The following is a 60,948-nucleotide window of genomic DNA, read 5'->3' as shown; positions in this document are numbered from 1 at the left end:
CTTGAAAGATGAGCAGAGCTCTCGCCATCCTGTCCATGATGACGTAACTCCATACAGAATCTCTAGCTCTCACAGAGACACAATGCAAAAGAGCTGCAACATAATGCAATGGTATCAAGAAGTATGTGACTACTGTGCGATAAGATAAAAAAATACTCAGCTGGGAAACAATTCACTTTGTTCAAACATGTTCAGAAGGAGGCCTATTCAGTAGAAATAAGATTAGATTGTGCAGTTAGAACAATATAAAATCATATATGTAGATACAGAGCTAATGATCAGATCAAACATCAGGCAGGGTTGGTGGTGCCAGGTGGGCGGGTTTGAGTATTTCAGAAACTGCTGATCTCCTGGAATTTTCGCGCACAAGAACGTTGCGAAAAACAAACAAAAAAAAACCTCAATGAGGCTGTAGCTCATACCAGCCACTGTTGTGTGCGAGTTTGAAATCCAACCCATCTTGTGGGAGGAGTAGTGATTTTTGTGAAATTGCATATGACCCCTGTGTAGCCGCATCCATAGCAAGTGGCGCTACCTGGTGAACAAATTCTTGTTGGAATATGTCTTTTGAGTCTTCTGGGTGAGTTAACATTCTAGCAGTTTATGAATAGTAGTGTTTGGTGTGACGAGTCACTCAATTTTCAAACCCCTATAAAATGTTTAATATGACAGGTGGTACCACTGTCTTGACAACGTTTATACATACCAACCTGGGGAACATTCCATAGGAGTTTGATCAAACTCTGATCACTCCTGTAGGAGGAGTAGCAATTTTCGTGAAATTGTGTATGACCCCTGTGTATCCGCATCCATGGTAGATGGCGCCACCTTGTGAACAACTCTTTTTGGACTGTCTTTAGAGTCTTCTGGGTGACTGTGGCAGCGGGGGCGTGGTCAAGCGGCGGTCTGTGACCGGAGGGCGGAGTCAGGGAAGGTAAGTGGCAGAATCACTACACCTGATGTCACTTAACCCATGTTTGCGTGTCTTCCCAGCGACCACGCCCTAAATAAGGAGAGAGAGAGCAGAGGAAGGGAGCTCTCTCCCCAACCAGATGGCTGATGTGTGTGCGCGCGTGTGTCTGCGTGTCTGGGAGAGTAAAAAACGCTGAAAAGTGTTAGAGTTTTTGGAAACTCAGTTCTGGCCTGCCGTACTTCTGTGCTCCACCCACCTGTGCAAAGTTCTACAGTGACTTTTAGTGAAAACTTCCTAGCAGTTTGTGAAGAGTGGTGTTTAATGTGACAAGTCACCCAAAATTTTCAGGCACCCATAAAATCGTAAATATGACAGGTGGCGCCACCATCTTGACAACTTTTATGCACACCGACCTGGGGAACATTGGATGCAAGTTTGATCAAAATCTGATCAATCCTGTAGGAGGAGTAGCGATTTTTGTAAATTGTGGATGGCCGATGACTAAGGCCGACGTGTGATTGCATAAGCTCATCATCAAAAACGATGAAGGAGAATGGCCAGCTTGGTTGAAGCTAACAGGAAGGTTATGGTAACTCAAATAACCACTCTTTACAACAGCATTGAGCAGAAAAGCATCTCAGAACACGCAATAGGTCAAAGCTTCAGGCAGATGATCTACAACAGGAGTGGGCCACATCAGGTTTCACTTCTGTCAGCGATAAAAAGGAATCTGATCCAACAGAGGGGACAGACTGACCCAAACCGGACAGCTGAAGATCAGAAAAAGATCAAAAGATGTTTCATCAATCTTCAACTGGCTTTCTGGGTGTGATCATTGAAATTAAATAATTTCTGTGAAGAGAAAATCATTTGAACATTTTTCCCCCCAAAGAGTCTCTAGAATCAGTGCTTTGAAAAGAGTCCTTTTAATTTTCGACACAAGAAAGTCTTCAGGAAGAGGGATTTCTGATTTCTAGGTAACATGATAAGCTGTGTTTATTGTCTTATTAACTTCAAAAGTAAAGGAAAAAAAAAGTTCCTTCACCAGCCTACTATTTATAGCTGAGATAACAAGTGATAACAGTGAACTTGTCTTCTTTCAGACATGTCACAACATAGAATTATAAATATATAACGGGGGACGCCATGGCTCAATGGTTAGAGAAGCAGCTGTAGGACCAAAAGATCACCAGTTCAATTCCCTAGACCAGCAGGAATGGGTAAAGTGTACTTCAGCAAGGCACCTAACCCCCAACTGCTCCCCAGGTTGCTCTGGGTATGTTGTATATCACTCTGGACAAGAGCGTTTGCTAAATGCCATGATCATTCATTCAGATAAAATGCACAAAGTGGCATTTTTTAAAATAAATACAAATTTGATAGTGCTGGCAAATTGCTGTGGTATAAATGAAATTAAAAACACTTCGGGACATCATGTTATAGGAAAATAATCAACTTCAGCCAGGGTGATAAACTTCAGGTTGCATCACACCACACCACCCCACCCCTCCTTGTTGATTAGTTTCATATAACAGCATGTCACTAAATATGTTTTATTCCTTACATAATGAGACCAAGGGCGGCACGGTGGTGTAGTGGTTAGCGCTGTTGCCTCACAGCAAGAAGGTCCTGGGTTCGAGCCCAGGGGCCGGCGAGGGCCTTTCTGTGTGGAGTTTGCATGTTCTCCCCGTGTCCGCGTGGGTTTCCTCCGGGTGCTCCGGTTTCCTCCACAGTCCAAAGACATGCAGGTTAGGTTAACTGGTGACTCTAAATTGACCGTAGGTATGAATGTGAGTGTGAATGGTTGTCTGTGTCTATGTGTCAGCCCTGTGATGACCTGGCGACTTGTCCAGGGTGTACCCCGCCTTTCGCCCGTAGTCAGCTGGGATAGGCTCCAGCTTGCCTGCGACCCTGTAGAACAGGATAAAGCGGCTAGAGATAATGAGATGAGATGAGATGAGATAATGAGACCACTAAATATTAAACTGACATCAAAGTGTAATGCATGTGCACAATTTACTTTTTCATCCTTTGACATGCAGCTTTGGGACCAAAAGGTTGCTGGTTTGATTCCCTGGACCAGCAGGAATGCCTTGCTCAAGGGCACTTCAGCCATCGAACCCCCAACTGCTCTGGGTACGTTGTAGGTCACTCTGGATAAGAGAGTGTTTGCTAAATGCCTGTAATGTAATGAATTTGCTATTGCAAGTTGCTTGGTTAATAATACTAATAAGTAGGCCATATCTTATCTCATCATCTCATTATCTCTAGCCGCTTTATCCTGTTCTACAGGGTCGCAGGCAAGCTGGAGCCTATCCCAGCTGACTACGGGCGAAAGGCGGGGTACACCCTGGACAAGTCGCCAGGTCATCACAGGGCTGACGCATAGACACAGACAACCATTCACACTCACACTCACACCTACGCTCAATTTAGAGTCACCAGTTAACCTAACCTGCATGTCTTTGGACTGTGGGGGAAACCGGAGCACCCGGAGGAAACCCACGCAGACAACATGCGAACTCTGCACAGAAAGGCCCTCGCCGGCCACGGGGCTCGAACCCGGACCTTCTTGCTGTGAGGCGACAGCACTAACCACTACACCACCGTGCCACCCTGGATTCACAAAGATGTCTTTTCACAAAGTGAGGCAGAATAAAACCTAAGCATGGAAATGAACAATCGAGGTTAAGGGCTTTGCTGAAAAGAACAATAATAGCTCTTCTGGGATTTAAACTCACAACCTTCCAGTCAATAGCAAATGGCTGACTTTTTGGCTTTAAAATCTAATTTCTGAATTTCACTCTTGGCTCCAGAGTGTGTTGTTCAAGCTCGAGATTAAAAAAAATTTACATTAAATTTTAATGTCCTTCAATATTTTTTTTTTTTATCATAGCATTTTTACATGAACTGCCTCAGCAGTATTTTGTCAGCACTCTGGCGCCTTCTACTGTTTGCTTAATCACTGAAACCAACTTCTTGATTATCTACCTCCTGTATTATTATTATGCTATTCCTATGCCACTGTATTTCTTTCTTCAGTAGAGTCTCATCCAATATGGTCACAGTTCTCACCCCCGATCATTATTCAGAGCAAAGCTCCTTCCTGCTTTAAAAACCTCTTTTGTCTCTCGTAGTCATCCTCAATTTGAGCAAGCAAACTGGGACAAAGGGTTTCTGTAAGGCTCGTTATCGAACAATAGAGCAGTCGATGAATTCAGAAAAGACCACATGCGGAGCGCAAAAAACTTCCCATACTCAGTGTGTGATGTTTCACCAAATTTTAATTAATCAGCTCCTTAACTAAACCATTAAAAGGCATAAATTATTGATTTGCACCATCAAAATAAGTCGTAGCATCATACATTACAATACGACAAGAAACAGAAATCTGAACTTTACAATCACTGCTTGAGTCCATTGATGACTTTTTTCACCATGAGGAACTGGTTCTCTCGATGCGAGCGCTTCAGTTTTGCTCTCCTGTTCTGGAACCAGATCTGACAGCAGAAAGGAAAAATTACTAAATTCATTTCCATCCATCCAGATCTACAGCAATCAAGATTTATGATATATAAAATGCACCACTTGCTAGTCTGTAAAGGTCATTAATTAACAGATAAATGAAGTCAACATATAAATATTCAAATTGTTTGATAATAAGGCTTCAATATCCATAAACTATATTATTATTCTATCCACATTCATTGGATATGAGCAAATCGCACGCTTTGATTGGCTACTCTACTACTAGGATATCAGCTCATGTACCGTGAGCAGAGAAAAACAAAATGGCGGCACGCATCAAGTCAGATACATCAATCACTTTGTTATCAGGTATTTAAAAGAAACAGAAATAGCTAAAAAAAAAATTATATATGAGTGATTCCACGCTTATGGGTACTGAAATGGGGACATGAACTTATTCACCTAAAACCATTTCTTTTTTTACCATCAGGTCACAAAACATGTAATCTTTAATGAATGATATGTTAAAAGATAACTTTAATTTTCTGAGATGTAATAAAAACATATTTATATGCCAAAGTCAAGCCTATGAGTTCCAAAATGATGTCTGTTACATTACTTCTGTTACGATTGTCCATCTCGTGTCTGTTACAAATTAATTACAATCTAGTCATCTCATCTCATTATCTGTAGCCGCTTTATCCTGTTCTACAGGGTCGCAGGCAAGCTGGAGCCTATCCCAGCTGACTACGGGCGAAAGGCGGGGTACACCCTGGACAAGTCGCCAGGTCATCACAGGGCTGACACATAGACACAGACAACCATTCACACCCACATTCACACCCACATTCACACCTACGGTCAATTTAGAGTCACCAGTTAACCTAACCTGCATGTCTTTGGACTGTGGGGGAAACCGGAGCACCCGGAGGAAACCCACGCGGACACGGGGAGAACATGCAAACTCCACACAGAAAGGCCCTTGCCGGCCACGGGGCTCGAACCCGGACCTTCTTGCTGTGAGGCGACAGCGCTAACCACTACACCACCGTGCCGCCCAATCTAGCTATATACCATGTTAATCTTATTGAAAGAATGTGTATGTTTATTCTACTACACATGTTTATTAATTATATTTGCTAAAACCTCACCTTCCTATGCTTCAAAAAGTAATTCTACATTGTTAAAATTGAGAATATATATGTCCACAACACTTCTGTTACGTTCTGACTTTGGCATATAAATATGTTTTTATTACACCTCAGAAAATTAAAGTTATCTTTTAACATATCATTCATTAAAGATTACATGTTTTGTGACCTGATGGTAAAAAAAAAAATGGTTTTAGGTGAATTTTTAAAAATAAGTTAATGTCCCCATTTCAGTACCCATAAGCGTGGAATCACTCATATATATATATATATATATATATATATATATATATATATATATATATATATATATATATATTTTTTTTTTTCCCCCTCCCAACATCTCCTGTTCCACACTACAGCCCAGTCGGTGGTGGTAAGGCACCTTTAAGTTGGTTTGCCAACCACCAAAAAAAAGAAGAAACTAGTGGAGCGTGTTGCTGAACCAACCAAGGATGAAATACAAACTCGGTTAGAAAACAAAACCCCAAAAATAATACACACAAAAAAAGCAACAAAATATGGAATAAAATTTTTTGATGGTAAGAATGCATCTTTTTTTTTTTTAAATTCAAGAATTATTTTTATTATAGCATTTTTCACAAATTGCTCTAGTCATTTCGCCGGTTTGTTTACATTCTAAGAAGAAATGATTTTGTCGGATGTTTTGTACAAAGGTTTTATTTATCGAATTTGCAAAAAATAAAAGTAAAAATGCTTGGTTTCTCAAAATCCAGTGAATGTGCATAGAATAAAAACAGTTATTCCACTCAATCTCGTCGCACATGGCTTATAGCCAACTCAGTGCTATGCGCCTCGTCGGCTATCAGCTCATGTACAACTTGATTTCATGGTAAGGTATTAGGCAGAGACCCGTCCACCCGTAAATTTGACGGGCGATTGCCGATTTCAACGGGCAAGTATACACACAGACGGATACTGAAACGGACGATAATGCTGAAAATTTTCGCACATGAATACTCCCACATGTCATCCGATAAATCCAGTTATGTTCCGCCCACACACGGACTGGCCATCGGGAGTAGCGGGAGTTTTCCCGGTGGGCTGGTGGTTCAGCGTGGGCCGGCGGAGAAAAAAAAAAAAAAAAACAGTTGCGCGCTGGCCTTTAATATGATAAGCAATGTTAACAGTTTCTTTAACAAACTGTTAACATTGCTTATTACAGTTGCGCGCTGGCCTTTAATATGATAAGCAATGTTAACAGTTTGTTAAAGAAACTGTTAACATTGCTTATCATATTAAAGGCCAGCGCGCAACTGTTTTTTTTTTTTCTCCGCTGGCCCACACTGAACCACCGGCCCACTGGGAAAACTCCCGCTACTCCCGATGGCCAGTCCGTGTGTGGTTCCGCCATCATTTACAAATCGTAAGAAACACAGTTTAATACGAAAAATACTGAAAACTTGAAATGAAAAATCAGAATATTTCATCGTTTCCGCCATTTTGGCCCGCACTGAATCTTGTAACATGCGGACTGAATAAATCGCGAATTCTGATTGGTCGAAAATTGCCAAACACCCTGCGTTGTAGTTTCCTCTTTCTTGGCGGGAGAACCGCATTTTTTTTGCTGACTCACTCTTCTGGATCAAGATGAATCCCAACAAACGCCCCAAATTGAATGTGACAAAAACTGATTCGTTTTTCCACAAAAAGACAGAAAAGGTATGTGTGATACATTGATTAACAAGGGGGTTTCATTGGGGTATGGTAAAATAGAATACTGTTGGGTTATTTTTTTTTTATTAAATACTGTAACTAGATCAAAAGATTATATACAATTCATTGTTGTTTATTTTCTTTTCACTTTTGTTACCAAATCAGACACCATACATACATCTGATACATTCAGGAGTGAAACTGAAAAAAATACAAAGTAAAAATATGCAATATTTCTGATCAAAAATTACACGCCATTTCACCCTGAAAATGTCCTAGAATGCAGGAAATGAAGTCTAAATTTCAAAAATTTTCTGGGGGGGCATGCCCCCAGACCCCCCTAGAGGGACTTCACGCCTGCGGCGCTCGTCTTCGCACCTGCGGCGCTTATCAGGATTATATAAAATATTATTTTTGACTGGTAAATTTCTTTTTCTGCCTAATACCCTATTTCATGGAATAACTTAAATGTTCCCATTTATCCACTCAGTGCAAAAGTTTGCATCCCCCATGGCAGAGGAAAGGCACGTTTACTACAAAAGCTGTTCAGAGGATATGAAAGTGGTTTGAGGCAACTGTAAAGGCAAATACTGGGTCTTCAATTCTCCATTCAGAAATGGAGATGCCTTCATTTTGTCCTAAGAGTGCCCTAACTCTTCTACTTCTGTCTACACTAATTAATCAATTGATCAATCGGTAATCCATCCATCCATCATCTGTAGCCACTTATCCTGTTGCAGGGTCGCGGGCAAGCTGGAGCCAATCCTAGCTGACTATGGGCAAGAGGTGGGGTACACCCTGGACAAGTTGCCAGGTTATAGCAGGGCTGACACAGAGACAAACAACCATTCACACTCACGGTCAATTTAGAGTCACCAGTTAACCTAACCTGCATGTCTTTGGACTGTGGGGGAAACCGGAGCACCCAGAGGAAACCCACGCGGACACGGGGAGAACATGCAAACTCCACACAGAAAGGCCCTCGCCGGCCACGGGGCTCGAACCCGGAACCTTCTTGCTGTGAGGTGACAGCGCTAACCACTACACCACCGTGCCATCGATTGGTAAGTGAAGATTAATCTAAACCTTCCATACATTGGAAAATCCATTGCCATACCTGTATTCGATCTTCATCGAGATGCAGTTTCTGAGCAAGCTCCTCTCGGACATCTATCCCAGGGTATGAGTTGACTTGAAACACACTCTCAAGTATCTCAATCTGGAATCATAATGAAAAGAAACAAAATCAGGGTAAATGTAAATTAAGGAAAACGCAGGCGTAACTGATAGTTATTTCACAAAATCGAGTCGTCAGTCTCGATTTCGTGGAATCGATTCCAACATGATCTCACTATTATACCAACACAAAGGCTGTACAATACTTCCTTTCTCTTTTGGACAGTTGTTGAAACAGGATTATTTTCTCATGTTATTTGCCATTTTCACTTCATTCTCACAGTCGTGTCTTAACAGTATTTATTGGTCACTGAATTCACTGTCACAATATTCATGCAGCTTACGACCAATAAATGCTGTTAAGACACGACTGAGAATGAAGTGAAAATAGAACACTTTATACAGTAGAACACTTTTCATGAAAGTATTTTTATTTGGAAATAATTTCTTGTGTTTGTAACTCAGCGGGAACGGCTGCCCCAGGTGAGAGGGCAGGGAGCGGGAACGGCTGCCCCAGGTGAGAGGGCAGGGAGCGGGAACGGCTGCCCCAGGTGAGAGGGCAGGGAGCGGGAACGGCTGCCCCAGGTGAGAGGGCAGGGAGCGGGAATGGCTGCCCCAAGTGAGAGGGCAGGGAGCGGGAACGGCATGTAGAACGTGAAGAGGTGAATGAATTACAAATGACAGAATCGAGCAGTAAGGTGTGAGATGGGTGACAAATTAAAACCAAAATGAAGTGTCTTAATCGTGACGCCACCATGAGTCTCCAGAATATCTTCAGTGCTCCTTGCCAAGTCTGTGGAAGTGTATTTGAGGGATGAACTTTCCTCCACGTTATTCCCTCTTTTCTTTGCAACCTTTATTTAATCAGGTCATTTAACTGAGATCAAGATTTTTTTTTGTAAGAGAGACCTGAGTACAGCAGATAGACCTCAGGGAAGGGAGTCTGAAAAACTTAAGCCTTTTAGAGGATTTGTGCCTGTACTTTGGTCCCCCCAGCATCACCACCACTACCTTTGAATTCAAAACTCTGCCCCCTGCCTGCTGAAACCCTCAGCACAGAATCCCCCCCCAACCTTTCAAATCAAAACACCCCCCCCCACCAGCCAATTAACTTCAAATTCTGTATTCAGTTATATGATTATATATAGCAACTCTGCATCTATTTAGAATAAGAGAGACCTGAGGACAGCAGATAGACCTCAGGGAGGGGAATCTGAAAAACTTAAGCCTTTTGGAGGATTTGTACCTGTACTTTGTCGCTGCCCCCCCCACACACACACAATTTTCAAATCAAAACTACCCCCCCCAGCCAATTAACTTTTTCCGTATTCAATTCCTAAATTCTGCATCTATTTAGAATACAGACACTTGAGCTTCTGTGCTGTTGGAGTGAAGGTTAAATCAAAAGAAAGTTGATTCATTTTATGTTTGTATTGGGTGGATTGTTCTGACTACAATCAGAAAACAGTGTTGAAGTCCTCCTGAGTTAGCTTTGACAAGTTTGGAGAAGGTGAGTTGTGTTTAATAGTCGTTTTCTTTTTCTATTATGAACAAAGGAAACGTGCCGACCTACTGCTCAGGCCAGAGGACTAAAAGCTAACTTAAAGATGGTTCATTTTAACATAAAAGCTGTACTTTGAAAAGTAAAACGTATCGCATGATATTTTGCAGTTTACGAAAATATTTCGACATGAAAGTCGAGGTGACCACAGCGGTGAACTTCATCACCGGATTATTGAGAGGAAGAGGACTTCTGTCCGAAAAACAGCTCCAAAACTTCAGCCGCTCTCTGGTAGAGGCGTTAGGAGGTGAGGTTAAACACCACATTACACACCCATGACTTCTGACAAAAGTATCCACATCACATTTAGTCTTTATTCAATCTACTTATTTTTCATTTTCACTGAAATAAACAAGTACCTTTACAATTATACCGACCCCTTGCTCTGGTATGAGAAAAAGGGAACACTTATTAGTGTGACATTCAGTTAAAGTCAGTGATGTATAAAGACCTAGATTTAATACCAGGATCAGACTACATTATACTTTTATCTTTCATGATTAGGCAATCCTAGTGCCATAACTTCTTGCCATGTCTTGGTCTGGAGACTGGCAACACTACAAGTTTGACCCTGACCAATCATCGTTCATATCCTTGCATGGTGTCAGGGAAGAGGGTCAAGAAACCGTCAATCATGGCTACAGAAGGAATGTTAAGGAAACACATCGCAAGAGTTGTTTGTTACTATGCTAGGTGAGAAAATACAAAAAAAAAGTCCTGACGTGCTAGACTTTTTAAATCAGGGTGTCATGGGGCGTTTTGGTGGTGTTGAGGACCAGGTTGTTGTCTCTGCACCGCCCAGACAGCTGCTCAACCTCATCCCGATAAGCAGACTCGTGTCCCCCCCCCCCAAAAAAAGGATGAGCCCCACTTTGGTGGGGTCACCTGCGAATTTGATAATGCTGTTACTGGAGTGGGCAGGGTGCACTCGTGGGTGAAGAGTAGGGGGCTCAGCACACAGCCCTGTGGGGGGCCAGTACTGAGGGCTGAGGAGATGTCGGGGCCTAATCTCACTCTCTGGGAGTGATCACACAGGAAGTCCTTAATCCAGACGCAGATGAAGTGAGAGAGTCCCAGGTCTGTCAGTTCGGACACCAGTCTGTGAGGGAGGATGGCATTGAATGTCGAGCGTAGCAGCTTTCAGATTATCGTTCGAGGATCGTCATCATATAATCGGACACAAAGAACATGTTATCGCACAGTCTGTTTTAGTGTTCGGCCAAGATTTTATTAGGATCGTCTCATACCATAGATAAATCTTAAAAGACTGCTGAAATCAAACAAACAAGCTTTATATTTTCAGTCGGATAGATTTTTATCTCGGGAGCATTAACACTGCCCAGAAATGCTGCCTTTCTTGAGAGCCTCGTCCCAAGTGAATGATAGCCATGATATTCTAATAAATCCATTCTTAAAACGATATGCAAGTTGAACAGAGTTTTAAAAAGTATTTTTTCTTTGATTCCAGAGCATTATGAGCACCACTGGTTCCCTGATGCACCATTCAGAGGTTCGGGATATCGATGCATCAGAATCAATCGCAGGATGGACCCGCTAATAGGGAAGGCTGCTTACACCAGTGGTCTCAGCACGGAGCAGGTTCGCGCCCTCTTACCGAATGAGCTAACAGTGTGGGTCGACCCCTACGAAGTGTCCTACCGGATCGGGGAGAACGGGTCCATAGGTGTGCTGTAGGAGTCCACACCACTGCTGCTGGAGACTCATCTCAACTCTGATGACCGTCTCCAGCTAATCTCTCAGCACATCTGGCCCACATCTGCTTTATATTTTAAATGATGATTTTAATCACTGATCTCGGTGCACATACGGTATATATCCAACTTATTGGATAATATAGTCAATAAATTGGATATATTTTGATTCAGTTCCTTATTTTAAACACCTGTAAATATATTCTGATTTTTTTATTTTATTTGTAAAGACATTTTGATTTTTATTATTTGTAAATATTTATTTTACTACTTGTAAATTGATTATCATTTGTAAATATTTAGATGATTTTATCAGTAAATATATTTTTATTAAATATGATTAAATAAATATATTTTGATTAAAGATGAAGCTTCAGTTATCATCATGTTTTATATTACATTTGCATAATACGTTTTAAACACAGGGCGGCACGGTGGTATAGTGGTTTGCGCTGTCGCCTCACAGCAAGAAGGTCCTGGGTTCGAGCCCCGGGGCCGGCGAGGGCCTTTCTGTGTGGAGTTTGCATGTTCTCCCCGTGTCCGCGTGGGTTTCCTCCGGGTGCTCCGGTTTCCCCCACAGTCCAAAGACATGCAGGTTAGGTTAACTGGTGACTCTAAATTGACCGTAGGTGTGAATGCGAGTGTGAATGGTTGTCTGTGTCTATGTGTCAGCCCTGTGATGACTTGGCGACTTGTCCAGGGTGTACCCCGCCTTTCGCCCGTAGTCAGCTGGGATAGGCTCCAGCTCGCCTGTGACCCTGTAGAACAGGATAAAGCGGCTACAGATAATGAGATGAGATGTAGCCCATTTATTGCTGTATAATTTCTGACCCCTCTTTACCACATCCATCAATGGAAAGGGTCCATCAGAGGACCACACTGATCCCACTCCTACCAGTGACAGATCCACTGCCTTATCAGTGTTGCTGCTATGAGAATGGTCACCCACCCAAACAATAGATGACAGGCTTTTTGTATTATATAATTATTATAAATGTTTTATAAAAATATAATAAAATTTGCCAAAATATAATTTTATCTATCATTTTTATAAAAACAAAAGATATAATAAAATTGTATATATATTTTTAATAAAAATATATTTCTCCCCCCCTTTACAATTTTGACTCATATTTAATTAATATTTATTTCATACTTGTTTTATTTATTTAACTCAGGAACAAACACTGTAAATCCACACTGGATAATTTTGGCGTGAATAATTTGCATCCCAGAGTGTTTTGAGTTCTTTATTCATCATCATCATCATCATCAATCGTAAACGACACTTTACTGGACAATTTTGCTCGAGTTGCTTTTTCAGACTTGTGGCCAAAGTGATGTTTTTTTTCTCTCTTCAGTAAAATCACTGCTGCTATTCAGTCATCTGAGGCGTCACGCCTTTTAAATATTCTCTGGCTTTCACACGTCCAGGAGCTTTACAGAGGTTTAATTCAGCTGCTGGATTTTAAACTTACTGAAGTTATAAAGCTTTTACATTCAAACAGCTGCCCCAGGTGAGAGGGCAGGGAACGGGAACAGCTGCCCCAGGTGAGAGGGCAGGGAGCGGGAACGGCTGCCCCAGGTGAGAGGGCAGGGAGCGGGAACGGCTGCCCCAGGTGAGAGGGCAGGGAGCGGGAACGGCATGTAGAACGTGAAGAGGTGAATGAATTGCAAATGACAGAATCGAGCAGTAAGGTGTGAGATGGGTGACAAATTAAAACCAAAATGAAGTGTCTTAATCGTGACGCCACCATGAGTCTCCAGAATATCTTCAGTGCTCCTTGCCAAGTCTGTGGAAGTGTATTTGAGGGATGAACTTTCCTCCACGTTATTCCCTCTTTTATATACAACCTTTATTTAATCAGATCATTTAACTGAGATCAAGATTTTTTTTTGTAAGAGAGACCTGAGTACAGCAGATAGACCTCAGGGAAGGGAGTCTGAAAAACTTAAGCCTTTTAGAGGATTTGTGCCTGTACTTTGGTCCCCCCAGCATCACCACCACTACCTTTGAATTCAAAACTCTGCCCCCTGCCTGCTGAAACCCTCAGCACAGAATCCCCCCCCACCTTTCAAATCAAAACACCCCCCCACCTTTCAAATCAAAACACCCCCCCCAGCCAATTAACTTCAAATTCTGTATTCAGTTAGCTGTACAGACAGACAGACAGACAGACAGACAGATAGATAGATACTCTGCATCTATTTAGAATAAGAGAGACCTGAGTACAGCAGATAGACCTCAGGGAGGAGAATCTGAAAAACTTAAGCCTTTTGGAGGATTTGTACCTGTACTTTGTTGCCCCCCCCCAATTTTCAAATCAAAACTACCCCCCCCCAGCCAATTAACTTTTTCCGTATTCAATTCCTAAATTCTGCATCTATTTAGAATACAGACACTTGAGCTTCTGTGCTGTTGGAGTGAAGGTTAAATCAAAAGAAAGTTGATTCATTTTATGTTTGTATTGGGTGGATTGTTCTGACTACAATCAGAAAACAGTGTTGAAGTCCTCCTGAGTTAGCTTTGACAAGTTTGGAGAAGGTGAGTTGTGTTTAATAGTCGTTTTCTTTTTCTATTATGAACAAAGGAAACGTGCCGACCTACTGCTCAGGCCAGAGGACTAAAAGCTAACTTAAAGATGGTTCATTTTAACATAAAATCTGTACTTTGAAAAGTAAAACATATTGCATGATATTTTGCAGTTTACGAAAATATTTCGACATGAAAGTCGAGGTGACCACAGCGGTGAACTTCATCACCGGATTATTGAGAGGAAGAGGACTTCTGTCCGAAAAACAGCTCCAAAACTTCAGCCGCTCTCTGGTAGAGGCGTTAGGAGGTGAGGTTAAACACCACATTACACACCCATGACTTCTGACAAAAGTATCCACATCACATTTAGTCTTTATTCAATCTACTTATTTTTCATTTTCACTGAAATAAACAAGTACCTTTACAATTATACCCACCCCTTGCTCTGGTATGAGAAAAAGGGAACGCTTATTAGTGTGACATTCAGTTAAAGTCAGTGATGTATAAAGACCTAGATTTAATGCCAGGATCAGACTACATTATACTTTTATCTTTCATGATTAGGCAATCCTAGTGCCATAACTTCTTGCCATGTCTTGGTCTGGAGACTGGCAACACTACAAGTTTGACCCTGATCAATCATCGTTCATATCCTTGCATGGTGTCAGGGAAGAGGGTCAAGAAACCGTTAATCATGGCTACAGAAGGAGTGTTAAGGAAACACATCGCAAGAGTTGTTTGTTACTATGCTAGGGGAGAAAATACAAAAAAAGTCCTGACGTGCTAGACTTTTTAAATCAGGGTGTCATGGGGCGTTTTGGTGGTATTGAGGACCAGGTTGTTGTCTCTGCACCGCCCAGACAGCTGCTCAACCTCATCCCGATAAGCAGACTCGTGTCCCCCCCCAAAAAAGGATGAGCCCCACTTTGGTGGGGTCACCTGCGAATTTGATAATGCTGTTACTGGAGTGGGCAGGGTGCACTCGTGGGTGAAGAGTAGGGGGCTCAGCACACAGCCCTGTGGGGGGCCAGTACTGAGGGCTGAGGAGATGTGGGGGCCTACTCTCACTCTCTGGGAGTGATCACACAGGAAGTCCTTAATCCAGACGCAGATGAAGTGAGAGAGTCCCAGGTCTGTCAGTTCGGACACCAGTCTGTGAGGGAGGATGGCATTGAATGCCGAGCGTAGCAGCTTTCAGATTATCGTTCGAGGATCGTCATCATATAATCGGACACAAAGAACATGTTATCGCACAGTCTGTTTTAGTGTTCGGCCAAGATTTTATTAGGATCGTCTCATACCATAGATAAATCTTAAAAGACTGCTGAAATCAAACAAACAGGCTTTATATTTTCAGTCGGATAGATTTTTATCTCGGGAGCATTAACACTGCCCAGAAATGCTGCCTTTCTCGAGAGCCTCATCCCAAGTGAATGATAGCCATGATATTCTAATAACAAATCCATTCTTAAAACGATATGCAAGTTGAACAGAGTTTTAAAAAAGTATTTTTTCTTTGATTCCAGAGCATTATGAGCACCACTGGTTCCCTGATGCACCATTCAGAGGTTCGGGATATCGATGCATCAGAATCAATCGCAGGATGGACCCGCTAATAGGGAAGGCTGCTTACACCAGTGGTCTCAGCACGGAGCAGGTTCGCGCCCTTTTACCGAATGAGCTAACAGTGTGGGTCGACCCCTACGAAGTTTCCTACCGGATCGGGGAGAACGGGTCCATAGGTGTGCTGTAGGAGTCCACACCACTGCTGCTGGAGACTCATCTCAACTCTGATGACCGTCTCCAGCTAATCTCTCAGCACATCTGGCCCACATCTGCTTTATATTTTAAATGATGATTTTAATCACTGATCTCGGTGCACATACGGTATATATCCAGCTTATTGGATAATATAGTCAATAAATTGGATATATTTTGATTCAGTTCCTTATTTTAAACACCTGTAAATATATTCTGATTTTTTTATTTTATTTGTAAAGACATTTTGATTTTTATTATTTGTAAATATTTATTTTACTACTTGTAAATTGATTATCATTTGTAAATATTTAGATGATTTTATCAGTAAATATATTTTTATTAAATATGATTAAATAAATATATTTTGATTAAAGATGATGCTTCAGTTTTTATCATGTTTTATATTACATTTGCATAATACGTTTTAAATACAGGGCGGCACGGTGGTATAGTGGTTAGCGCTGTCGCCTCACAGCAAGAAGGTCCTGGGTTCGAGCCCCGTGGCCGGCGAGGGCCTTTCTGTGCGGAGTTTGCATGTTCTCCCCGTATCCGCGTGGGTTTCCTCCGGGTGCTCTGGTTTCCCCCACAGTCCAAAGACATGCAGGTTAGGTTAACTGGTGACTCTAAATTGACCGTAGGTGTGAATGTGAGTGTGACTGGTTGTCTGTGTCTATGTGTCAGCCCTGTGATGACCTGGCGACTTGTCCAGGGTGTACCCCGCCTTTCGCCCGTAGTCAGCTGGGATAGGCTCCAGCTCGCCTGTGACCCTGTAGAACAGGATAAAGCGGCTACAGATAATGAGATGAGATGTAGCCCATTTATTGCTGTATAATTTCTGACCCCTCTTTACCACATCCATCAATGGAAAGGGTCCATCAGAGGACCACACTGATCCCACTCCTACCAGTGACAGATCCACTGGCTTATCAGTGTTGCTGCTATGAGAATGGTCACCCACCCAAACAATAGATGACAGGCTTTTTGTATTATATAATTATTATAAATGTTTTATAAAAATATAATAAAATTTGCCAAAATATAATTTTATCTATCATTTTTATAAAAACAAAAGATATAATAAAATTGTATATATATTTTTAATAAAAATATATTTCTCCCCCCCTTTACAATTTTGACTCATATTTAATTAATATTTATTTCATACTTGTTTTATTTATTTAACTCAGGAACAAACACTGTAAATCCACACTGGATAATTTTGGCGTAAATAATTTGCATCCCAGAGCGTTTTGAGTTCTTTATTTATCATCATTCGTAAACGACACTTTACTGGACAATTTTGCTCGAGTTGCTTTTTCAGACTTGTGGCCAAAGTGATCTGTTTTTTTTCTCTCTTCAGTAAAATCACTGCTGCTATTCAGTCATCTGAGGCGTCACACCTTTTAAATATTCTCTGGCTTTCGCACGTCCAGGAGCTTTACAGAGATTTAATTCAGCTGCTGGATTTTAAACTTACTGAAGTTATAAAGCTTTTACATTCGAACAGCTGCCCCAGGTGAGAGGGCAGGGAGCGGGAACGGCTGCCCCAGGTGAGAGGGCAGGGAGCGGGAACGGCTGCCCCAGGTGAGAGGGCAGGGAGCGGGAACGGCTGCCCCAGGTGAGAGGGCAGGGAGCGGGAACGGCATGTAGAACGTGAAGAGGTGAATGAATTACAAATGACAGAATCGAGCAGTAAGGTGTGAGATGGGTGACAAATTAAAACCAAAATGAAGCGTCTTAATCGTGACGCCACCATGAGTCTCCAGAATATCTTCAGTGCTCCTTGCCAAGTCTGTGGAAGTGTATTTGAGGGATGAACTTTCCTCCACGTTATTCCCTCTTTTATATACAACCTTTATTTAATCAGATCATTTAACTGAGATCAAGATTTTTTTTTGTAAGAGAGACCTGAGTACAGCAGATAGACCTCAAGGAAGGGAATCTGAAAAACTTAAGCCTTTTAGAGGATTTGTGCCTGTACTTTGGTCCCCCCAGCATCACCACCACTACCTTTGAATTCAAAACTCTGCCCCCTGCCTGCTGAAACCCTCAGCACAGAATCCCCCCCAACCTTTCAAATCAAAACACCCCCCCACCTTTCAAATCAAAACACCCCCCCCAGCCAATTAACTTCAAATTCTGTATTCAGTTATATGATTATATATAGCAACTCTGCATAAATGATTAAATAAATATATTTTGATTAAAGATGATGACTGACTTATTATAATTTATTATAATTTTTTTAATAAAAATATAATAAAAATTGACAAAATATAATTTTATCTATCATTTTTATAAAAACAAAATATATAATAAAATTGTATACATTTTTTTTTTATAAAAATATTTCTCCCCCCCTTTACAATTTTGACTCATATTTAATAATATTTATTTCATACTTGTTTTATTTATTTAACTCAGGAACAGCTAGAGATAATGAGATGAATGAATGAACTCAGGAACAAACACTGTAAATCCACACTGGATAATTTTGGCGTGAATAATTTGCATCCCAGAGCGTTTTGAGTTCTTTATCATCATTCGTAAACGACACTTTACTGGACAATTTTGTTCGAGTTGCTTTTTCAGACTTGTGGCCAAAGTGATCTGTTTTTTTTCTCTCTTCAGTAAAATCACTGCTGCTATTCAGTCATCTGAGGTGTCACGCCTTTTAAATATTCTCTGGCTTTCGCACGTCCAGGAGCTTTACAGAGATTTAATTCAGCTGCTGGATTTTAAACTTACTGAAGTTATAAAGCTTTTACATTCGAGACAACAAAATGCTGTGAAGTCTTCAAACACACGTACACTGGCTTTATTTTCGAGAAATGTAAAAAGGCACTGCGGGTTTAAAAAGTGATGCAGCTTCACCGGCACATGAACAAAACCATCACCGTGTCACTTCATCCTAGGGCTGCGTACCGGTACTGTACCGTGAAAATTGATTCGGTACAGGTCCAAAATACCGGATCATGACGTACCGGTACTGTACCGATATAAATTTACACCAAGTATCTGCTTATTTTGTGACTGAAGATGCATAAATCCTACCACAAAGACGAAAATTTAGCACTGGAAAAGACATAAAATGCCGCACTGAAACTTGAAATCAGAGCCATCTTTGATTTGAGATCCTCTCGCCACAGTCTCACGAGACATTGCGAGAGCTTGGCTGATCCAGCGTTCTGATTGGTCAAAAAGAATCAAAATCAGGTCAGCCATTTTTCCTTTGCTGGCATTGGCAGTCTTTGCTGCTTTGTGTAATTTTGCTGCGCAAGTTAAAGGACGCGGACTGCGCGTAGTCTGTAGTACTCTAGTGTAGTCACTTCTCGCTGTGAGACAACTTATGACTTTTTGTCCCAAGTTAACTATAGTGTGAGACTGAGAGGGTGACTGAGAAGTGAGGTAGGAAACCTAGTTATGTTCGGTTTTCTTTGAATAAAGATACTGACAAGTTGTCAACAGTTTATTAATGTTTCCGTCATTATTAAAGAAGTTCAGAAGAATTTGTCAAATTGTTCAGGTACAGGTCCGGACCTGTACCTAAACCTCTGTACCGGTACCTGTACCTGATGTTACGTTTAGGTACGCAGCCCTACTTCATCCCGAGTGATTCGCCCTGAAATACCAGAACACCTCCCCAGTCAGTCAAATCTCATTTTATTCCACTGTTTAAAAAAATTTCACAGTGGAATTGGAGCAGGAAGTGACCAAAAACCTCAGAGATACTCCGCTGACAATGACATGGGAAACTAATCCCATCTGAATAGGGCTCCGGGCTTCAGAGAGACCGGTTCGAGAAAAAACTTCAATATAAAATCTAGTACAGTGTCAGGATTTAATCACATTGTTGTTAAAATATGACAGAAGGTCTGTGAGGAAAAGCGGAGCACTGAGCAAAAAAAAAAAAAAAACCAACCCAAGTTTAAAGCGGTTCAGTTGAAGTGGGCGGAGTTCAGAATTGAGAAATTTAAAATTATACACAAATCTCTCACTTTTTTGTGTTATTCCTGAGGATTTCAGAAATACAACTCATGGTTTTAACTCTATAAAAAAATCATGTCTATATATTTTAAATAAATTATTTCAGCATCTTTTCTGACTTGCTGTGAGACTCCACCTTCTTGTTATTAAAATTAACTAACCAGTTTTTTCAGGTGCTCGTTAATATTCATTCGCTTGGAGTGTGAGTAAATCTGAGCGCCGCGATCTGATTACAAACTGAAGTGCTTCTGTTTATGATCATGTCTTGCATGTACATTATATGACCAAAAGTATGTGGACACCTGACAATGACGTATATGTGGACAAATATTTAATATATATCCAATATTACAGTGTTAGCAACTACCAGTCCTACACGCCGCCTAGTGGCCAGTGTTAGCAACTACCAGTCCTACACAGCTTCTTTCCAAAAGCCATAACCACCCTGAACTCGAATATGCTCTGACTTTATAGTCTAACCCCCCTGTGCAATACTAATTTTATAATGTAACTCTCTTCGTGCAATAATTTATAAATGTGCAATACCTCACTCCATAATGTGAAACACAACACATACGCCTCAGGACTGTGCACCTTACACCCTCATTTTTTTTCTTTTCTATACGCTGTTTGCACTGTTATTGGAGTTGCTTTTAATCTCATTGTACATGGGTATAGTGACAATAAACGCATTCTATTCTATACGCCGCCTAGTGGCCAGTGTTAGCAATTACCAGTCCTACACGCCGCCTAGTGGCCAGTGTTAGCAATTACCAGTCCTACACGCCCGGCTAATGGACAGTGTTAGCAATTAAGAAGAAACCTTTGTCACATGCGCACTTCAAGTACAGTGAAATTCATCCTCTGCATTTAACCCATCTGAAGCAGTGAACACACGTGCGCACACACAGAGCAGTGGGCAGCCACACCAGAGCGCCTGTGGAGCAGCCAGGGGTTCGGTACCTTACTCAAGGGCACTTCAGCCCAAGGCCGCACGTCTTTGGACTGTGGGGGAAACCGGAGCACCCGGAGGAAACCCACACAGACATGGGGAGAACATGCAAACTCCGCACAGAAAGGCCCTCGCCGGCCGCTGGGTTAAAACCCGAAAACTACTTGCTGTGAGGCGACCGTGCTAACCACTACACCACCGTGCCGCCCCTTCAGTCCTACACGCCGCCTAGTGGCCAGTGTTGGTAATTACAGCCATACATGCCACCTAGTGGCCAGTGTTGGTAATTACCAGTCCTACACGCCCGCCTCGTGGCCAGTGTTGGTAATTACACTAGGCGGCGTGTATGACTGGTATTTACTAACACGCCGTCCTACACGCCGCCTAGTGGCCAGTGTTAGTAATTACCAGTCCTACACGCCGCCTCGTGGCCAGTGTTGGTAATTACACTAGGCGGCGTGTATGACTGGTATTTACTAACACGCCGTCCTACACGCCGCCTAGTGGCCAGTGTTAGTAATTACCAGTCCTACACGCCGCCTAGTGGCCAGTGTTGGTAATTACACTAAACAGCGTGTATGACTGGTAATTACTAATACGCCGTCCTAGTGGCCAGTGTTAGTAATTACCAGTCCTACACACCGCCTAGTGGCCAGTGTTAGCCGGTAAAGCAATTAAAAAAAAAAAAAAAAAAGGCTGGCTATTCCACAACCCAGAAACAGATGGGAGCTCCGCTTTTAAGCAGTGTCTAAATCTATGTATTAATGAGAGACTGACTAAACTTGATCTATTGCCTCTAGAACATTGTAGGGAAATATCTGATTTATTTTTTTTAAACTCCAGAAAGGGCCTTATTTCTACTGACATTAAGAATTACTTAAATACGTTCAAGCCACGTTATAGAACACGTAATCATGACCCCAACAATTACAACTTCATTTATTTACACAAACAGGATTACTATAGGAATTCGTACTTTATTACAACTGCAGAACTATGGAACTCATTGTCATCTAGTATTAAATCACTTAGTTTGCTTAAGACCAGGCTAATTAAGATTTATGTATCGAAGCGAGACACGTACAGTCCTCCAGGCTAGAAATTAATCAGACATATCATATATTTAAATAAATATAGACACCATATAGCCAGTTTTTCTATTTGTAAGTGCAACACTGAGAATGAGAACGTATAACCTACTGCACACTGGTGCCTTCTTACACCTTCTCAGTGTGGTAACTTACCTTAATTATACATATGTATATATTTTCCTATCTCCTAATAGGATTTCTGTAGATCTTCTCCTTTTAATAAGTAGGGGTTAGGTCGCAATTGGGATGAAAGTTCTGTTCCTTTCCCCATCACACTCCTCTATTTAGTTTTTCTTTCTTAGATGTACATTATTTTTGGTATCATAGTTTCTCAGTATCTCATCTCATCTCATTATCTCTAGCCGCTTTATCCTGTTCTACAGGGTCGCAGGCAAGCTGGAGCCTATCCCAGCTGACTACGGGCGAAAGGCGGGGTACACCCTGGACAAGTCGCCAGGTCATCACAGGGCTGACACAGACAACCATTCTCACACACATTCACACCTACGGTCAATTTAGAGTCACCAGTTAACCTAACCTGCATGTCTTTGGACTGTGGGGGAAACCGGAGCACCCGGAGGAAACCCACGCGGACACGGGGAGAACATGCAAACTCCGCACAGAAAGGCCCTCGCCGGCCATGGGGCTCGAACCCAGGACCTTCTTGCTGTGAGGCGACAGCACTAACCATTACGCCACCGTGCCGCCAGTTTCTCAGTATTTTATTGTAAATTTGTGATTAAGCCATTAAATTAAACTAAACAGTGCTAACCACTGCACCACCACACTGTCAACTAGCTGGAATATGTTCATAAAATAAATCTGTACTGAGGGTGTGTGGAATTTATTTTACACCTAACAGGGTCTCTTTCCTTGCAGAAAGCTGGAGATTGTGTTTTCAGTAGCCGAGAGTGAGAAGGAATAACATCAGAACCAGAGGTGGACAAAGTACCCAACTTCATTACTTAAGTCAAAGTACAGATCCCACTGGTCAAATGTTACTCCAATACAAGTGAAAATTGTCCAGTCAAATTTTTACTTAAAAGTACTGAAGTACTTGCTTTTAAAAATACTTAAGTATTAAAAGTACATTTTCTGTCAGCGCATCGTTGTATTATTGCCACAACGCTTACAAAACCTAATGCCGTTACCAAAGACAGAAATGTGAATTCACAAAATGAACGCATGCTGTGCCATCATGGTGGTTTAACATTAAGCTAGCGAGTCAGTGACGCTCCACCTGACACGCTAGCAAACTCTTTTCAAACTCGAAATCATATTGGGTAGCTAATGCTACTAGAAAAGAAAGATTTCTACAGTGTTTATTTGGCAAGATTATACTAAAACATATTCCTGAAAGCGGCGGCACGGTGGTGTAGTGGTTAGCGCTGTCGCCTCACAGCAAGAAGGTCCTGGGTTCGAGCCTCGGGGCTGGCGAGGGCCTTTCTGTGTGGAGTTTGCATGTTCTCCCCGTGTCCGCGTGGGTTTCCTCCGGGTGCTCCGGTTTCCCCCACAGTCCAAAGACATGCAGGTTAGGTTAACTGGTGACTCTAAATTGACCGTAGGTGTGAATGTGAGTGTGAATGGTTGTCTGTGTCTATGTGTCAGCCCTGTGATGACCTGGCGACTTGTCCAGGGTGTACCCCGCCTTTCGCCCGTAGTCAGCTGGGATAGGCTCCAGCTTGCCTGCGACCCTGTAGAAGGATAAAGCGGCTAGAGATAATGAGATGAGATGAGATATTCCTGAAAGCACTTCAGATAAGTTAATGTTATTCATGTTAGCGTAACTCCATTTTTACATGCTAACCAACAGTGTCCAAGTTAACTAGCTATGTGTTAACGTTAGCCGTGGACAAGGCGATGGCAACTTGGCGGGCAAATCATTGGCGGGAAAGTCATTTGACTAACCAGACTGCATAGCTATTGCAACTTAATCGCTAGCTCTAAAAGCACAGACAACTTCATTGCAAGCTTTCTCTTGGAAAGAAACATTTATATACCTCACAGGGTTCTCCACGGATTGAAAATATAGGGGGGGTGGGGGTCAATCGGATGACCTTGAAACAAATTTGCATAAATTTACATATGTCATTTGCATAAAATACTCTCAAATAGTAATCATTTAGAATAGAGGAATCAATTGGACCAATACAAAATCAATTTGGATTGATGTTTTCGATGTCGACAGTGGAACGCTTACGCGTAAAACCGAATCGCTCGAGAGACATTTCGACAGAGTGTATGCACTTCAAGAGCTACAGTAACACTGATAGCCAGGTTATATCCTCACGGTTTTATAGGCAATATCATGCTTGCCACACCAACTTTGAACTTTTTGTTTTTATCCTTTATTTCTCTGCCGACAATAACAATCAGTTATCTCGAACTTGGTGTCGATTCACACGTTATTATAAAGGCGTGTTATCTCCCAGCGCAAGAACAATGTGTCAAAAACGCCGAAGTGTGAAACGCTTTTCTTAGACTATAATCGTCAGACTGACTAAACTAATTGCTGGTAAATGAGTTTCACACTCGGGTGTTGTCGCGTTGTCGGTACTCCAACAGAGAAAGGCTATCTGTCACAAAGAAAACAAAAGGGACGTCTCTTCCTTATACCTGCCAACCTTGAAAAAATTTTATGAGTACAATTTTACAATTTCATGAGTACCCCCCCTCGCGTCAACCTCACCCCAACCCGGCGCGCATGCGCCCCCACAGACCACAACCAGCAGACCAAAAACACACTTTCAATCCAGTTTTATTGATTGACCTTGGGAACATAGTCCAGTTTTGTAAAACATTCCTATTGATAGACTTTGGGAAACTGTTATTGATGGCTCTTGGGAACTTCCTTCCATTTTGAAAAGCACAACAAACATTAAATACATGTGCAAATGAAATGAAATTAAACCAGAGCCACTCTTTCAAAATAAATAACACATTAAATTAATACAGTATGCAAAAAAGGCACTTTCAACACAAAACATAGTATGCACAAATTTCCCATGCAATAGGTTTAGACTTTTGCATTTTTTAACATGTTGGAAGTACATTGCATTATACAGTACACTGCAGTATTTTGTAGTATGCCTTTTTCATGTGCAAACTATTGCATTTGAAATATTGCATTTACTGCAGTAATACTGTATAAAAAAAGCATTCGATACTGCAGTACCACACAGGTTTTTTCATAAGAGGGATGACCAATTTTCGACTTCACGTCATCTGCAAACATTCTAGGCTACCATTGACAGAAGTTACCGACTGCCCTTAAGATATACAACATGCTACGTTTTGTTGAGCACATCAATAAAGTGGTACTTATCATAGTGATTCAATGAGAGCGCGAGAGGAATTGTAATCCGGTTTCGTTGGTTACCGCATCGAATATGCAACCTCAAGTGACGGCTTCGAAGTTAAATGAAGAACTAGCCTGTACTGTTGGTGTTGTAAATGTACAAAATAACGGCTAGGAAGCTCCTGAGTACACGTGAAACACAACCGTTTCTGTTACAAATATAAAAACGACGTCTCTAACCGACGTTTCAATCCCCAACTCGCTCTAGCCACGTGGCTGCACCGCTGCACTCAAGTCAGAGACGCGAAGGAGGAAGGGGAGGAGCTGAAGAGGGCAGAGCCACATGCTCTGGAAGAAGGGCGGGGGGGATTGGGCAAAGCGTTCCATTCTGGCTTTGAGTTTTCTCACAGATCAGCGGTATCAACTTCAGCGAGAACTTGACTGAAATGCGAGTTTGGACAATATGTCTCATCTCATCTCATCATTTCTAGCCGCTTTATCCTTCTACAGGGTCGCAGGCAAGCTGGAGCCTATCCCAGCTGACTACGGGCGAAAGGCGGGGTACACCCTGGACAAGTCGGCAGGTCATCACAGGGCTGACACATAGACACAGACAACCATTCACACTCACATTCACACCTACGGTCAATTTAGAGTCACCAGTTAACCTAACCTGCATGTCTTTGGACTGTGGGGGAAACCGGAGCACCCGGAGGAAACCCACGCGGACACGGGGAGAACATGCAAACTCCACACAGAAAGGCCCTCACCGGCCCCGGGGCTCGAACCCAGGACCTTCTTGCTGTGAGGCGACAGCGCTAACCACTACACCACCGTGCCGCCTGGACGATATGTGTACTTTTTAATGTGAAAACATAGTCATACAATGAGGTAAAAATTCGTAGTGGCTACGCAAGATGCGTACAGGTTGGCAGGTATGCTTCCTTTTGTAAAGGGGCAGCAGAAATTAAACGGGGCGGGAATCACAGAAAGGGGGGCGTCCCACACCTCTAAAACCCCTCGTGGAGAACCCTGCCTCAAGATGCTTCTGCGGATTGGATGGTGAGTTTTTGTAGGCCATGACATGGTTCATTTTCAGCAAACAAAGCAAACATTTAGAACAAAATGAATCTTTATTCTTTTCAGAAAACTGAAACATGGGTTCCAGGTATAACCATGGGTGTGTGCATTACCCAGAAGAACCACCTCCTTCCATTCTGCCATCAACTGATCATGTTCAAATAAGGCTGCTGAGAAATCATTGATCTTGATTTTACCCAGTCTATGGACGTGACCCTAGTGATTACTGATTGTTTTTTTCACAGGTGACACTGAGACAGCCTATCACGTTTTAGAAAAAAGAAAAAAAAGAAAAAAAAGAAAAAAAAAACCCATCCACTTTCAAAGCCACTTCATAGTAACAGGTAACGAGGACCTTGACAGAAACATAGTGGAGTGAAAAGTATGATATTTGCCTTTCAGATGTGAAGTCATAAGTTTCCAAAAAAAAAAAAACTCAAGTAAAGTACAGAGACTCAAAAAGTGTTACTTGAGTATTGTACTTAAGTAATGTACTTCGTTACTGTCCACCTCTGATCAGAACATACTGTAGACCAGGCTCGTAGTACTTGATTCCAGGACTCACACTCGAGCCCGACTCATGCCCTAATTTTAAGGACTCGTGACTTGACTTGGACTCTAGCACTGATGACTCGGACCCGTGCATTAACTGCATTCGGACTTGTAAATTGGAGACAAGGACTCATTTTTTCTTTTTTTTTGGAACATGCCATCATAATTTGACATAAGATATTTATATCGACATTTTGAAATGCACACAAGTGCCAACAGCACAACAAACCAAATCCATGTTCCCTACAATGTAGTTCCATGGTGTCAGAATCAAAGCTTTTGTTTTTGAGACGCATCATGTTTGTGTAACATGGTTAAATTTTTGAAATGCACACAAGTGCATTTGTTACAATAAAGCACATTAGAGTGTTATGTTTTTGACATGGATGCTTAACATTAGTGCCACCAGCTGTCTCCTAAATATTCCTGATAGAAGAGATCTTTTTTTTTTTAAATTTATTATAGGCTATGGTATGGGACATACATCTTAACACTACTCAAAGCTATCAATGTGTTTTAGAGAGTGTGCATGTGTGGCAGCCGTGTCATTTGTGTTGGACTCAACTTGGATCAACAGTGGACTTAACTCAGACTTGAACACTGGGGACTCGAGACGGGACTTGAGACTGGACTCAGACTCGAGGTTTAGTGACAACTACAACACTGCTGTAGACTTTAAATCAGATACTGGTCTAATGTCTGATGTTGTATGCATCAGTATCCATATAAATCAGTCACCTGTAAGCTGGAGAAGGCAGTTCTGGGTCTCCGTCCGATGCACCAGTTGAGTGAACGCCTGCAGCTCTCCACCGGTGCTTCACTTTTTCTCTCATCCGTTACAGGTACATTCAACGAGCCGTCTGCCTTTACGAAGCAGTTGCTTTTTGGTGGTTGCACATCTGATGAAATTAAAAGTATGCTGGTGAAGAGTTTAAGTAAGACATACAAGAGTTGACAGGTTTTCCTGCTTTAACATGTCCAAGTCAACTTAACTCCCAACCCAACCAAGTCATGAGGATGAATTATGTTGGATTTACTGCACTAAAAAACAAAAACGGCAATAATGAGAGAGTCTTGTCACATGTGGTTGTGTTACGGTGCATAATGGGAACAATATATAATGCACAACATGTGTAAAGTGCATTAGACAAAGAAATAATACGAGTATTTTTTCTCAAGACCATCTTGACAACGGAATAGATATTTTAACAATATAAATATACTAGATTTTTGGTTTGTTGAATTATGCCTATTTAACTATTTAAGTTTGATGTTGATATGTGGCTTGCTGGCGGTATGGACTCGAACGTTCAAGTCCATGCCTCCACCAAGCCACATAACATCAAAATTAAGTCACTTGAACTTAGGATAATACTAAAGCTGTACACCAAATTTCATCAAAATCCGTTCACTACTTTTTGTTCCCAGCGTAACTCGGACAAAAAAAAAAAATTTCCTGGATCCACATCTGGTTTTGCAACAAAAGCTAAATTAATTGTTCCTTGGCCCATGGCTCACCTTTCCTCAAAATTTCATCAAAATTCGTTCACTACTTTGAGTTATGTTGGGAACAAACGAACAAATGGAGGCAAAAACAACCTCCTGGTGACTTTACTTGTGAAGGACAAATATTCCTATAATACACTAAAGAATCCTGGCCTGCCTACCATTTATATGGTCATTTCAAACATCCTGAAAATGATCAAACTATACATATACACATACAGTACTGTGCAAAAGTCTTAGGCACCTGATTTTTTTTCATACAAACTTTGTTATACATTTCTATTTTATGAGTTCTACATTATCAAGTCAGTACAAAAACATTGTAGAGTCCCAAACATTCGTTTTCCAGCACAAAATTAAACGTTACAGGAAAAAGATGTTAGTATCTGAGCAGCATATTACATAAGAGACCACTTTTCAGATTAAAAAATAAAACCTAATGAAGACTACTGGGTTTTGGTGCAAAATTAAGAAGCGAGTCCGACAGTCAAAGTGTCCAGAAGAACTGTGGCTGGTTCTGTCAGATGCTCAGTAAAACCTACAGCTCACTTCCGCATAAAACTGCACTCATTGGACCTGAGACTACTATTTATTTTTTTCAAAGCCAAGGGTCGTCTCACACCAAATATTGACTTTGTTTCATTTATTATAGCTTACTGCTGTTGACAGTGCATTTTTAATGTTGAAACATTTCATTTTATTATTTTTAAGCCATTTTTGGTCTACAGGATTTCTTTACATGTGCCTAAGACTTTTGCACAGTATTGTATGTACTTGATCTGAACTAACTTTATGCTTATTTGTGACAGTAGTATATCCTGTATGTACCGTATATGTGATCTAGATTGGTCATGCCCATTTTAGAACATACATGTATATACAGTAGTGTGCAAGTCTTGGGCACATGCAAAGAAATGCTGTAGAGAAAGGATGCCTTCAAAAATAATGAAGATACTATTCTAGATAAAGTAAACAAAGCAAATATTTGATGTGAAGACATTTTGTTGAAAAAAAAATATACAGCAGTCTCAGGTACAATGAGTGCAGTTTTATAAGGAAATGAGCTGTAGGTTTTACTGAGCATCTTACAGAACCAGCTACACTTGCTTCTTATTTTTTGCAGCCTTCATTATTATTTCTGTTGTTTGTTTTTTTGTCTGAAAACTGATGTCTTACATGATATGCCACTTTCTTTACAGATATCCAAACATTTTGTGCTGGAAAACTAATGTTTGGGAATGGAAAAATGTTTGTACTGAGTTGATACTGTAGAAGTCAAAATAAAATAAATCTATAACAAATTTTGTACATACACACACAAACTATATATAATCAAAAGCATGTCATTTTCCTTTTTTTTTTGGGGGGGGGGGGGCAACTTCCTGTTTGATGCTGACCACGCCCACTTACAGATAGACTAACAAGAATGAAGTAATGTTATTTCTACCAACAAGTTCAACTTGTCTTTCACTGAGCAGGACAGAACATAAATGCCGAAAAGTCAATGTAGTTTTTTTTTTTCCCCTGCTTGTAAGAATATCAGCAATCAACTGAGAAAGACTGGGAAACATCTACTGTTCATAATAATAATAAATGTAAATTCTAGTCATGTTTCTTGCCTTAAAGTAGAAATATAGCCGATAATCTATATTATGATTATTATTAATAATGTAAACCCTACCTGTCCAGGGGCGGTGAGGAGTGTAAATAGTTGTTCTCTGTTCAGGTCGCTCCAGACCCAGGATGTGCTCTATAGTAAAGAGGGAATTGCAGCTCTGATGTGCGCTCACACTCTCCATGCGTCCCAGAGAGAGAGAGAGAGAGAGAGAGAGAGAGAGAGAGAAAGGAGTGAGTGAGGGAGAGAGCGAGAGATCTCTCCAAGTGGAAAGCAAGATCTCCAAGTGGAGAGCAAGAGAAAGATATCTCCAACTAGAGAGAAAGGTGTGTGTGCGCGCGTGAGAGGGAGAGATACCTCTCCAAGTGTAAAGAGAGAGATCTCCAAGTGGAGAGAGATAGAGAGATCTCCAGCTAGAGAGAAATGATAGAGAGAAAGGAGTGAGAGAGCAAAAGATCTCTCCAAGTGTAGAGAGAAAAATGGAGAGAGATCTCCAACTAGAGAGAGAAAAATGGAGAGAGATCTCCAACTAGATAGAGAAAGGAGAGAGATCTCCAACTAGATAGAGAAAGGAGAGAGATCTCCAACTCGAGAGAGAAAAATGGAGAGAGATCTCCAACTAGAGAGAGAAAAATGGAGAGAGATCTCCAACTAGAGAGAGAAAAATGGAGAGAGATCTCCAACTAGAGAGAGAAAAATGGAGAGAGATCTCCAACTAGAGAGAGAAAAATGGAGAGAGATCTCCAACTAGAGAGAGAAAAATGGAGAGAGATCTCCAACTAGAGAGAGAAAAATGGAGAGAGATCTCCAACTAGAGAGAGAAAAATGGAGAGAGATCTCCAACTAGAGAGAGAAAGGAGAGAGATCTCCAACTAGAGAGAGAAAGGAGTGAGATCTCCAACTAGAGAGAGAAAGGAGTGAGATCTCCAACTAGAGAGAGAAAGGAGTGAGATCTCCAACTAGAGAGAGAAAGGAGTGAGATCTCCAACTAGAGAGAAAGGAGTGAGATCTCCAACTAGAGAGAGAAAGGAGTGAGATCTCCAACTAGAGAGAGAAAGGAGTTTGTGTGAGAGAGAGATCAACTAGAGAGAGAAAGGAGAGACAGATATCTCCAACTAGAGAGAGAAAGGAGTGAGCGAGAGCTCCAACTAGAGAGAGAAAGGAGTGAGCGAGAGCTCCAACTAGAGAGAGAAAGGAGGAGTGAGAGAGATCTCCAACTAGAGAGAGAAAGGAGTGAGAGATATCTCCAACTAGAGAGAGAAAGGAGGAGTGAGAGAGAGAGAAGTGAGAGAAAGGAGTGTGTGAAAGAGAGATCTCTCCAACTAGAGAGAGAAAAGAGAGAAAGCTAGATCTCCAAGTTCTCTAAAGGAATGCTGTTGGAGAAAATGAGACTCGAACAGTCCTGTGGCTTTTTAAAACCCAACACGCTCCAACACGTCACTGATTAAACCCAACTTTTCCATGTGAATGGGTTGATTTGAAGGCGCACCACCAGGGGCAGCAGGTCGACTTCCAACTAATTCTGTGTCCAAACCGGGCCGTTATCTGTTACTCACACGGAATCCCTTCAAGCTCGTTCTTTCCAGAGACAAAACCCTTCGCCAGTGCTCCTTTTCTCTTTACCCACCAGGTAGAAAATGAGCTTTTTATTAATTCCCTCCTCAGCCGCTCATTTCCTTCAGCCGGCTGAGCGGCATTATGAGGAAGCACTCAGCCTGCCAGTAATCTCATTTCTCCACGCAGAAGTTTAAGTGCGAATAAAAAAGAAGGTAAAGCTATTAAAGCTAATCCTACTGAATAACACCCCCTCAATCTTTTTGGCCTCTTGTCATGCATGCAAAGGGTATCTGTGAATGAACTAATCCGACAAGTTGCTCCTGCATTGTCCGCATTCAGAGGCTGAATCCATCTATTCAAGCTGGCTTTAAATAAATATGCCATGCGACTTGTTTATTTACTTGTTTGCTGGGGGGGCACAAGCTCCCTCTCCGTGCCCTGCTTTATTATGGTAAAATGTCTGGACTAATTAGAACTATTTAAATGCAAACCCAAATGCAGGCAAATTAGGCTTATAGAAATAATAAAGCCCATTATCAGTCAGTGTGAAAACAGTTAATGTTAAAGAACCACTTGGCACCAAACTCTACTTTTCCTCGTTCCTGCACTGGTACCATTAAAAATGTGTGTGTGTGTATATATCTTTTGCCTGGAAAGGAGGATAGGATATGGTGTACCTTTATTTTATTTAACTAATGCTTTAAAATCAATGGTCCACAAGGTTCAGTTATGGATCTTAAATTAAATTTTAGAAGGTGTGAAAATACATACTTTAAAAAAAAGGTACAAAATGAGGTTTTCTTGATGGTACCAAACCAAGAAGTAGAGTTTAGTACTGTTTATAGAACTTCAGATGGAATTTATTAAAATTCTGTAAAAATTTCTCACCCTAATTTAAAACCCTTGATCAGTAGTACCGTAAATTTGCATTCTTTCTTCTGAACAACAACAATCCGAGTTAAGCTTCAAAGTCAGAAATATATTTCGTTTATGGGCACCATACATTTCAAAAGAGGGGGAAAAAAACTTTCGTAATGTCTATACCACAGAAAAGGAACAAGTGTTAATTTATGAATGTCCTTCATACAGTAAATCATTTACATTTACGTTGTCTCAATTTTTTTTTAAAGAATAATTTCAAAAAGCATGAGCCACTTGAATTGGGTGTTTTTATCCACGTCTCAAATGGGCATCATTTTAGAAGAAATACAAGAAACACAATTTGCACAACTTTTGACAGAAGGTCAGAACGAACTAGTAACCCAACACAAAAACAATAAGATCCATATCCCCCCCAAAAAAAGACTTCTAGTTACAGACAGCTTAAGATTTAAAACACATGGTGCTTAAATGAAGTGCATTTGCATCATTATTACAGTATGTTAATTACAAAGCATGATTATACATTGTGTTGGAAACCAACAAACCACCTGTGAAAAATTGTGTGCATGAAAAATACCCCCCCAAAAAGAAAAAAAACCCCAAACCAACCTTTATACTCCTTTTACAATTGTAAGATTGTAGTATTTGAAGAAAAAACAAAAAACCCCTTAAACTCCCAGTACGTTTGTAACATACTTTCATTGCAGTTATGCAATATTTAAATTTAAATTTAATAATTAATGAATATGCTTATTGTTACACTAAATAGTAAACTGGAAGTTTAAGAGTTTAAAAATTACAATTATTATTATTATTTGTTCTTGATCTATTAAAAAAGTAACCACATCCACAACCCTTAATTACATGGATGACCATCCGCAAAGACGTACAGAATTCACCACAGGGACAATCTGGTTAGATTCAACCCCAATACAATTCAGTTACTGATGTGGACTGACAGGAGCTGAAGTACATGCATGCATGTTAGAGCATAAAATTAAATATACACTATTAGTACAAGTCCTTCTTTAATATGTGCTATTCACACGAGCAATTTCTTCCAAAAATAAAATCCCATTCATCCACGCAGACCATACGTAAATTTTTAGTAGTGCACCAACTCACACTCTCTCACACACACACACAAAAACATCTAAAAGTGTTTTTTTGATACAAGTCATAAATGGAAAAAGTACAAAATACAAGATTCAATACAAATAAAACAAGCTTGTGAAAGCTTCTCCCAATCCACCCACCCATAAAATGACATCTCTCCTGTACTTGTGTCTTTTTTTTAAAATATATTCCGCAGTCATTTTGCAAAAAAGTCATTTCCTTTAAGCAAATCAGAAGCTCTAAAGGAAATAGTTAAAATAAAATGAAGCGTTTTGGATGAAAAGTTGAGTCCAAGTAGAGATCAATTTCATCCTCATGTTCCTTACTTTCAAGCGTCGGATTCGCCTCTTTTCTGCCCCTCCTCCCCAATGTCGCTGTCTTCTGATTGGCTCTTGCTGAGGACAAGGAACTGTCCGTCAGCGGTTGGCGGGTTTGGACGACTAGAGGCAGCTATCAGGCGGCTTTGTTCCTCCAGATCCTGGAATTATGGTGCAGTGTTTATTGTATGGCACAGTAATATAATACAGACATAATTGGTGCAAGCACTGTTTGAAATAACTAAATATACTTAAGAGAATTTGGTCTAAACAATTGAGTACATTCTGAAATGATCATGGAAGCTGTTAGAGGTTTCCTTTCTGTTAGTATTTCTGGTGGCTTTGGAATACAAGTATATGTTTTTTCTACCATAGGGATCAATATTATAATGTAACCTGTCCCAATTGTGAGCCAAGTCCGACTCTATATACACATTAGGTTTTCTAAAAGGGACACAAATGTAGTGTTATCTGTATAAGGACTTAACTCGCTGCTCTCAAATCATGATGAAGCTATAAATGATGCCAGTGTAAATGGAGGACAAACAAATATATACACATACATACCACACACACACACACACACGTGCTTGAAAGTTTGTGAACCCTTTAGAATTTTCTATATTTCTGCATAAATGACCTAAAACATCACATTTTCACACAAGTCCTAAAAGTAGATAAAGAGAACCCAGTTAAACAAATGAGACAAAAATATTATACTTGCTCATTTATTTATTGAGGAAAATGATCCAATATTACATATCTGCGAGTGGCAAAAGTGTGAACCTCTAGGATTAGCAGTTAATTTGAAGGTGAAATTAGAGTCAGGTGTTTTCAATCAATGGGATGACAATCAGGTGTGAGTGGGCACCCTGTTTTATTTAAAGAACAGGGATCTATCAAAGTCTGATCTTCACAACACGTTTGTGGAAGTGTATCATGGCATGAACAAAGGAGATTTCTGAGGACCTCGGAAAAAACGGTGTTGATGCTCATCAGGCTGGAAAAAGTTACAAAACCATCTCTAAAGAGTTTGGACTCCACCAATCCACAGTCAGACAGATTGTGTACAAATGGAGGAAATTAAAGACCATTGTTACCCTCCCCAGGGGTGGTCGACCAACAAAGATCACTCCAAGAGCAAGGTGTGTAATAGTCGACAAGGTCGCAAAGGACCCCAGGGTAACTTCTAAGCAACTGAAGGCCTCTCTCACATTGGCTAATGTTAAATGTTCATGAGTCCACCATCAGGAGAACACTGAACAACAATGGTGTGCATGGCAGGGTTGCAAGGAGAAAGCCACTGCTCTCCAAAAAGAACATTGCTGCTCGTCTGCAGTTTGCTAAAGAGCACGTGGACAAGCCAGAAGGCTATTGGGAAAAAAAATTTTGTGGATGGATGAGACCAAAATAGAACTTTTTGGTTTAAATGAGAAGCGTTATGTTTGAAGAAAGGAAAACACTGGATTCCAGCATAGGAACCTTATCCCATCTGTGAGACATGGTGGTGGTAGTATCATGGTTTGGGCCTGTTTTGCTGCATCTGGGCCAGGACGGCTTGCCATCAGTGATGGAACAATGAATTCTGAATTATACCAGTGAATTCTAAAGGAAAATATCAGGACATCTGTCCATGAACTGAATCTCAAGAGAAGGTGGGTCATGCAGCAAGACAACGACCCTAAGCACACAAATCATTCTACCACAGAATGGTTAAAGAAGAATAAAGTTAAATGTTTCAGAATGGCCAAGTCAAAGTCCTGACCTTAATCCAATCGAAATGTTGTGGAAGGACCTGAAGCAAGCAGTTCATGTGAGGAAACCCACCAACATCCCAAAGTTGAAGCTGTTCTGTACGGAGGAATGGGCTAAAATTCCTCCAAGCTGGTGTGCAGAACTGATCAATTATCGGAAACGTTTAGTTGCAGTTATTGCTGCACAAGGGGGTCACACCAGATACTGAAAGCAAAGGTTCACATACTTTTGCCACTCACAGATATGTAATATTGGATCATTTTCCTCAATAAATAAATGACTAAGTATAATATTTTTATCTCATTTGTTTAACTGGGTTCGCTTTATCTACTTTTAGGACTTGTGTGAAAATCTGATGTTTTAGGTCATATTTATGCAGAAATATAGAAAATTCTAAAGGGTTCACAAACTTTCAAGCACCACTCATATATATATATATATATATATATATATATATATATATATATATATATATAAAAAAGTAGTTGAAATGCAAATGCATGTTGCGTGCCATAACTAGTGATCAAGATCCAGGTCTTTTCCATCAGACTTTCACTTGTACCTCAACTAGTTTTGTTTTTTTAAAAAGAGGATTTTGAATAAGCCTCACTGCTTATTTCCTGGCAGCATTGGTCCCACAATACCGATAACTATAAATCGGTCCTGTGTAGTTTGTGGTCACACCAGACCGGTAACGATCCCTATAGCCCAGACCTGGGTTTATCCGCATCAGTGAGCTCACTTCTGGAGCGATTTTTCCAGGCCTGGACCTGATCCCATAAAACAAAATCAATAACCAATCAGGTAATTGTTTACATGTGATGTTGTCTGAGCACGTGCTATTTTTCTTAGGCATGGCATGGATCTTTTTTTCAAAGACGTGATTTTCCACGAAATATCAAATCATAAATTAATAAAGTAAAACAAATGCAGGTAAGATATTTTAATTAGGAACTTCAGCAGTCTAAACATTTAACTGTTTTAGACTTCTTAAATTTTTTTTTTTTTATCCGTGATGCATCATCCGTATGAAATCGGTAACCAGTCTGTAATATACTGAAACGTCCGTGAACAATCTGTAAATTATTAGCACCCATGATGCATCCGTATTAAAATCCCTAACCATTCTGTATTTTATATCCTTTTTTATTATATTTCCACAGTCCGTGACCTATCCGTATTTTATCAACCACCGGAGTATGTGCATGGGTTGTTTTGAAGTCCAAGCTGTACAGTATGACCCCGAATAATGTGCTACTACTTGGAAAAACTTCCACGATGATTCCCAAGTCGCATGCATTTATTTACCTGAGTGGCAAGACCAAGCGATATTATAGTCAGGATTATAGCTGTGGTGTGACTGCTCCAGACTGGAACTAAATTCAGGCAGAGGTATAGTCAGTTGTAGTCACAGCTATACCGTAGGTCTAGTTATCGGTGTTGTGGGACTGGGCCCTTACATTAGAGCCCTGCACTCCCGCGGGAGTCCCGCGGGACCCAACGCAAAGCAGTGCGGCGCGGGACAAATTTTGAAAGCTCATTGCGGGCACGGGTGGGAGGGGGAGTGCACAATGCGGGAGCGGGCGGGAGAGGTGATAAGCTGCAGTCCCGCTAACTAAAAACGTGTTTAAAATAAAATTTATAAATTATTAATTTATGACTATCATATATAATTTGTGGTGGATATTTTATTTGGCATTAATAAAACATTTTAAGATGCCTAAATTTGCGGATGTGGTCTAATCTTGCGTACGTTTCCGATTCCTTTCCGCTCTTCTGTGTTGGAGATCTCCGATCATGGCAGAAGAGCAGAGCTCCTCTAGTGAAGCTCACAATGGGTATCTCTGTAAAGCCTCAGCTGCGCATGCCGCCTGGCAACGCGCACCCTCGCTACGTGCGCTAGGTGAAGGATCGGTCAGTGGAGAGCTCAGCTAAGCTCAGCATGTTTAATTCCCCAAGCCAATGACAAGAACTTTCGTGAGAAATAACGCGAACGTCTGCATCATGCGGGATTTGCGGGCGGGAGCGGAACTGAAAATCATAATTCTTTGCGGGAGCGGGATTGCACAATGCAGGAGCGGGACTGAAAATTCTGTCCCGCGCAGACCTCTACCTTACATCTGACTTCACTTTCAAACATTCTCCTCTAAATTTTTGACTGGCTCAGTGAATCGACCCACTGAACGATATACCAGTTTCCTCCTCGAAAAAAGCCAAGGTAGCCCGTATTTCACATCCATATTCGAAGGATTCTTCAGAATTGACCACCGATGGTATCGTGGGTGAGAAATGCAGCTCTAGAATAGACTTTATGAAACACACAGAGTCGTGGGCCAACAGGATTTGAGTTTGATATTTATTATGGTGTAGAATTGAATTCTCTCATCATACCTTCTCAATCTGTTTCTGTTTAGTCAGCTCTTCTTGCTGCTTTTCCTTGGCTTTTGCCAGCTCCCTCTGCTTCTGACTGGCTTTGCGATCCTACAAAGAAATACAAGAGATTCATATGATATACTCTATTAGAAGCATACTGAGACATACAAGACTCTTCTGCGCCATACACAAAAAGACTGACCATTTCTGAATGAAGGGCTATCTGTTTCGCCAGTCCCACACTATCACAGATCTGACAAGAAAACAATATACACACAAAAAAAAAGGGCTGAAAAAGCATACAGTGTTACATTACCGTACATGGAAAACTGCATTAGCCTTCAGGCATGCACTCCATCCTGTATACGTTTTCATTGTACCTTCTCTCCGTCATTATTAGACTCAAAAATGTAGCAGACAGTGACAGGACGTCCGTCAACTCGCCCGCCGGCTGTATGCAACACGAAGCCGAACAGGCGCTTGTTCTCTTGATGAGATGCACACATCACCACACTGGACAGAGGGAACTGTGGAGAAAGAAAGAGAAGCGGTGAGTCAGTGAAACCTGTCTTAACTGGAAATTAATATGATTTCTGATCTAGAATCAGTTTTTAAATGATACTGTAAATACCATGATACAGACAAGGCGCATATCTTTACGTTCTTACTCGGAGTGCTTGATATTGTAAAAGGAGAGAAACCACTTGCGGCATACTAAATATAAATATATATAAAATCAGACCTACTCTTAATCTTGTGACTTGTGTTTGAGGGTCAATGAGCCTAGAAACAGTTACAGAAAGACAAACAATAACAAAAGATGAAGAAATATCAGTATGCAATGAAGCATATTAATAATAAAGGTTTCTTACTTCAGGCAGTCACACGTGACAAGCAGATGGGACTCGGTCATTCTGAAGATGTTGTGGATGGCTCTGGCTGCCAAGATTTGCCTCATGGTCTCATAGATGACATCTGGGTTCTCGGTGGCCTTCACTTCCATGGATCCCAAGAAACGCACGATGAAGAGCTGGTGCAGGATGGAGTCTGGGAACACAGGAAGTTACATAATATACTTGAGTTATTTTTGATGATTATCTTTTCTAAGGGACGAAAACTTTTCTGGAATTGTAAGGTTTGTTTATGCACCTTCACTGTCTCCAGACTGCACCTCTCCAGACTCTCCAAATGGGTTTGTCCTTCTTTCAGTAAAGGTGACAAAGAAACACTGGCATTATTTAAAAAAATAAAAGAACATTAGAATACAGCAAGCTATAGGGTGCTGAGTAGGAATGGGAATCGAAAACCGGTTCTCGTTGAGAACCGGTTCCCAGTGTTTCAATTCCATGGAATCGTTTGCCAGATTTGCTAACGATTCCCTTATCGATTCCAGCGGACACAACTAACGTCATGTATATTACGCAAGTTACGCAACGTCCGTAGCGACATGCAGTAAGCAGTAAACATGGCAACCAAGCGGTTTAAACGCTCAAAAGTTTGGCTGCATTTTTCAAGGAAAGATGACAACCTGCAGCCATTGCAAAGTAGATATTACATCGTCGGGAGGGAACATGAGTAATATGCAAAAACATTTGCGCACACAGCATGCGATACTTTTAAATGAATGTCACGTTTTCGACACGCTTCGGACTGGTGAATCTGTGTTACTCCTAAACTAAACAAAGTTGATGCTAATCGACCTGTTTGTTCTCCTCTTTTTTCAAATGACAATCGATAAGAGAATCGATAAAGAACCGAATCGTTAAGCAGAATCGAAAATGGAATCGGAATCGTAAAAATCTTATCAATTCCCATCCCTAGTGCTGAGTGGAATGAGTTACGCAGGAATTCGCAAGAGAATCATGTCACTTTGTAAAGACCTGACTAATGAGAAATTTAACTGCAAGTCTGTAAAGACCTGACTAATGAGAAATTTAACTGCAAGTCTGTATATGACATGCGAGGCAGTTACTGCACCCTTGGGTCTTGGATATTATTTGTATCAATGAAATGGTACACCGACTTCAAGCTCCATCATATTTGATTAAATATTCTCAAACCATTGTTTATTTGGGAATAATTATTGACACACTCAACTTCAGAGTGGGCAGCTATTGCCTGAAGGCTAGAGAAGCAGCCTTGGGCCCAAAGGGTCGCTGGTTCGATTCCCAGGACCAGCAGGAAAAATGCGAGGGGAGTTGAGGGAATGAACAGCACTTTCCCCTCCCTCTATATCATGGCGGAAGTGCCCTTGAGCACGGCACCTAACCCCCAACTGCTCCCTGGGCGCTGTAGCACAGCTGCCCACCGCTCTGGGTATGCAGAGCCTAATCTAGGAATTTGAAAATAGGGGACAGATCCCTCACTAGTTGTAGAAACAGGGGACAGAAAATATTAACATGGGTAAAAATATCCCTCATTTGTTCCAGTTAGTGGGGACAGAAAAATAAGTAATACATTGGTAGATATTTTCAAGAGTACATCTATAAACAGAACAGTTTTATTAATAAAACTAAATACATGTAACAAACATTCGTATCAGATGTTAATCTATATAATATCATAATTATGGCACTATACATATCCTTTAATACAGTGATATGAAAACCATATCAGCAAACACTTATCCACAGTAGGGCTGTGCGATATGGGAAAAAAATGAATATCCCGATACATTTTCTCCATTTCACGATATACGATATACATCTTGATATATTTAAATCTCCTCTAAAGGACCCCATGAAATCTAACTTTTACTCTTTACTGTTTTCACTACAATCCCTGCAGATTAAATACCATTCTTGGTTAACTTTACAGGTGGTTTTCAACACCACATTTTAAATTTTCATGTTAGTGATTTAAAATCACAATTGAATTGAAATAAGACTATTTTTATTCAACAAAAGATGTGGCACAAACTGCAAAAACAATCTTGAAAATTGCAACAAAGGGGCAATACAATACAGAGCTGCTCAGAGCTCAAATCAATAAAGTGCAGCTCAACACTGAGAAAGACATTTAGCCTAAATAAGAAAAGTGCTCTTTCATTAAATTTAAAAAAAAAAATAGATCTCCAAGCTATTAACCTGACTACTGAGAACCACTGGAACATTCACAAGAGAGAGAGAGATTGAGGGAGAGAAGAGAGAGATCTGCAAAACATCATTTTTCTCTTTGCACACTTTTGAACTGAATGTTTTCTGGCTCTGCCTCTCAGATGTGTATAATTCCGGCTGCTGCCTTTAGTGATGACAGGTTTTTTTGCACACTTTACAAACTGGCATTTGCTGTTCCACGTCCTCCTCGCGATATCAAAAAAAATGCCAGATGACTGACCCCTTACTAGTTCTTTTAGGAACCAATTCGTCCGCTTCCATTTTTAATTTGTCGCTGAAATTGACAGAGCTTACACGGTAGCCTATACAACACCAGCGATTGTACGAACTGAGTCAGCGCTGTAAACCGAAACTAGGAAATCTTCCCGCCGGCAGTGTTGCCAGATACTGCTGACGTTTTCCAGCCCAAAATATGTTCAAAACCCGCCAAAACGCACTTAAAACCGCCCAATCTGGCAACAAGACCGAAACTTGAAAATCTTCCTGGAAGTTCCTTTCAGCACCGAGATGTCTCCCGGGATTGGTTGGCGAGTGTGATGTTATTGTTTTCTTTACCCTTAAGCAGCCTCTCATGTTACTGCCTGAGGGACAGAGAGATGTTTTAAACAAACACAACAAACATGAAATGAACGCAAGTCGGAAGATGACCATAAAATACTCGATAGTTACGATATAATAATTTTATGTATCGCACACAGAATTTTCGGCGATATATCGAGTATATTCGATATATCGCACAGCCCTAATCCACAGTTTATAGTATTGCACAAACATTATGATCAGATCTGAACTTTAAAAATGTAATGAAACGTGTGTTCATACTTCATTTTTTTCTTCGTTGCATTGTCTTTAGTTTCATCGCGTTTCGATTTCATCCCCGTTGCCTCAGGCTCATCGACGATAACGACAGCTGAACTTGTATCTGCCTGGACTGTTACTTCGGTGGCAACATCGTCGACTTCGGTTTCATATTTTGTTTTCTTCTTGGTTGGTTCATCCGTAGTACTTGTATCGGGTTGTGTAATGTCTGCTGGATTAGTATCCATCACTTCTGTGCCTTCGTTTTGTTTCCTTTTTTCGTCCAAAGGTCTTTCAACGTGACCACACGTTTTGACATTATGTTTGGATGAGATAGAAAGATATGCCATGTGCTTTTGGGTATTTTTAAAACACTTCACACGATTGGTTGAGATACACTGTCTTCTGGTTCAGTGACCAATGATATAATAGTTCACAAAACTGTTTTACCCGCTGAATAAACCATTCGGAATACTTCGGTCCTTTCCGATTGGTGTGTAAACAACGCTATATTTACCGCAGTGCTTGCTAGCTGGTGCTGACAAGTTGCTACGCACAAGATTCAGTAAAACGCGACTACACGCTCTACTTATAAATGCGCGACAAAATGAATAGATACGCGATATCACTCTCGTACCCAAAAAGTGGATGTGCAACAGACAGATTAAAAAACGCATATTATCGCGCATCACGCGCCCTAGATTAGGCTCTGGTATGTGTGCGCGCTCATTGCTCACTTGAGTGCACGTTCACTGCTTCAGACGGGTTAAATGCAGAGGAGGAATTTCACTGTGCCTGAGTGTACATGTGACTAATAAAGGCTTCTTCTTTATAAAATGTACTGAATGGGAATTCACTTGTGTGTATTGTGAAAACTGTCACTGAAGCATAAAAAACACAAAAGCCGGTTGTGTTTCATTATGTAAATATCCTGTGCTTTTACACTGGAGAACTAGGCACGTTTAGAATTCAGAGGATTTGCATATTCACAGACAATCTTTCTAACGGTCATGTTCTCTGAAACGCCATTGTACATAAAAAATATTACTCATAATAAAATATTTTGTGGCCTTCAAAACAAGATAAAGGTCATAGTAATAATCTCCCTCAAGATTTAGGCTACTACCATTACCCTACACCAAAAAGCAACAATACATCTTTAAAAGAGATATTTGTAGTAATTTTATCACAAACCTGTACAATTTGCTTAAAAGAAAAACGTCCAAGGACTCACCATTGACACCTTTCTTGCAGAGTATAGATTAGAATTAGAGGCACTGACCTGCCCTGGGCAGCACTTTTAGCCTGCGGTGTGCTTTCTTCACTGACTGGGGAAATGATATCAAACTGGATGGGGGTGTCTGGAGCCACCAGGGAGTCCAGTGACAGTGAGGAGAGAGCGGGTGACTCCGAGCCTGCTGAGCTCTGGCTGCCGGTCCGGGTTGCTCGGGGTCGGCCCTGCCTATAAACCAACAGGATTACAAACTATTGTTACATCTTGAATAGGAATAATCAGACTGGCCTAAAGGAAAATAAAGGCCTGTGAGTGCGAGTATAAACCGATACTGACGTGCTGGGTCTGAAACTCTCATGCCGCTGCTGGAACGAAGGTGACGGTGTTACAGCCTCCAAAGCCGACTGGTTGACTCTAGCAGCGGTTTCCTGCCAACAAATTTCAGTTACGTCATAATTTAGCAATAGCCACTGGATTATTTCGGCATTATTTCTTTGTGTCATGAATGCTAAATTGTGATTATGTAATAATCCACATAAAACAGAGCAAGGAGTTCAATTTGAAGCAGACATTTACCTCAGGCTTCTCACTAAGATAAATCCTCTTTGAGATGTTATTTATTGTTGCAATCCACTGAAAGAAAAACAACAACAACAAAAAAAACAACACATTTCTGGAGTTACTGTCCCTTCTCATATAATGAAAACCAAACAATCGTAAATATTGTCAATTTATTACCTCTTCACAATCCTTTCTGCTATCTGCTTGTAAAATGGCAATCCTGCAGTGAAAAAAAAGGTGTTAAAATAAAAAAAAAAAAATTAAGCATTGCTATCAATATTGAATGCATTCTATTTAATGCAAGTAATAAAACACATTTTAAAAAATAATTAAAATTAATTTCTTCTCTTGCATAATTGAAAATGTAGAAATGCTGTACAATGAAGGATGAAAATAAATAAAACAGTGAGAAAATTAATTTTAAATTAATTTAATCATTAGTTTAATGCAATAATAGAAGTAGTTAATAAATAAACTTATTTAAAATGTATTAAAGTTACACACAATGTTACAGATGTTGTTTATTATTATTATTATTATTATTATTATTAGAGCAAGCACAAAAAACAAGGCTTTTGTTAGAAAGCAAGTCTATACTGGTTGTTCAAGCTAAAAAAAAAAGACAAAAAAAACCCCATTAATAATTGAACAATTAATAAATCAACAGGCATGAAAACGGGTCGGGGTGAAAAAGGTGAGAAGGGTGCGCGAGTGGTGACGTGGGTTCTGGTGTTGTTTTATTTTGTTTGGGGGGGTCCTCCCCCAGAATAAATATTATAGCCTCCTTACTAAGTATACTGTATTGACATTTGCACAAGGACATACAGTACAAATACAAATTCAAATACATGTAGTTATAGTGAAATTATGCCCTGGAAAAAAAATGTGAACAATAGAACGAAGAAAGTGGAGAACACACAAGGAATAGTGATCATTTTTTCCTTTTATTTGCCTGGACCACCAGTGTCTCCATGGCCCGTTTTCGCCGAGTTGCCACATGTTTCAGCCTTGCCTGCTTCTCTCTTTCAGCAGTCGGTTTCTTGGCCTGCTGAGCACTGCAAGTTGCTTGAGAGCCATACTTGCTCTGCTGCTTTTCCTCCTTGTTCACCCTCTGCTGGTGTTTGTATGTGGCTGCTGCAGAGTTAATGTTCTTGCACAATGTTCTGTCCACTTCCCCAAACTTCACGTCCTCCCTTCTAAAGAGCTGCATAGCTGTCTTCCCCCTTGACGTCAGCGTCTACTTGACCGTCTGTATTGCATCAAATGTTTCCACATTCATGTTGTCACTCCTTTGATCAATTACATCATTCATCAGACTAAATGAGGACTCGACTCTAGGTCCATGAAAGATGGAGAGGCAACACTTAACCAGTGCACCCAGGGAGGGGTACTTGTCTGGTTTGTTGAAGACATGACCCCACCACTCCACGATGCTCTCTCCCTCCTTGAAGCTGGGGATGGTCAGGTCAACACTGAACTGCACAAGTTCCCTCTGGATATCCTGGTCTGCTGGCAAGAGGTGCCCCAGCATACCACTAAGCCTGCCAAGATATGGAAGTACCTGCAGCTTTCAGTTCTTTTTAAATCAAGGCTGAATACTTTCTTCTTTGCTGCTGTTTTTTATTAAATCAAATTTGAGACTTTTAATTTGATTTCTTTCAGCACGGACAGCACTACAAAATGGCGTCTCCACTATGCAGTGCCCTATATAGTGAGTAGCGAGCAATTTCGGACACAGGGATTGTCAAAAGACGCATGCGCCCTCTTTCGAATGCTGACGTAATCAAGCCGGAAGTTGTGTTTGTTTTGACAGCGATCAGGAAAGTTTGAAAAAAGTAGGAAATTCAGTCCGATGACTCAATCCAGCTTCCAGCTTCTGGTGGTCTGGTCTGCACTCTGACTGATGTGTGCATGCTCTGGCCAGCAGGAGAAGAGGCACGAAATGATGCTGCTTGCCCTTTGCAGCGAGATGTACTCGTTGCTATGGCGTCAATATCAAAGCAGGAGGAGGAGGCGCAAACCGGCACAAACTGTTTATGGGTGCGAAGCGACCTCCTTGCCCTTTGGGTCAATATCAAACACCCCCCCAATTTTTTTTTCCTCATCGGATCTACACGATTCACATAGGTCACCCATTTTGGTTTCAAAACGGCGAATTTTGCCAAAAGGTGAGGGATTTTCATGTATGAATCAAGCTCCCGAACAAAGCCAACATTTAAAACAGCCTTCATGAACAATAAATCTTACTCAAGATCTACAAAAAACACTTTCAAGTTTTCCGATAGAAATACATGAATGAAATCCTACCTTCATCATCACTGATGAGACCAAAAAAAAAAAAAAAAAAAAACAGAATAAACCAAACCTAATATATCATCCAGGTATTGATGTTATGAAACATACTTTTTGCCATCGAAGGAAGAGATCTGGAAGCAGAAGCGCCGATCCTCACAGTCCACTGCCATGACGGAACAGTTGTCGATGTCCATGACCAGCCCTCCTGCCACGTCTCCTCGACACTGACTCATGAGGTTGCCTCCTTGCGTGAAGAAATACTGCCGCTCCCAGGTGGACGACACCAGCCCTGTTTTACTGGACATTAAAAAAATTCAAGTACAAAGCATATCCCTCATGCAGAAACAATGACATGGCTATTAAATTAAATCAACTACAGACAAGCATCTTATAATACAGGTGCTGCTACTGAACCATAAACCAGCACTCAGAATTTCGTACTTGCGAGTGTTGAGGTATCCGGCTTTACGGGTCAGGTTGCGGTTAATTGGGATTTTATTAGGGTCAGGGTCAGGCATGTAGATCAGATCACTGGCCTCTTCCAGATCCTGGATGGTCTGCTGCATTATGTCCACCTCACTGTCCATTTCCCTACGTACACTAACAATGACAATAGCAACCTATAAAATTCATACAAACAATATTAACAATGCTAATACGAGTACATTTCATACATGTGGAATAAAGTGTAAATTATAGTATGTACTGTATAGTACATATACAGGCATGTACAGTAATTGCTGAGCTCCCTGTGCAAAAGCAAAGCTCCATATTTAAGAGAATATGTCGATGCATTGACCTGATTTCTGATGGCTTCTGCAACTGTATGACATCCGTACATTACATTACTGGCATTCAGCAGATGCTCTTATCCATACCAAAGACCATCATAAAAATGGTACCTACTGCCGTCTGGCAAGGCACGCTGTTACTAGAGGACTAGCCCCCCCCCCCCCCCCCCCGCTGTAACCCTAGCTATGTAATAGGCGAGAGGCTGAGGGCTACGGAAACAGAGATCGGGGCCACCCTATGCGCCACATGGTGTGGGAAGGGTCTTTGATTTATCCAGAGTGACGTACAACATACACAGAGCAGCCTGGGGGTGAGGTGCCTTGCTCAAGGGCACTTCAGCCATTCTGGTCCAGGGAATCGAACCGACAACCTTTAGGTCCGAAAGCTGTTTCTCTAACCATTAGGCCATGGCTTCCCATGTACTTGTATGAACACAGGGAACCCAATCATAAATGCAAGGCAACGTATCTTAAACATTTAACAACTGTACAAAAAAAAAAACAAAAAAAAACTATTTATATAAGATAGATGGTTTTTTAATCCAACGCCTACTTTTTAATTTGCTTTAAAAAAAAAAAGCCAACAACATGGGACTATTCACTAAGACATTTTACACTCATTGGAGCTCTGCTTTTAAGCAGTACCTTATATTAAAAAAAAAAAATTCACACGAGCTGCATCCAGGACATGGCGATCCAAAACTATGACATAAATCTCTATATGCCACTTGTGAGGAAATCGTTGAGTTGTTTTGATAAACTTGGGCACTTTGTTTGTGAATGTGTCTATATAATAAAAAGAAATTCACACGTTGGCTTGAATATATGAAGCTTATCTTCTCGTGTTGAAAAACTCATTTTTCATACGAAATACATTGTGGATCCAAGTGACAATTTCCAATATTTCACTCCAATGACGTCACTCCCAGTGTTTAGACGTGCATTGACAAAATGGCAAACTGGTTCAAAATAAAATTCTTTTGATTAACTTGCAGGGTTTTTTTGGGTGGCCGTGTCTATAACATAAGGAATATTACATGGTGGCGCAGACATATGAAGTTTATCTTCTCGATTTAAAAAGCGTGTTTGTGTGTACAGAGGATATTACATGGTGGTGTGAAGTTTATTTTTGAGTGGTGAACATATTTCACGAGTGAGTGAAGCGACATAAATGTAAGGTACATACAATTAGGTCCATATATATTTGGACACTGACACAAATTTTCTTTTTTTTACCTGTTTACTGAAACATATTCAAGTTATAGTTATATAATGGACATAAAGTCCAGACTTTCAGCTTTCATTTGAGGCTATCCACATTAAAATTGGATGAAGGGTTTAGGAGTTTCAGCTCCTTAACATGTGCCACCCTGTTTTTAAAGAGACCAAAAGTAATTGGACAATTGACTCAAAGGCTATTTCATGGGCAAGTGTGGGCAATTCCTTCGTTATGTCACTCTCAATTAAGCAGATAAAAGGCCTGGAGTTGATGTGAGGTGTGGTGCTTGCATTTGGAAGATTTTGCTGTGAAAACACACGGTCAAAGGAGCTCTCCATGCAGGTGAAACAAGCCATCCTTACTGTAAGCTGCAAAAACAGAAAAAACCCATCGAGAAATTGCTACAATATTAGGAGTGGCAAAATCTACAGTTTGGTACATCCTGAGAAAGAAAGAAAGCACTGGTGAACTCATCAATGCAAAAAGACCTGGACGCCCACAGAAGACAACAGTAGTGGATGATCGCAGAATAATTTCCATGGTGAAGAGAAACCCCTTCACAACAGCCAACCAAGTGAACAACACTCTCCAGGAGGTAGGTGTATCGATATCCAAATCTACCATAAAGAGAAGACTGCATGAAAGTAAATACAGAGGGTTCACTGCATGGTGCAAGTCACTCATAAGCCTCAAGAATAAAAAGGCTAGATCGGACTTTGCTAAAAAACATCTAAAAAAGCCAGCATGGTTCTGCAAGAACATTCTTTGGACAGATGAAACCAAGATCAACCTCTACCAGAATGATGGAAAGAAAAAAGTATGGCGAAGGCGTGGTACAGCTCATGATCCAAAGCATATCACATCATCTGTAAAACACGGCAGAGGCAGTGTGATGGCTTGGGCATGCATGGCTGCCAGTGGCACTGGGTCACTAGTGTTTATTGATTATGTGACACAGGACAGAAGCAGCCGGATGAATTCTGAGGTATTCGGAGACATGTGTGCTCAAATCCAGCCAAATGCAGCCAAGCTGATTGGTCGGCGTTTCATAATACACATGGACAATGACCCAAAACAAAGCCAAAGCAACCCAGGAGTTTATTAAAGCAAAGAAGTGGAATATTCTTGAATGGCCAAGTCAGTCACCTGATAACCCAATTGAGCATGCATTTCACTTGTTAAAGACTAAACTTCAGACAGAAAGGCCCACAAACAAACAGCAACTGAAAACTGCTGCAGTAAAGGCCTGGCAGAGCATTAAAAAGGAGGAAACACAGCATCTGGTGATGTCCATGAGTTCAAGACTTCAGGTAGTCATTGCCAACAAAGGGTTTTCAACCAAGTATTAGAAATGAACATTTTATTTACAATTATTTAATTTGTCCAATTACTTTTGAGCCCCTGAAATGAAGGGATTGTGTTTAAAAAATGCTTTAGTTCCTCACATTTTTATGCAATCATTTTGTTCAACCCACTGAATTAAAGCTGAAAGTCTGAACTTCAACTGCATCTGAATTGTTTTGTTCAAAATTCATTGTGGTAATGTACAGAACCAAAATTAGAAAAATGTTGTCTCTGTCCAAATATTTATGGACCTAACTGTATAATAAATGTGACAAGTACAACAAAACATAATCTATTTATCCAGGAAAAAAACAAGGCGCCTTTACAACCCATTTTGTGTTACTGCCTATAAAGTATAGATTTTGGAAAACAAGGAAGAGTGAATAGTTAGTTTCCAAAACCACACCCATATGTTACTGCCAACTTGTTCTAGATCAAATGGCACCCATATTTTAGAAGAAAACCCTTGAGGATTTCATGCGAGAGCCAACTTGTTGCACTTTAGTCTTTTGTCCAAAAGGATTTATTTTGTTTCCAGATTTGGGCACAATTGTCAGTAAAACATCTAGTAAGCAAGATAAAGAAAAGAAAATTAAAACATAACGACATCATTGAGAAAGGTCACATTATATTCGTGCACTTTAATGCATTCAGGCTTTAAAACACTCCTAGACCCACTTATCACCGGTGTTCAAGCTGCAGAAATGACGCTGGTTAAACAGTAACGGAGGAACAAGCTTATGTCAACATTAATGATAAGGTTTATAACTCCTAACAATTGGATACACTTGCATTCGAATGCAAAAATGAACTGTCCTACTCTCTTAATTCCTGTCCTCCTACTGGGAGGAAACAATTCTCACATCATCTGTGTCGAGGAATAAACCAATACAGGATGATTAATCAGGGACAGGATATTAAAAGAGCAAAGGAAACAGACAAAACCTACTTCTGTACACTGGTCCCAATATTTGTGAGGAAGTCTTCCCATTGCTGTGTGAGGTTCTCTGATCCAAGCTTGAAGAAACTGATCTGATAAAAGACATGGGAGATTCAAGCAGAACTCTAGTTAGGATTTATAGCTGTCTGTCTCCAAAGATAAACTGAGTTTATATATAAATTCATAAGAATGAACTATAAAATCGCTGAAAACGTGTGTGTTAAACTGGATGAAAGTCACTATAATCGGGTATAATTTAGGAAATGTGTAGCATGTGCTCGGGTCAGTGTCTGATTGATGTTCCCAGCGCTAGTCCTACCACTTTTTTTTAACCTATAGAAATAAATTATTGACTAATCTCGAATCCAAAACTTAATGTATGCTATATTACACAAAATACAATCTTGACTAAAATAACTAGAATTATATGAAAATGACTACAAAGTTACATAAAAAATAAAGTGCACCCACAGAGCAAATATAATGCATGACTACATTAAAGTACCGTATTTTTCGGACTATAAGTCGCACTTTTTTTCATGGTTCGGCTGGCCATGCGACTTATACTCCGGTGCGACGTATATATGTTTTTTTTTCACCGCGAGTAATAACAATAGTAATGATTAGTAATAGGCCACTAATATTAGTTATAATAATAATAATAATAATAATAATAATAATAATAATAAAGGCTATTAGTAATAACGATAGTGATAGTATTAAAGATAGTAGTCGATATTTAAAATAATCAGACGAGGCTACTTACAGGGCAAAGGGCGCGTTATCACTGCTCAGCTGTTCGTTTATTAAATAAACAATGCAGTCGCGCAGTAACCACGCGCCGCTTATCAGATAGAATCACAGATTCTATGGATAGAATAACCCTTCAAAAAAGTGCGACTTGTAGTCCGGTGCGACGTATATATGTTTTTTTCGTCTTCATAATGCATTTTTTGACTGATGCGACTTAAACTCTGGAGTGACGTATAGTCCGGAAAATACGGTAATAGTAAGTATTAAGATAACACTGAGCATGTGTTAGCACAGGTATATTTAATTTGTGCTAGCAGCACTGGCGCAAATTGTTACTCTCACTCAGGATCTTTCTACTTTATTCGTCTTATTATTCTCGTAATGTTTTTAGGACGTCATTTCGCCCTGAGTTTTCAACCAATCATCACCAAATTTCACAAGAATACCACCTCTGGGTTGAATTACGTTGCTACAACTTTTAGTGCTGATCTGGATCACCAAACCAGAATGATCCATGAAAAACGTGATTTTTTTCAATCACTTATAACTTAATTTTCATGATTTTTTTTTTCCAATCAGTTTAAAAAAAAAAATTTTTGTTCAGGGAGGCAGGGAGTAACTTTTCCTCACTAAGCGTCATTCTCTATCTCTTACCATTCCGGATCTATAGGGTACAGACACACCCATGTGCGTTGGCTGATTCTCGTGCACGCTGTGAACTGATTCATGTGTGTGCGCGCCACTGATGACTCACACCAGCACTGGATTAAAGTGCAATCAGCACGCATATATAAGGATGCCAAAAACTAACTCAGGTTGTGAAGTATTGAGTTGTTTAGACACATTATCGAGCTACGAGTTGTTCTGATTTCCTGGTTTCCAAATTCCTAGTTTCTGTTCCAAGTCCTTTGATTCTGCCTTTGTCCGTGCCTACGATTTTTCGGTTTGTGCCTTGGCTGACCTACTGCTTGTTTACCATTTCTGACTTATGCCTGCCGATTTGAACTATTTACCTGATTGCACTTTTCTTAATAAATATTTTCTGCACATACATTCGTTTCCACCCATCCCTGACAGATATGGTGACCAGACGTCCCGGTTTGTAAAAGCTAGCGCAAATTATTGTGACTTTAGTCACACTCTCTTATCTAGTTCAGTTTTACAGAAGTATCTCATCTTGAGCTCTCAATTTTATATAATGTATTCTTGAAATTTTTTAAAAACAAATTATAAAATAAATACTGAAACTGCTGAGAAAAAAAAAAAAAAAGGAGAGAGAGAGAGAGCGCCAGTGTGTGTATTCTGCACCTGTGCCTGCATGTATCCCAGCAGTGGCTCCAAGAGGGCAATCCTTTTCTTATACTGTAGCGTATTGAGTGCCGAAAAGTAGTGCATCATGGTTTGGTGCTGCTTTTTCCTTGAAGTGTAAACATCTTCCATCACTTCACCCTTTACCTATGGTGAAGGCAAACATTTTTTTTCCATCATTAGAGAACTCAGAAATCCGATTTAGATACTCGAATATTTTAGCCATCAATGTAGGGTCAGAAAACAAAAACACCATAGCAACAATTTCTCTTACAAACACAGTGAATATCCACACAAGTCCAAATCCACACTCGTATTTCATCTTCCCAAAATCAGATCTACCATAATTTCCTGTCACACACACAAGGAGACAGGACTGGAGCCAACCAAATCTCCAGAACATACGCTCTTGCCACAGAGGCCAAGCCAAGTCTCTGTAGGCGTTTCATTAAATGAAGACCAGCACCACAGTGTGCAACAGCATTAATCTTCTTATGTGCATAATCAGGAACACAAGAAAGTAAGAGAAGACAGATCTGATTGGGTGACTATACGTAAAGACTGCCCTGTATGTGTGGAGACCTGGGGAAAACACTACATGGTCACAGTGTGACATTTTCTAATATACTATATTAGATAGACAGGAGTGTTTTACTGGGAAATACGCGACTTGCATTTTTCATACGAGCTACATGCGGGGCATGGAGAACCAAAACCATGACATATTTCTTTATATGTCACTCGCGAGGAAATCAAATTTGTTTTTGATAAATTTGGGTACTTTTTGTTTGTGAATGTGTCTATAGAATAAGAAAATCACACGTTGGCTTGAAGATATGAAGTTCATCTCCTCGTGTTAAAAAACTCGCATTTTTCATACAAAATACAACGCGGATCTGAGTGACATATTTAAATAATATTGGCTGGCTTTGAGTAGTATATCAGATATATTCCATTCAGCTAACATGATACTGAATGACTCAAAGACGAGTAGCTGAATGGAATACAGTATATCTGATATACCATGAAAAAAAGCTAGCCAATATTATTACATACACATTCAATGGAACAATTACAGATTTTACAAAAAGTTAAGGGGGGGGGGGGGGGGGGGAGACGGACTTACGCAGCAAACCTAGTGGCCACGTTTGTTTACAAACAGTCAGTCATTCGCTGGCACGGAAGTTTTACGTGTAATACGCATCTTATGGCATTTTCAATTCACTACGACGGTTTACCGCCGGCAAACAAAGAAACGCTTCTACGCACGCGCAGCAGAAAACGCTCACTGAATATCTGCATCAGCTCCGACGTGTGGCATCATGTCTTGACAACCATGCAATATCATAAGCCATATTCAATGCTCATTCTCCATTGGGTAGCGTGACATAATACATGTAGGATAAGTGATATGCTCACAATATTGCATGCTATCAAACAAAAAGAACGAAACCAGCTAGAAGGGAATAGAACACGTTTTTATTCTACTGAAAAAATGTCCTGGATGTATAATAATTCCTGAGATTTCACTCCGACGATGTCACTCCCAGTGTTTTCCTGCTGACTACACGGGCGTTGTCAAAATGGGGAACAGGTTCAAAATTAAAATTCTTTTGATCAACTTGAGTTTTTTTTGTGTGTGTGTGGATGTGTCCATACACAGTGGTGCGAAGAAAGTTTGTCATCTTGTGTTGAAAAATATTTCACTCCTCATATATACATTCATCACTCGAAGATAAACTTCATATCTTCGCGCCATCGTGTAATATCCTCTCTCTCATTCATACACACACACTTCTGAAAACTACAGATTTTACTGAACTGAAACACGTTTCTCTTTTGCATACATTGTGGTCCAAAAGTCTAAGACCCCATACACATGTGCACGTGTGATTTTACTCTGGACCTGAAGCCTGAGCAGAGCGCAAACATCAAATTCAGTGCAAACTCAAGAAATCTACATCAGAGACCCTTGAAATGCTTCACAAGCACAGTCCTTGAAAAATGTCCAAGAAATCACCCTGCCACGAAAAACACCTTGCTTAGTTCTTACCTTCTCGTTCTCTTTCTTTTTAGACAGACGACTGTATCTGTTGATGGCTGTGTCGAGATCTATTACATGAAGAAAATCAAACAGTGAATGTGCCAAAGTTGCTGAAATTATTTTTGCTTTTGCGATTCAGGACACAAGTCAGAGTCTCACCAGAGCTAGATATTTGGAAAACTTCCTTCAGAGTGAGGATTTCTGTCAGAAAGGAAAGACATAAAAAAAATTAAAGAAAGAAAAATCTTTGCTAAACTGTCAAGATTTAACAGTTATTCTCTGAAATTGAGTCGTACATGAGCTGACAGCCAACAAAACGCGTAACACCGAGTTGGCTGTAAGCCATGTACGATTGAGTGGTATAACTGTTATTCTATCCACATTCACTAGATTTTGAGAAACAGCATTTTTATTATTTGCAAATCCGATAAATAAAACCTTACACAAAACGTCTGACAAAATCATTTCCGCTTAGAATGTAAACAAACCGACGAAATGACAGTAGCAATTTGTGAAAAATGTGATAATTCTTGAAAAGAAAGAAAGGAGACATGTTCTTACCATCAAACACATTTCTTTTTTTTTTTGCTTTTTTGGGTGGGGTGTCTTTCTTCTTTAGGGTTTTTTCTGGCGGTTGGCAAAAACCCCTAAAGAAGGGTTTTGCTTTAGAGTAGAGTTTTTATTTCGTCCTCGGTTGGTTCAGCAAAACGCTCCGCCATTTTGTTTCTCTCTACTCAGGGTATATGAGCTGATAGCCTAGTACTAGAGTAGCCAATCAGAGCGTGTGATTGCTCATATCCAGTGACTGTGGAGAGAATAAATTATGGATATTCACCTTTTAAGTCCCTCTCTTTGAACTGGGTGATGGGGAACATCATGGCATCTGCGAGCTGAGTGGACAGGACAGCGTGACAGGAGCTGAGCTGTGAAACAACAGAGAGGAGAGAGAGAGAGTGAGAGAGAGAGAGAGAGAGAGAGAGAAAATAAATCTACTTGCACATGAAGAGGCGGAACTAAAAGCAGTACACTGTTCTCACCTCATCGATGACTTTGGCAAACTGCTGCAATGTCGAGCTCATGACCTCGTCATCACCACCAAGTGGGAAACGCTGAGGGAACAAGAGGGTCAGTCTTTAATCCTTAAAAAACAAATAAGGAGTTTGGAGAAAAATCAAGTTAATAGTTGATGGTCAAGACATGTAGCATTTCGTCATACATTTTTAGGTTAGCGATCACTTTTTAAGCCGAGTCTGTTAGATTTCCAGGCAACTAAAACATACGCTGAGGACAATTATTATTGATCAATCCTTATTTAAAAAAAAAAAAAGTCAGTGTTTGTCCCAGATGATTCTCTCCACATTATTACAACCTTCAGCTACATTACTACCACTGAGGTAAATTTTAAAAAAGTATGCCAGCTTTTTGGTTCCCTGAACCATTCCTTTAAACCTGGCGAGTTTAAAGCGCCCTGTTCTTCAGTAAAAATAAATAAATAACTGTGAAACATTTTCTACCTGTTTTTCATATTCCTTCAGTAACTTGGAGGTCAGGTGTGTTGCAGCACTCAGTTCATTCTGTAAACCAGACAAACCTTAAGATTAAGATTCTCAGAAACAAGATTTCAATTCCTCTCTGAATTTCCTAATAGTTTCCAGAGAACTGTTTTTAGTCATGGCCTACTTGGGCATCATATATCCTTTGCATGGCCTTGAAGAGCTGATGGTAGTAGCTGGATATGGCATACGTGTCTTCCTCAAACACACCAAGCAGGGAGCGAGTCTGGAAAGAAAAACAGGTGGCGTATTTAACATCACTGTGACCCTGGCTGCATTTACATTTGACACTGGGATTGGAGATCGGACTGACTGGATCCTTGTTCTGCCCAGGACTGAGAAATATCCTCGTATAGACAACCTGGTTTCTATAGCAACTCCTCAGTTTGTTGATTTGTTGTATTCCTCTACAGATTAATAAGATAGTTTATTTCATCACTGACTATCCTCCAGTATTCACTTGTCTAGTCCGAGTGCCAAATAAAGCAATACAGTTCGATAAAACTGTAACAAAAACAATATAATAAAATCCAGTCTTGTTGATCTTACTAATATTCACAATAAATAAGTATTCCTCCAAAAAATGTAGTCTGTTAACAGTAAGCTTTGGTTGCTAAGCAACAGCAGTAGCGAGGTAGTGAGGCTATTCTGTAGTCGAAGAGTTTTATTGGTTTAATGAAAACCTGTGCATTAATATAGAATTCAATTATTCTGATACCGCTACAAGAGTTCGATTTTATATCTATAAAATAACAGGATTTTACAACAGCTTTGAACATGCACATCCAAGCAGGTTTCATTACCACAACAGCCTCTTTCATAATGATAAATTCTTTATAACTATTCATTTTTGGCTTGGTTTACTTAAGTAAACTCCAATTAAGAAAAAAAAAAAAAAAAGGACAACCCACTATCGCATTTTTCTCTCATAACAACGACTTCAGAAATAACAGGAAACTTTGGATGTGAGCGTCTTATACACAAAATTATGATCAGATATACGTTTCTAATTCAGAACCTCGTTCTCATGTGCTCCATATGAGACGTGAAAAAATCCAATCTGAGCCGTTTACACACATGCACACCAGCTGATCTGTCAGAGAGCAACAAAGAAGAAAAAAAAAAGGCAAGTGCTTGGCAATGTAAAGAGGTCATGTCCTTTTGACAAGCTTTCATAATGGTCAGTGGTAGCTGAAAAAGTGCGAGTCACAAGAAAGCAAGAGAGAAATTAAGGAAGTGGGTAAGGAAGGAAAGCAGGACATGCCAAGGATTTTAAACTATGCCTGAGCTGTAGCCAACGTATGAAATAACAAGGTCGTGGAATAAACCAGTTAAAAAAAAAGGCAAAGAAAAATGAAAAATTAACTGCTGGGGGAAATACTGTGATTAAAGAACAGTGCACATGTATAGACAGTACTGTGTAAAAGTCTTGGCACCCCTCCCCCCTTCCATACAAACTTTATTATAGATTTCTATTTTATGACTTCTACATTGGGGCAGCACGGTGGTGTAGTGGTTAGCGCTGTCGCCTCACAGCAAGAAGGTCCAGGTTTGAGCCCCGTGGCTGGCGAGGGCCTTTCTGTGCGGAATTTGCATGTTCTCCCCGTGTCCGCGTGGGTTTCCTCCGGGTGCTCCGGTTTCCCCCACAGTCCAAAGACATGCAGGTTAGGTTAACTGGTGACTCTAAATTGACCGTAGATGTGAATGCGAGTGTGAATGGTTGTCTGTGTCTATGTGTCAGCCCTGTGATGACCTGGCGACTTGTCCAGGGTGTACCCCGCCTTTCACCCGTAGTCAGCTGGGATAGGCTCCAGCTTGCCTGCGACCCTGTAGAACAGGATAAAGCGGCTAGAGATAATGAGATGAGACTTCTACATTATCGAGTCAGTACAAAAACATTTTAGAGTCTAAACGTTCATTTTCCAGCACAAAATTAAATGTTCCAGGAAAAAAAAAAAAAGTGTTAGTATCTGAGCAGCATATTCCATAAGAGAGCACTTTTCAGATTAAAAAAAAGAAAACATAATGAAGGCTACTGGGTTTTGGTGCAAAATTAAGAAGCAAGTGTGACAATCAAAATGTCCAGAAGAACTGTGGCTGGTTCTGTAAGATGCTCAGTAAAACCTACAGCTCACTTCCGCATAAAACTGCACTCATTGGACCGGAGACTACTGGATTTGTTTTTTTTTTTCCAAGCAAAGGGTCATCTCACACCAAATACTGACTTTCATTTATCATGGCTTACTGCTGACTCTTTATAGTTTATGTTGAAACATTTCATTATTATTTTAAGCCATTTTTGGTCTACAGCATTTCTTTGCATGTGCCTAAGACTTTTGCACAGTATGCCTATTAAAATAACTTCAGCACACCATTTCCTTCATTACTTATCTAATAAAAGTTAACGGGGCTTTCTTTATTTCGGCTGAATCCTAAATGACCGCCTATCCTCCACGAGTGTGCCCTATATAGAGATAGATATAAGGAGTTACTCGTCATATGTAGTGCACTATCTAGCCAATACTGAATGATTTGGGATACAGCCTTCGCTTAAAAACACTGTCGCTTCCCAACATCAAACCATTTCCACAAAGCTAACATAGCTGGCTAAAGCTGTTTTTGAAACGAAATTTTCTTCACATTATCTATTTTTAGCAACATTTTCCAACTCAATGCGCATTTTAAAGACGACAACTGTACGCAAATAACCAGCTGCTATGCTAGTTCTTTAGCTAACTAGCCACAAAGCTACAATGCTAATAAACACAGATGGATTTTTTTTTTTAATTTCACCTGAGGACTGTCCTCCAGTGCTTCCTCTATCGGCAGTTTGTCAATTCCTGGCATGGTTGCGTTGTTATTTATTTCGTAAAACTGACAACCGCTTAAAAAAACCTCTTCCTGTTTTTTTTTCTTTTTTATACAAGACAAATCCACAGCCACACAGTGCCCTTCCCACACATACGGATATCCCGCGTTTTCTCCACCTCTCATTGGCAGATAGACTGCACTGTATCCCAAATAACTAGCTATCAGCTTAACTAGTGCACTATATAGAGCTTGTGTTCTACGGCTTCTATAGTGTACTATACAGCCACTTTGGACGATTTGGGATTCAGCCTGGGTGTTGTGACGAGTTATTTGCAGCAATGTGGTAATAAAATAAAATAAAATAAAAGCCCTTTCCCTGGTCTGTTCCAGTTATATAATATTTTAATATTATTGTACATATAAAATACAACCACAATTCCATAAATTTGGGACACTGTGTAAAACGTAAATAAAAAACAGAATATGGCTATTTGCAAATCATGGAAACCCTATATTTAATCGAAAATAGTACACAGACAACATATCAAATGCTGAAATTGAGATTTATATATATATATATATATATATATATATATATATATATATATATATATATATATATGAGTGATTCCACGCTTATGGGTACTGAAATGGGGACATGAACTTATTTTTAAAAATTCACCTAAAACCATTTCTTTTTTTACCATCAGGTCACAAAACATGTAATCTTTAATGAATGATATGTTAAAAGATAACTTTAATTTTCTGAGATGTAATAAAAACATATTTATATGCCAAAGTCAAGCCTATGAGTTCCAAAATGATGTCTGTTACATTACTTCTGTTACGATTGTCCATCTCGCGTCTGTTACAAATTAATTACAATCTAGCTATATACCATGTTAATCTTATTGAAAGAATGTGTATGTTTATTCTACTACACATGTTTATTAATTATATTTGCTAAAACATCACCTTCCTATGTTTCAAAAAGTAATTCTACATTGTTAAAATTGAGAATATATATATGTCCACAACACTTCTGTTACGTTCTGACTTTGGCATATAAATATGTTTTTATTACATCTCAGAAAATTAAAGTTATCTTTTAATATATCATTCATTAGGCGGCACGGTGGTGTAGTGGTTAGCGCTGTCGCCTCACAGCAAGAAGGTCCTGGGTTTGAGCCCCGGGGCCGGCGAGGGCCTTTCTGTGTGGAGTTTGCATGTTCTCCCCGTGTCCGCGTGGGTTTCCTCCGGGTGCTCCGGTTTCCCCCACAGTCCAAAGACATGCAGGTTAGGTTAACTGGTGACTCTAAATTGACCGTAGGTGTGAATGTGAGTGTGAATGGTTGTCTGTGTCTATGTGTCAGCCCTGTGATGACCTGGCGACTTGTCCAGGGTGTACCCCGCCTTTCGCCCGTAGTCAGCTGGGATAGGCTCCAGCTTGCCTGCGACCCTGTAGAAGGATAAAGCGGCTAGAGATAATGAGATGAGATGAGATATCATTCATTAAAGATTACATGTTTTGTGACCTGATGGTAAAAAAAGAAATGGTTTTAGGTGAATTTTTAAAAATAAGTTCATGTCCCCATTTCAGTACCCATAAGCGTGGAATCACTCATATATATATATATATATATATATATATATATATATATATATATATATATATATATATATTTTTTTTTTGAATTTGATGTCAGCAAGTTGGGAAAATATTTACCACTGTGTTGCATCACGTCAACTTTTAACAACACTCTGTAAATGTTTGGGAACTGAGGAAACCGGTTGCTGTAGTTTTGAAAAAGAAATATTGTCCCATTCTTGCCTGATATACAATTTCATTTGCTCAATAGTTCGGGGTCTCCTTTGTCATATTGTGCACTTCATAATGCGTCAAATGTTTTAAATGGGAGACAGGTCTGCACTGCAGACAGGCCAGTTTAGCACCCAGACTCTTTTACTCTGGAGCCATGCAGTTTTAATATGTGCAGAAAGCGGTTTGGCATTGTCTTTCTGAAAGAAGGAAGGCCTTCCCTGAAAAAGACTTTGTCTGGATGGCAGCATATTGCTCTGAAATGTGTATATATCATTCAGCAGTAATGATGCCTTCCCAGATGTACAAGCTCCCCATGTCATGTG

At 40.3% G+C, this 60,948-nt stretch overlaps 4 protein-coding genes across 5 annotated transcripts; 2 read left to right on the top strand and 2 right to left on the bottom strand.

Moving 5' to 3' along the window:
• Positions 1-4,213: 4,213 nt before the first annotated feature.
• On the bottom strand, positions 4,214-31,678 carry hesx1 (HESX homeobox 1). Its single transcript, XM_060910603.1, has 4 exons — positions 30,103-31,678; positions 27,654-27,814; positions 8,327-8,428; positions 4,214-4,413 (listed from the first exon to the last, which is right to left on the bottom strand). Exons 1-4 carry the CDS (start codon positions 30,218-30,220, stop codon positions 4,318-4,320), a joined length of 477 nt encoding a protein of 158 aa, XP_060766586.1. The 5' UTR covers positions 30,221-31,678; the 3' UTR covers positions 4,214-4,317.
• LOC132874426 (protein BTG1-like) lies at positions 9,481-11,841 on the top strand. Its single transcript, XM_060910604.1, has 2 exons — positions 9,481-10,193; positions 11,415-11,841. The coding sequence occupies exons 1-2, from the start codon at positions 10,043-10,045 to the stop codon at positions 11,639-11,641; spliced, it is 378 nt and encodes a 125-aa protein (XP_060766587.1). The 5' UTR covers positions 9,481-10,042; the 3' UTR covers positions 11,642-11,841.
• Positions 14,384-15,947, top strand: LOC132873968 (protein BTG1-like). The gene is made up of 2 exons (XM_060909803.1): positions 14,384-14,501; positions 15,721-15,947. The coding sequence occupies exons 1-2, from the start codon at positions 14,384-14,386 to the stop codon at positions 15,945-15,947; spliced, it is 345 nt and encodes a 114-aa protein (XP_060765786.1).
• A 1,066-nt stretch (positions 31,679-32,744) lies between the features above and the next one.
• On the bottom strand, positions 32,745-58,979 carry appl1 (adaptor protein, phosphotyrosine interaction, PH domain and leucine zipper containing 1). Of its 2 annotated transcripts, none has more exons than XM_060910341.1 (22): positions 58,786-58,979; positions 56,120-56,218; positions 55,954-56,013; positions 55,477-55,548; positions 55,275-55,362; positions 54,599-54,640; positions 54,449-54,507; positions 52,396-52,542; positions 50,344-50,426; positions 46,482-46,640; positions 46,149-46,337; positions 43,923-43,965; positions 43,761-43,817; positions 43,521-43,612; positions 43,233-43,412; positions 39,186-39,238; positions 38,909-39,083; positions 38,783-38,819; positions 38,417-38,563; positions 38,239-38,289; positions 38,055-38,144; positions 32,745-34,069 (listed from the first exon to the last, which is right to left on the bottom strand). In XM_060910341.1, the coding sequence occupies exons 1-22, from the start codon at positions 58,837-58,839 to the stop codon at positions 33,920-33,922; spliced, it is 2,127 nt and encodes a 708-aa protein (XP_060766324.1). In that variant the 5' UTR covers positions 58,840-58,979; the 3' UTR covers positions 32,745-33,919. The 2 variants fall into 2 exon arrangements, with proteins under 2 accessions (XP_060766324.1, XP_060766325.1); XM_060910342.1 differs by having other exon boundaries at positions 39,186-39,235.
• Positions 58,980-60,948: the final 1,969 nt, after the last annotated feature.

The sequence above is a fragment of the Neoarius graeffei genome, chromosome 26 (genome assembly GCF_027579695.1).
Source record: "Neoarius graeffei isolate fNeoGra1 chromosome 26, fNeoGra1.pri, whole genome shotgun sequence".
NCBI classification, from domain to species: Eukaryota; Metazoa; Chordata; class Actinopteri; order Siluriformes; family Ariidae; genus Neoarius; species Neoarius graeffei.
This window is presented reverse-complemented; position numbering and strand designations above follow the sequence as displayed.

What these genes read in the sequence shown, in the direction of transcription:
- LOC132874426 (XM_060910604.1), top strand. Translation starts at nt 10,043, where the DNA reads ATGATATTTTGCAGTTTACGAAAATATTTCGACATGAAAGTCGAGGTG. An exon ending in TCTGGTAGAGGCGTTAGGAG is followed by an intron (nt 10,194 to 11,414) that starts GTGAGGTTAAAC and finishes CTTTGATTCCAG; the next exon opens with AGCATTATGAGCACCACTGG.
- LOC132873968 (XM_060909803.1), top strand. Translation starts at nt 14,384, where the DNA reads ATGAAAGTCGAGGTGACCACAGCGGTGAACTTCATCACCGGATTATTG. An exon ending in TCTGGTAGAGGCGTTAGGAG is followed by an intron (nt 14,502 to 15,720) that starts GTGAGGTTAAAC and finishes CTTTGATTCCAG; the next exon opens with AGCATTATGAGCACCACTGG.
- hesx1 (XM_060910603.1), bottom strand. Translation starts at nt 30,220, where the DNA reads ATGGAGAGTGTGAGCGCACATCAGAGCTGCAATTCCCTCTTTACTATA. An exon ending in TCCTCACCGCCCCTGGACAG is followed by an intron (nt 27,815 to 30,102) that starts GTAGGGTTTACA and finishes TAATTTCATCAG; the next exon opens with ATGTGCAACCACCAAAAAGC. An exon ending in CTGCCTTCTCCAGCTTACAG is followed by an intron (nt 8,429 to 27,653) that starts GTGACTGATTTA and finishes TTATGATTCCAG; the next exon opens with ATTGAGATACTTGAGAGTGT.
- appl1 (XM_060910341.1), bottom strand. Translation starts at nt 58,839, where the DNA reads ATGCCAGGAATTGACAAACTGCCGATAGAGGAAGCACTGGAGGACAGT. An exon ending in TCTTCCTTCGATGGCAAAAA is followed by an intron (nt 43,966 to 46,148) that starts GTATGTTTCATA and finishes TTTTCACTGCAG; the next exon opens with GATTGCCATTTTACAAGCAG. An exon ending in GCAGTCTGGAGACAGTGAAG is followed by an intron (nt 39,084 to 39,185) that starts GTGCATAAACAA and finishes CTGTGTTCCCAG; the next exon opens with ACTCCATCCTGCACCAGCTC.